This window comes from Lissotriton helveticus, chromosome 5_1, assembly GCF_964261635.1.
Source record: "Lissotriton helveticus chromosome 5_1, aLisHel1.1, whole genome shotgun sequence".
Lineage (NCBI taxonomy): Eukaryota > Metazoa > Chordata > Amphibia > Caudata > Salamandridae > Lissotriton > Lissotriton helveticus.
In genome coordinates, this window is record NC_136065.1 from 84,720,900 (window position 1) to 84,786,312 (window position 65,413).

Sequence of the window (65,413 nt, forward strand, 5' to 3'; positions counted from 1 at the left end):
CTGAAACTGGGATGGTGCAATGAGCTAAAAAATGGTGTTGGATCTAGCCCTGATCTCTTGACTGGGTGAGAGTACTCTGCTTAATTCAGAGACTCTGTCCATCACCACCCCTTGTTGTAAATAATTTTGTCCACCCTAAGCGTGGAAGGGTATACTCAGATGTGAGTCCCTTGCTCATTGCACCATCAGGATTCAAGTAAGCCGGACCGAAGACGGCTGTAATGCCAGAAACCGGTCCCCGGAAGCTTGTTTCCTTCCCAGTGTAAGAATTGGCTTTTGTAGTCTGGTCTGCCCTGTTCCCATGATGCACTGGGCCAGGGACAGACTAATTTGCATACAGCCAGGTTCTGAAACTGGGATGGTGCAATGAGCTAAAAAATGGTGTTGGATCTAGCCCTGATCTCTTGACTGGGTGAGAGTACTCTGCTTAATTCAGAGACTCTGTCCATCACCACCCCTTGTTGTAAATTATTCAATGTAATGTTGGCAAAACAGAAGTACTACTGTTCGGGGAGGCGGTGAAACTGTGGTCTGATGAGTGGTGGCCCCTTGAACTGGGACCCGTTCCCATCCCCATCCCGAAACAGACCTTGAAAAACTTGGGAGTGCTATTCGACCAAGCCCTTACATTTAAAGATCACGTCAACCAAGTTGCCGGTACATGTTTCAGGGCCATTGGACTGTTGAGAAGGGTGTTTCCATACCTACCAGACAGACAAAGAAAGACCTTAGTCCAGGCATTAGTCATCAGCAGATTGGACTACTGCAATAGCCTTCTTTTATCAACTAACGAAGGCCAATTTAACAAACTGCAAGTAGTCCAAAACACGGCGGCAAGGCTAGTCCTCAATGCTCCTCCCAGTACTCCCTCCCGCCCTCTACTAGCTGAACTACACTGGCTTCCAGTGCGGCAACGCACTAAATTTAAAATCCTGTGCTCCATCCACAAATGTCTGACAGGTACGGGGCCTAAATACCTAACAAAAGCCTTCCAACCCTATGTCCCTGGGCGCTCATTACGTTCTAGCAACCTCCAGCTGTTATAGGTACCCAGAATTAAAAAATCTAGGCAGGGAGGCCGTGCCCTAGCACACACTAGACCTGTTCTCTGGAACTCTCTCCCTCAGACACTAAAACAAATCACCAACCACCTTTCCTTCCGAAAACCCCTCAAAACCTATCTTTTTACTAGTAGTTAAATACACATCTCCCACTCAGTCACTCTCGACCACGAATCTGCATAATCAATGTTCCCTCAACAGGCAAAAGCGCGGAGATACCCCTTCGGGGGTCTATTCAGGCGCTATACAAGAACACAAAATAAAAAATAAATAAAAAATCGCATGATCGCCCTGTTGGATATCGAGGGCAAGGCCTACGCGAGTACCATTCAAGGGGGAACTAGCAAGCTGGGCGAGCACAGAAGGACTCCTGCCCCTCTTCCAAACAGGGTTCCGACCCGGGGCATCAACCGTGGATAACATAACAGCCCTCTCATACCTAGTCCATCAAGTACTGTCGCGAAAAAGCCTCCCTCTCTTCGCTTGCTTCATTGACTACTCTGCAGCGTTTGACGGGGTAGACCGCGCAATTCTTTGGAAGAAGCTGGCACTTTGGAACATCAACCCAGCCCTGTTGAAAGCAATTCAATCTCTGTACCAAAGAACGTGGGTCAGAATTAAACTTTCAAGTGACTCAGCTTCAGAGAAAATTGAAACGGACCGCGGCCTAAAGCAAGGCTGCGTCCTAGCACCGCTGCTGTTTAATCTATACACAGCAGATATGGACCTAGCCCTGATCGGAGCCGCTCTAGCTACACCAAGGATTGGGGGCACAAAAATACAGTTCATGCAATAAGCCGACGACTTGGTACTTTTGGATCACACCAAAATAGGCCTACAAAAGGCACTGTCGGCCCTGGCAATCTATAATGATAAAAACAGGTTGGTGGTCAATCCGTCTAAATCTAAAATTGTAATCTTTGGGCATTATCATTAAAAAAAACTAGCAAAATGGCGTCTCGGCTGGTTGACTCTGGAATGTACGCAGCAATAAAACTACTTGGACATCTGGTTCCACGAATCAGGGCGCCCTGGAGTTTATTTAAGGAAAATTCAAAGCAAAGGGAAAGCCATCATCTACGCCCTCTGCAAACTACAAGCCACCTTACACAGCCCCACAACGATGGCCATCCAAAGACTTTTAAGGGCAAAACTAATGCCAGCCCTTAACTACGCCCAACAAGCGTTTCCTGGAAAACTAATCAAGGACCTGGAAAAAATCCATTGTAGCGCATATAAGAGATTATTCCACCTACCCACGTGTACCAGAAATACTCTTGTGCGACTAGAATTTTCTTTGAATTAACAAAAGCTGGAAGAGATGGCTGCCCTGAGTAAATACTTTTACCTCACCACAGCGGCACAAGAGAAAACAATGAAGGCAGTTCTAAAAAACATCTTTCTGGAACCAGGGAGGGAACCCTTGGTCAGCGACCCTTGCCGCGGCCACTGATCTCCTTAATTTAGCCATAGAGAACTGGGACCCTGAGTTAATTCACTACTCTGGCATCAAAAGCACAATCAAAAAACAAGTCCGTATTTGCTCTCGTGCCTCGGACTTGGAATCGCTGGCAAAAAGAGGCCTCCACGAGTCCCAAAGTCTCCCACATACAGTGTATAACTCCAAACACTGTCTTACGCAGGCTGTGGGCCGCACAGCCTTACATAGGATCTTAGCATACAGATTACATCCCCTGCCACTCAAAGAATTATACACCACCGAGCCCACAGGAAAAGCGATTAAGGAATGTCGGCTCTGCGAATACAAACGCAAGTCTTTGGCTTACCTCCTATTTTGCTGCCCGGCCCTGCGCGCAGCTCGCAGCCTCTATCTTAGGCCCATCATTCTACAACTGGGGACGCGCACTGCAAAGGAGGCAGTCCATCTGCTCCACACACTGAACACAGTAAAACAGATGGCCAAGTTTGGTAAATTCATCCAACAGACTCGCATGAAGCTGATGGCCACCTTGGGCTAAAAGACCAGAGACTTAGATAACGCACGTTGGGCTGTAAGGCTACGGACATTACTCCTCTCAGCCCCCAAGCATTCTGATCTTAATCATACAGACTTTCTTTTAACATGACGATCTTTTTAACTTTTGTATTTTGTTTTTAATGTAATGTTTTTTATGTAACCAAGCAATAAAATTCATTCATTCGGTAAAGGGCGTTGCTGGACCTTTATGCAAATAGTTCTGTTTGCCCCTCTAAAGATGGGCGCCTCGGCCCAGCTCGCCCATGCCAAGCCAAGAGCCAGCCCTGGGTCCAAATGTGAAGAATTGTACAGAGATTATTTCTGTACCCATCTTTTCACTTTGTGCGCATTACAGGATGAATAGAAATAGCTTTCACTGATTGATGACGTTTGCACACGCTTTTCACACTAGGTCCTACCTCTAGGGAATTGTGCTGACAGAAGAGTGCTCTGGGAGAGGCAAAAAGCCTGTTTTTGTGCTTGGTTAACCGTTATCACTGAAGAACTACTGGGGGGCAAAAACTGGCCTGCTATGGTGTGCAGACGGTATTACAGCCATCAGTACCTTCAAACTGGGATCAGAGCTGCAGACTGGGTTCACTTTATATGACTGCATCGGGATAATATACTTGATAAACGTGGTTTACAAAGAAAGGAAATCCCAGGAATAGATCCATGTTTAGGGAATGAGGAGTGATCTGAATACCTTCAATGTGAAATATGTTTGTGTCAGTGATGCAGTTTCTGAATGGTGGTGCCACATGTCTATTATTACAGCAAAGATGTCAAAGATGGCATGGGCATTCAGAATACATGCTACTGAAAGAGGCCAATAATGGAATGGGCATTTCGGGCACTTTGCAATGTTACCTGGGGTAATCATGCAAAAGGGAGCAAGGGTTGGATTGGCAGGAAAAGTTAATTATTATTCATGCAGTGGAAGTGATTTCTCTGTTGAGAGGCCGAGGAATGTATCAGTGGAGAAGCGTGGCTCAATGGTTAGAGCGGCAGACCCTGATGCAGAGGTCTGGCCCGGGACCAGGGTTCAATTCCTGCCTCGGCGGGTCTTGGACACAATTTCCCCGGACCTGATAATTCTCGCCTTGGTGCCTATTCTAATCATGGGTCCCACTCTGTGACTCTGGGCAATAGCTTGCTTAATCTCCACAACGGCCCCAGCAGTGCTTGGATGCCTGGCTTCACCTCTGGGGTGCCCAGGAGTGGACATTTCACAGGAAAGGCAGGATGGGTTCCACAGCGGTATGAATACAGCGCTACGAGACCTCTGGGTAGAAGTGCGCTATATAAATACAAATACATTTACATTTACATCAGTCTTGCTTCCGCACTATTCCTTCCACTTCGAATATTTTCCTCATCAGCCATTAAATAACAAGAGACCGTGAAGCCTGAATCCTCCTTGAGCAAGTTATGCATCAACCCCTGTCAGCCCAGCCCTCAATGATGATGTATTACTTTTAGAAACATGAAATATGGCAGTGGATAAAGGGCTCCTACTCCCATCGTGGCCGCTCATTGTCTCCCTGTACTTCTCAGAGGCCCAGAGATTTACCTTTGCTTTCATAATACAATTGGTGTCAAATGTATTAACAGAAACCTGTTGTGAAATAATTCAATTTACAGTTTTCTAAGACTTCTATAGGATGCTCGAATATATATTTGTCTTTAGCTTTTGCCAAGCGCTGTATTACCAGACGGCATCATTGTCCTGAGAGGTAAAACAATGCGCTTCTCTTAAAAAGATAAAGCAAGGCCTTTTGTGCTTTAAGAAAGTTCAGAAACTTGGTCTCACACCAGTGGGTGGTTGCCATCACCGAGAAGGCCCAGCCACCTAGCACGGCTATCCTCACCTTTGAGATTTGAAGGATACAGGGATTTCATGACTTGAGAGCTTGAGGGTATTGGTACCTGGTTACCCACAATCTGAGGGGAGCGTGCAACAAAACATGTAAGGTATTTAGGGGCCTATTACGATTGCGGTTTTTCCGCAGCCTCCGGGCCGGCAGAAGCCACCGCCGCCCTGGAGGATGCGGAAAAACCGCAGCGGACCCACCAAAGACCCACCGCCACATTAGGATGGCTGTTGGGTCCTGGTTTCCGTCCGCAGCTTTTCCGCCGCGGTTGGCTTACAACCGCGACATAAAAGCTCTAATATGGTGGCGGTGTCTCTCAGACACCGCCAGCCATATTAGGATGGGCTTTGAAAAATGCTTTTCCGCGGCGGGTTTTCCGCCGTGGAAAAGCATGTGGAACTTCACTGCGGGGGCCCGTTGCGGGCCCCCTGGGTGAAGGGGGGGTGGGGGTGCACATGGGGGTACCTATGGTACCCCATTGCATTTGTATGCAGAAATTGCATTGCTTGAAGCCGCACCCGCCTCAATGGTAAAGGAGGGAACAAGAGGGAACTCCGCAGGCCATGCCGAGGTTCCCTCCTCCTCTATGGCTATAACTTTCATTTGTGTACTGGCTGTTAAAGCGTTGCCCGTCTCAAGTGCCAATGTTCAGAGGGCATTTTCACAGATAAAAGTTTACATGGGAAGGTCAGAGCGAGCACGCATGACCAAAGACTCACTGAAGAAGTATTGTATGGTGTACTACATTAAGTTTGATTTGTAAAACTGTATTTTGACCTCATATACACAGTACATTCATTGTCTATATACCATGCACTATCAGTGCAGAAAGCCAGGAATAATAAAAACAAAACTTTCCATAAACACCGGAAAAACACTGTTTCGGTTATTTTTAATGGTGCGACAATTGGTAACCACAGAAAACCACTGTTGTTTATGGTATTGAAATCACTGGAAACACTGAAAAAACCCAACCAGAATTTACCAAAAATAGAAACTGAAAACAGGAAAGCCTAGATATATAAGGCAATCTGAAAATGTAATGCAATAACACTCACCCCCCTCCCCCTCTGGGAAAAATGGTAGACTGAGCTTCAGAGGCCCCTCCATGACAAGGAATGGGAACAGGTTTTAGAGCATTCCAAAAGAGTATCCCGAAATTACAGATTCAAAAATATACAATACTTTATTTTACACCGCGTGTATCTGATGTCAGAAAATCTCCAGCTATATTTCCCGAACACACTATACGTATGCCCGAGATGCCAAGAACCTAGCGCAACCTTTCTCCACATGTTCTGGAGCTATCTGACACTAATCTTATCGGGACACAATACACACCGCACTGCACTCAGTGACAGGGCTCGTAGATGCTGTAACATGGGAAGCAAGTGCATTAGGCATATTCAAGCGCCGTAAACTACACAAAGTATAAACGCGATTTGCGGTTCTGGCTATCCTGCTAGCCAAACGGAGCATCGCCATGCACTGGAGAACCCCAGGGGGGCCTTCTCTGGCTGCCTGGTGAGGAGCAGTTATAAAGTGGGGAGCATCGAAGGAAGATGCGTTACGATGTGAGGAAGTCTGAGGCATTCGGAAACACCACATCTCCATGCAGTGGACGACACTGTTACACACCTTCTAGCATACCGCACCACACGCTGAGTCCCCTCAGTTAACACCAAACTCCCCGCAAACCCCTCGGGAGGAATCTCATTCAGGGTGCGAGCAGGGTGGCCATCTCATCACTCATAGCACGCAGGGCGTGGATACAGGGCATATATGAGCACCAGGGCTAAAACCTTACCAATGCACACACTCTTGAGGCCTGTTTCATAGTAACAATAAACTAAAACTCTCAGCAATGCTCGTCTACATCTAGAACCATACATTTCTTCATACACAGTGTAACCCCAGTTTTGTTCCACTCCCCAGTTTTGTTATACTCCCCATTGCAGAATTGATTCTTACACTCATCAATGTCAAATACTGCTGTAATATTTACAGTGAAGCAACATCCTTTATCATAAACTGAAACAAGAGCAACTTTTTGGAGCAATATGGAAGACTAGAACAATGTCCACAGCTGACATGATGTATCCAAATGCATGTACAAGCTTCTATGTACATTTCAATTGGTAACGATGTTGTCCTATCACACGTATGCAATAAAAACCAAATATAAAGAATATAATAAATAGAGCATCAGTTTGTGTCACCATTCCTGGGACACTTTATGATGGACCCTCAGCATGGAGCTTAGGAATTGTCTGGTCTGTCCGCTCCTTGTCTGGTGTGTTGTGCAGCTCCTCTGGTGACATATGTTCATCAATTTCTGGTACCTTCATCTCAGGTGTTGTTGGTGCAGCTCTGCATGTTGTTTCTTTGATACATTCAGGGCATCCGGTCACAGTCTGAGGTCCAGTCCACTTAGAAGTAAGAAAAACGCCTTTTAATTTTTCTCATCATGAGCATGATTCCAGAGTTTCTTTTGCAGTTCTTCCTCTCCCCCAGGCCGGAACCTTGGGGGTGGTATGGGGCATGCAGGTTCCACTCTATTCCCAAACAGTCACATATCTTTTGCATAACTGCAGCCAGAAAGTCACCCCCTCTATTGCTATTTATGCCCTAGTGGACCCCAAACCTCAGAGTAATGGCTATCATGAAGTGTATTCTTTGAAGATTGGAGAAGCACTCCTGTTTTTTACCTATTTAACTTCGCTGTTTTGCTTACTATTGCTTCCAAGCGTGCTGCGGAGGTAGCACGTTTGTCTCCCTGCCGTGCCTACGTAATGAACCTCCTATCTTAAGTGAACAAGACACTTAACCTCCGTGCACTGTTGCTGGTGTGGTTCTAAAACTAGAACACCACTTGCTTTCATACAAATTTAAAGAATGAATAAACAAACGTTTTATCTCTTGTGTTTTCCACATATATTTTTGACATATATTTTCAGCTTCATAAAACATGTTACCATATTTTCAATTAAGGCATAAGCCAAACATACAATTATAATTTCAAAGCTTAATTTCAAAATCACAAATCAATCATATTCTTGAATACTTCAACGATGATTTCTCTCGATGCCCAATGCATTTCGAGCTCTAGGAGCTCTTTTTCAGGGGCCTGTGAACTGAACATGTAAATGAATTTAATGTGAGCCTTTACAAAAACTTCCACAATGCGCAAGTCCTTCTTTACCATTTACCATATGTTGTTTCTGTGATATGAAATGTTGTGTGGTTTTTAGAAAAAGCCCCTCACCTCACCGCTGTTGTGCTCAACATGACACATGAAGTGTACCACGATCGTGGCTGGTTCTCTTCCTTGTGGGAACTCCCCCACCTATTTTGGAAACACATCCACACACAACAGCAAAACTCAAAGTCATTCAATGGGAAGCAAAATGTATCTGTGCCTTCACCCCACTCCCCCTTGTACAATAATCAGTGGGTTTATGCTCAAGTCCTGTAAAGGAAGGGAACACACTGCGTGGGGCCACAGGCCTCTCATCCCGGTATACCCACAATCCCTCATCATTCTGCTCACATCCAGCATCAATCCACGCTCTCTGCTCTTCTGCTGTTGCAGACCATTGTGCTTCCTTCACATCAGCTGGCAAGAATTGTCTCTGAATGAGCTGCATTTTTGGAATGCTTTTATTCATTAAAGGCACCATCTGTACTGTTTGTAACGTGCCCTCTCTTGCTGCAGTGTCAGCAACGGCGCACCTCTGGCTATCTTGGTATTAACTCCTGTGTGGGCTTCACATTTTCATTACTGCTATCCCGTTGGGTCGTAGTATCGCTTATAACAAGTTCTTTATATAAGGGACATTTTGAATGAAACGCCCTGCTGCTGTTATGAAACCACGATACTGCTACAGCTGGCCAAATTCATCGACAATTCCAAAGGCACAGCGTGGGTCAGTGTATATGTTAACAGTTTCCCCTCAGCTAGGACGCAGGCTCTTGTTACCGCATACAGCTCAGCTTACTAGGCCGATGTGCCAGATGGCAGAGCTGCACTTTCAACTATGGTGTCAACTGTTGTAATAAACGCTAATTACAGAGCAGGGGTTGCGATCTGTCTGCTGGAGAAACCATCAGTGTACGTCTCATCGTCTGCCTTAACTAATGCTGTCTGCTGTAAATTTGGTCTTAGTGTGATGCAGTTTTCTACAATCTCAACACAGACATGATTAGGGGTCTCATCAGAATAACCTATTGCAGGTAGCACTGTTGCCAAATTAACAGATGTGTAACTTTTAAAGAAGATCTTAGCTTTAAAAAAAAAAAGTTGACCTCATAACCTGTGTGCCTGCCAGCAGAAAAATGTTGTGTCGCTCCAGATGACAACCACGGTACCTAATATGGCACCTACACAATACAAGTATAGGCTGACACAATAGAAGCCGTCTTCGCCCCCATCACAGCTGCCGACGCCCTGTCACTGCTGAAGGCAAAGCCACATTGTAGTATTCCACAGGTCTTTTAAGCTGTGCCGGCACACCACTTGCAATGCCATTTTGCTCTCACACAGAGATGGAAGGACAGTTTGTAGTCAGGCAGCCCCAATGCTGGTACAGTACATAATGTCTCTTTCAGTTTCTTGAAACAGTTTGAAAGTTTGTTAGTCCATACAATGTTGTTGGGTGCATCTTTTAGCATACTCTGTATCTAGATGGCATCATAGCATCTGCATTCAGGGATCCACTGGCGGCAGTAGTTCATCATTCCCAGGAAGGACATCAATCCTTTCTGGGTGGACGGGGGCTGCATGCCCTGAATCAATGTTATTCTGTCAGGTGACCTGCTGCTTGTACCTTGGGAAATCACATAACTCTGAGAAATCACCTGTTTTTTGGCAGCAGCTCTGGAATTCTGAACATGAATCAGTTGTGTTCTCTCTCCCGGAGGCTGCTCAGGAGGGCTACAATGTCTTTTTCACAGGCCGCAAGTGCTGGATATGTCACAACAGTGTACTGCAAGACAATGCTACCTCCCTCCAGGTATAGGTGGTCCAAGTCTCTCTTTAGAGCCTGGGCATTCACCTTGGGACTCTCAGTGAAGGAAGTGTACTATGTATCTTTTAGGGTGAAGGCAAAGAGGTCCTCACTTGTGGATGGACTTTAATGCTGAAAAAACACAGAGGAGAGAAAAATACTCAACCTCTACAGATATAGATCAGGGTTCTCCAGTATCTGTCCTGGAAGGCCAGATCCATGCCAGATTTTCAGCATATCCACAATTAGATAACTGAGGGTATCTTCTAAATCTGGCTTGGATCCTGCCCTCCAGAACCGACTTTGGAGAACCCTGGCATAGATGGTAATATTGTATTGGTGTTGGGCACAACAGGCTCTAAGAGATCCACAAGTTCAAACGGTAACTCTGCATTCTTCTTAGATTTTCTGTTATTGGGACAGCATGTTTTCAACAATCCTATCTCATTTTTTAAGTATCACTTTATGGAGAAGGCATTTTTTTGACAATCCTGCCTCATTTATGTATGTTTCCCAAACCTCTCAGTTTGCTAGTTTTAAGAACCTTCAGCCTGATTCATGAAGCAAAATTGCGCCTGCAATCGCTGCGAAAATGCAATTGCGGGCGCAATGTCCGTAATCGGCATTCAACATGAAATCGCAAACACATAATAGCGAATTCGCAATAATAATCGCATAATCCCGGTAGGAGAGCATTAGCGAATCGGAAAAAGCGACAATCCACGGATCCTGCGAAATAAATTGCGGTTTCGCTATACAATCGCAATCGGTATTCATGAAAAACCGCAAATAGAGAAAAACCCAAAAATCGCATTTTGCGCGGCGCAAATTAAGGACAACTCAAAGCAGGTGGTAACCATAAAAGCCATTCAAAAATATTTTTCAAAAAAACGTTGGCCAATCAGTAACAGGTTCAGGCCTGACCAATCACACATAAGGACAATCAGCAGCAGCATTAGGAGTTCCACAATGCCAGGAATGTACATGGTGGTCAGGCGGCGAAGGCTACAGCGAGCAGCACGGAGGAGAGGCCAGATCCAGGAGAGGATATTCCGCCAGCGGGTCACCTTGCTGGGCCAAACCAGAGAGCAGATATATGCAAAATACAGGCTGAATGGGGAAATGATAATCCAGCTAATACACAACCTTGACCCCCTGATGCAGCACCCAACAAGGCGTACCAATGCGGTGCCTACACATGTGCAGGTATTGTGTCGCCTGCACCTCCTGGCCTCTGGGAGCTTCCAGGGGATAGTAGCGGCTGCTGGGGGGATATCCCAGCCCACCATGTCACGCTGCCTCAAGACTTTTGTTGACGCTATGCTTACCCAGCTACACCAACACATCAAATTTCCCACCAGCCAACAGGAATTGGACTTGACCAAGCTACAATTCTACAATGTAGCCCATTTTCCACATGTACTCGGATGCATAGACTGTACCCACATCGCCATCTGCCCACCAGCTGCCACGGAGTATATGTTCCGCAATCGCAAGTCGTACCACTCCCTCAACATACAGATGGTCTGCAATGCCAAGACATACATCACTGACATTGTGGCCCAGTACCCAGGGAGTACCCATGACTCCTATATATTCCGGCACAGCGGCCTCCACACACGACTGGCCAAGGGAGACTTTGGGGAAGGACACCTACTTGGTAAGTACACTTTGTCGACAATGTCACATTGCTATGAAGTAGCAGCGCAGCACAGGCACTCACCCTCTGCTCCTCTCATTCAGGTGACAGTGGCTACGCCCTCCGTGATTACCTCCTCACCCCATACCTCAACCCTGCTACACCCCAGCAACGCCGCTACAATGTTGCCCACATTAGGACAAGGAATTGCATAGAAAGGACATTTGGGCTGCTCAAGAGCAGGTTCCGCATACTGCACAAGACAGGTGGGGCCATGTATTACAGTCCTGCGGTGTGCTGCCGCATTGTGGCTGTCTGCGCAATACTACATAACATTGCAACCAAGCGCCGGATACCTGTCGACATCTCTGGCAGTGAATCTGAAGGGGACGACCGGCCACCTGCACATGCGCGCCATGCACGCGGGGAGAATCCAGCTGAAGGCCACAGACGTCGCAACCACATCACACTGAACAGTTTCTAATGCACCCTCTTCCCTCACCCCACAAATCACAAATGCATGCAAAAAGTAATAATGACACGCCAATGTGTGCTGCTAAAATAAATATAATTGTTTCATTCACAATAATGGTACCACTTTAAATGTTGTCATTGCTAACAGTATTTCAGCATACTGCTGTGTGAAAGGACAGGGCACGCTTATACTCAGCCTGTGCCTGTAAGAGTCATATGAAGTCATGTGCGCCTCCTGCGCGTACCACCCAAGCGCCTCTGTGGCTCATCCTCATCCAAGGCACGTGCAGCTGCTGTGGGCCTGGTGCTGCGCCTGAGTGCCCCTACGTGTGAGGCAGAGTGGCTGCTCACACTCGATGCCCCCTCACTGGCATCATCACCCCCAACAGTGGCAGGTAGAGCAGGAGGGTGTAGTGCTGTCACGGCACTGGTCAGGTGCTCAAGGACATTGGCCACATCCTCGCAGCACTGGATGAGCTGCTGCTGCTGCGCAAGGGACCGGCTCGACAACTGTGATGTGGCATTGCTTATGATATAATTGGACCTGGTGTAGGCGGTCAGCCGGGTCAATAGCTGCCGGTGGCGGCGGCGTGCTGCATTGCGCTGCGATGTATTTGCAGCAGTGCTGGCCTCCATGGCTGCAGTCATGCGGGCCATACCCTCCCCCACACCTGCCATGGCTGCAGTCATGCTGGCCATTCCCTCCCCCACACCTTCCATGGCTGCCGTCATGCGGTCCATGCCACTCCGGCAACATTGCGCCCAATGTTGTACAGCTGTAGCTGTATGGCACCTTGCTGGCGTGCTTGCAGCTGATGTATACGGAGCATGCGTCTTTCCACGCTCACTCTCACCAGCTCCTGTCCATTCCCCCTCCTGCTGATAGGTGCATTGGTCTGCAGGCGAAGCCTGCCATGCCTGCTCTGCTGGCCTGACACAGTGGGTGGCCGCTGTGTTGCCGTTGTCGCAGGCCCTGATGTTGAAGCACCAGCTGCTGGTGGTGGTGTCACGGCAGGCGTTGTTGGTGCGGCAGGGGCTGGAGGCACCCTGGTAGTGGACCTGGCTGCGGGAGTAGTTGCTGCGCCAGACGCAGGAGACACCCTGGTGGTGGACCTGGCTGCGGGAGTAGTTGCTGCGCCAGACACAGGAGACACACTTGTGGTGGACCTGGCTGCGGGAGTAGTTGCTGCGCCAGACGCAGGAGGCACACTGGTGGTGGACCTGGCTGCGGGAGTAGTTGCTGGGGCAGGGGCTGGTGGCTGTGTATGTGGCGGCACCTCCTCCTCATCCTGTGCCTCCTCATCTATTTGCAGCCTCTCGCTGTCGCTGCTTTCTGCACCACCTGTGAGGGGAAGTGGGCGTTCATTAGTTGCATGTATCTGTCACACGTGCAGTTGCTACATGCATGCTGGGTGACATTCCCTGACAGGCTATGGCTTTGCGTACTTTGGAACCTGTCTGGCTGCATTGTGGTACGGCTGCATTGTGGTACATCTACATTGTGGCCACACTACATGTCCCACAATGCTTCAGGGCATTACCTGATGTGGAACGATGGCATGACTATGGAACAATATGGGAGGCTAATTGGTCATGGACATTCATAGGGGACAGGGTCGCAGTCGCATGCCACTTACCTTGGTTGTCTTGGATGGGGCAGGATGAGTCCAGATGAGTCACTCCGATGACCGCCTCTGTCTCCAGGGTGTTCTCTACTTGGTCCTCCATGGGGGTGTTTGGAGGGACTGTAGGTTCTCCCCCTCCAGTGCCCGATGACTCTCCAAGGCGCTCAGCCACCCTCTCTTTGGCACGACCTCGGAGGTCGTACCAGCGTTTTTTGAGTTCGTCCAGTGACCTATCAGCCACACCCACGGAGTTCACCGTGGACGCTTTACCCTGCCAGATCCTGCGTTTTTCCTGTTCCGCCACCCTCCTTGAGTCCTTCCCAAACAGTTTTGAGTGGTTGGCCACCACCCCTTCTATTAAATGCTCCAGCTCCTGCTCGGAGAATTTTAACTTTCTCTTCCGCCCTGTGGTGTTGCTGGGCCCAGGAACTGCATCCTCAGACATTGCTGCACTGTACTTTCTGAGTTGTATCCAAACAGAATTGCAGGAGCTCTCCCAGTTGCTGACTCGAGGTCTGCCTCACTGTGGTGAATGGGGGTGGGCCCTGGCTGCTTCCTGGTTGTGATGTCATCGCTGTGCTCGACATGCGACTTCCCGTTTTCCCGATTTCGCGCTATTTGCTGTCCCGCTATTGACGAACTCGCTATTAGAGAATTCGCAATTCCGACACGGATGTAGCCGGTAATAGCGTATTTTATGCGATTTTCGATAATCGCAACCGGTATTAGCGGCCGCGTGCGATTCGCTTTATTTTCTCTAAATTAATCATGAATACCGTTTTGCGTGTCCTTGATAGCGAGTCGCTATTAATCGCTATTAGGGCCACGCAAAACGTCCCGTTGATGAATCAGGCTGCTTGTGTTTAGTCATCCGTAAAGTCATATTACCCTCACGCTTTAAAAATCTGCACTTTAGCACCATAATTCATCACCTGTCAGCGCATACACGAGTCTCAATGGGAATATAATATCCTTAGTTCTTTGTTAGTCTTGAAGGCGTTTGAGCATGAGGCCCCAATGTTTGGGGTGTTGCAGGTATTCTTCGGAGTCACAAAACTATGCTTGGGATCATAGAACCTTAGTAGGCAGGGAATGAGTCATCCTACCATACGAGTACCCATGAGCCCGGGACTGACTAGCTATAGTGTCTCGCCCTCCTACTCACAGAGGAACAAGTGAATAGACACCCCAGATCACAACACTCCTGACCCTCTCAGGAATCGCTGTTACAGGACACACCCTTTCGCTCTCACACTTGTACTAGTCCACAATAAGATCTGACAGACACAAGAAAAGTTCAAAATGTTTATTTTAACTATAGTTATGCAGTATGCGTGCCACAGTGAATAAGAAGATGTCCAACACAAATACGGTCATTGTCCAGTACAAATGTTTGTCTGCCATGTAGGCAGGTGGTGCCTGCTCCCTCCTCTGGTTATAGCCTCAATGCCTGCTCCCTCCTCCGTTATGACCTAAGTGCCTGTTCCCTCCTCCAGTTACGGCCTCAGTGCCTGCTCCCTCCTCCGGTTACAGATTCAGTGCCAGCTCCCTCCTCCGTTTACGGCCTCAGTGCCAGCTGCCTCCTCCGTTTACGGCCTCAGTACCTGCTCCCTCCTCTTTTTACGACCTAAGTGCCTGCTCCCTCCTCCGGTTAAGGCCTCAGTGCCTGCTCCCTCCTCCGTTTACTGACTCAGTGTCTGCTCCCTCCTCTGGTTACAGCCTCAGTGCCTGCTCCCTCCTCCGTTTACGACCTAAGTGCCTGCTCCCTCCTCCGGTTACGGCTTCAGTGCCTGCTCCCTCCTCCGTTTACGACCCAATTGCTTGCTCCCTCCTCCGTTTATGGACTCAGTGTCTGCTCCCTCCTCTGGTTACGGCCCCAGTGCATGCTTGCTCCTCCGTTTACGACCCAATTGCTTGCTCCCTCCTCCGGTTACGGCCTCAGTGCCTGCTCCCTCCTCCATTTACGGACTCAGTGTCTGCTCCCTCCTCTGGTTACGGCCTCAGTGTCTGTTGTGTTGTAAATGACTAGTGTGGATATTGGATTTTTACGGTGCGAAGAAATGGTGTGGGGGACCCATCAACATACCTTGCAGGGGGACGTACCTTAAGTTTTGTTATGCCACTGGCTGGTGGGAACTCCCTCCCTACTTAAAATATCAGCTACTGTGAGCAGCATACAAGGCCCGCACTCCTCCAGGGATGTAGAGAATCATGAGAGTGACGGGAGTCAAGGAGGGTGGTTCACAACCCCCAGATCTCCACCTACTAACACTGTGCTCGTTTGCAGAACCTGTATATACCGCTGTACCTTTGTATTATTTTTCATGTGTAGCATTCAGTTGTTCACAGAGAAAAATACCACACCTTAACCAGCTTCAACTCACCCAAACTTCTACTGCAGTCCCTCAGCTGTGCTCCCCCCTTAGGGGTGGATACACCCGCTTGTGATTCACCATCCTCCCAAAAACAGCCCAACATTAAAACCATGGTAAGGAGTTTTCCTGCCCCACCACCCAACTCCCTTTAGTACAAAAACACAGACCTTAAGCTTGTTCCTGTAATGCTCAATACTGTACCCTTTCGCTCAACAGCTTTGCAACCAATACCTGCTAATCCCAAAAATAATATTAATTTCCCAAAATAGACACATGCGCTCCATCTGAGCATTATAACATGGTGTCTACTTCTTTAATATTCACAGGCGATTAAAATGTTATCCCCATGCTTGCACAAAAAACCTCTCATTGCTCTGTTCAGTTTGCGTCTGGCTTTGTCCATGGCGCTGTGTTCCACGTCATCCCACCACACCGTTTTTAGAATAAATTCAGTCCATACGATGCAAGTCCAGCCCCAAAGGCCCTTCGGCCTCATCAAGTCCTCTTTCATCTTCTTCAGCAGAGAGAGACCAAATCGCTGCACAGATCATTTTCTCCTAAATGCATTATTAGGAAATCTGGACATTTTATGCCCGTTAATAGCTCAGTCAGTAACAGCATCAGGTGCCCCTATAACTAAAATCCATCATGCCTTAAAAAACAGATAACTCTACTCCCTTATATGTACCTCTCCCAACGCCCGGACCGTCATCTCTCAACCCTCTTTATGTCCTCAGTCTGAATTCCTAACCTTGCTGCCTGAGATGCAGCATCAGTCTGAAAACAGCACATACCAAAGCCCTTTGTGTTCAATCCCAAGTAAACCAATGATTTTCCCAATATTCCCAAACGATTGGCTGCAGTCACTCTCTCACCATCACTAGGGAAAACAACCTCATCTCTTAAACCCATCTGGAAATTGTACAATTTGTCAAACGTCTACCTGCCTCTGTCACAAGCCCAGTCTTCAACACAAATCATCTCTTTAGCAGTCTCTGATCTGTTTTGGAACGCCTGAGCCATATTTTCAAAAACATATCTTCCATCACAACCTCTTGTCTTTTTACACCTGGCCTGTTCCTTGAGCCCAACAATTCAGACACCATAAAAACATCCATAACAAGTTAAGACAAAAGATTTCAACTTCAAAATTGTCATAACAGCAAAACCCCAACACCCAGAGTAACCTCGTCAACAAGTGAAATGGAATTGGTTCCCATAGCTTAGATTTTCTTACATTCACTTTTGACCAACCCGCTAGTACTCGCCTCACCAGTTCCCCAGCCGCCGGGTCATATTCCTAAAATAACTTCACATGAATGACAAACCTCCCTGGTTCCCAGCAATGGTAACAGCTGATAAGCCCCTGTCAATCAAAGATAATCGAAAATGCATGAAGTCCTCGTTACTCCGTTCCAAACCAACTTTATCACCCCCTTTCTTCTGGCCTGACAACTTTTAAACTCCCATCAAGCCTGTTGTAGGTTCATCTAGTAGTTACTCTTACAGATTGTTTGACACGTTCCAGCGTGCTCGTTGCCCCAGTGACCAGATGACCTGTGGCAACTTGGTCTTCTGTTCTTCAAGTCCTAGGGCCAAACTTCGAAACCTCCTTCACTGCAAAGAAGATAAAGTGTCAGCAAAGTCATAGCTCATTTCAGGGACATGCATTGCTCTAAAAGCAATATTGAAATGCACACTACTCTACCTAATCTTCCACAAGAGCAGCGGAACCCTCAAACCTTTCTCCTTCTGTTAACCAATTTCACCCCTGATATGTTATCCACGTTGAATGTTACTCTTCTGTTCGTCAGTTCTACACAACACACCACCAAAGCAACCTCCAGTGAAAAAGTCACTGTTCTGCACCACCAGCCATCCCAGAACAAGCCACAACTAAGGCCCTCTTGTTCAGAAAAAAACCTGTACATGTCACTTTGTCTCTTCCTTTGCAAAAAAATGCTTACTCTGTTTAAATTCTCAATAACATGCTGGCATACATGCAGATCTGCCCGCAGACCAACTGCCATTCACCCTCTCTGGTGTGGTAAATCCACCCCTGACATGGCAAAGCCCAACCTTGTACAAAACATTCTGCCAGCCCTGACCATTCTGCATGCAAAACTGAGAGGCACCAACAAACATTTAACCTTATGAAGCACCAACTTTCGCTCTTTGCAGGCCTCTTCTACCAATAAAACAATCTCTCGCACTTTGTCTCCTGGCAACCTCAACTGCATCTTCTTTGTGACAATTCTGAAAAAAATAATACAGTACTCGGGCCCTTTGTCTTTTTTGGTGCTAGGGGACCAAAATCTTCAATCAAGTGCTGAAAATACCCAACACTTATCTGTAATTACCTGCACCTCCCTTCCCAACAAACAAGAAATCTTCCAGATATTGTGAAATCAGCCTGTGACCAGCTCTTCTTGACAAACCCCATTATAAGAAGGCGCAGAAAAATTCAAAAAGACAACAAGAAATTGCACAACCCATGAACAAAACTCTGTTTACATATATTGCCCCTTCAAATGACATCCCCAGCAAAGAAATCTCCACTATAGGAACTGATATTATGTGAAATGCTGAGTTATTGTCACTTTTGACCTGTTCTGCCCAAAACGAATAGTATCAACCGATGCAGGATACTGCTCTGTTGCATCTTCCTGAGTCTTGCAGCCATTCACTGACGCCCTCTCTGGCGATGATAAATGGTGGATTAAACAATATTCCCCTGGTCATTTTCTCTGGAACTAGCCCCAAAAAAGGCAGCATCAAATCTGGCAACGGCCACTTAACAATGGGCCTGCAATCCTTTCTTCCTCCACTTCTTTCCTTGGTTTCTCCTTCATCATTGACTGAAGCTGACCAGCACTGTTGTCGCGGGCCTTGATATCTCATTGTAAAACCACCACTGAAACCCCCTTTGAGTCCGACGGCCACTTCCCTCTCTGGATCACATGCCAGTCAAGCCATCTTTCAATGCTCGGACTGCTGCCCCCTGGCCCCGGACCACTCCTACTGTTCCACCACCATCAACAGCCCAAACATTGTGTAAGCGGGTGTCTCCACACACAGCCACAACATTCATACCAACAACAGCAAAACTGGTGGAAGCACATTCCACAGTTAAATGCGTAACATGCCACTTTTGGGACCCCTGGCTGTGCTCTTCCATAGCTTCCCACTACCCACAGACGGGACGAGCTAGCAAGGGCTGGTATTGAATCGGCATACCACTTGATGTAAGTGCAGCTGGCACCGGTCGTGGTAAAGACGAGCAACACCCATCGGCAACTTTTGTGATGGAGTGATCACATGTTTAGGGGCGGTACTTCATGTCAGGATTCTAATACACAGTTAGGGCTCGGTTTACAGAGGTGTCGCCGAGGTGGAATTGAGGGGATTGGCAGAGTTATGTGCGGCAAGGGTGTGACGGGTCAGTATTGAAGGAAGTTGAGAGATGAGTGTACCTAATAATTTTAGAATAATGAGATGCTAGGACATGAATGTCCCCTGATAGTCACTGTTGGTTTTCTGACTCACTGTCAGCCTCTCGTGCAATGACATGACACACAGATCGTTAAGGTCCGGGGGGGGGGGGCACCCAAAGTGCAACCTTCCTGGATAAAACTATCACCGTCCTCTCACTCTGCTGCAAGGGACTGGTACTGGTGGCAGCATCTCTGCTTGGGCCCCTTGTTAAATGTTTATTACTGCAGTAGGGGGGGGGGTGCAGCTCCTTCACCAGCCTCAGCTTTGCTGCTGTGTCCTTGTGGGGGAAGGGGGCAGTCCATGTACCAGCCTCTGCTCTGGTACAGTTTACCTGGGCTGCCATGATCCTTAGGCTGGGGCACCTAGGCGCTAGATTACACACCTGTTCATCCTTAGGGTCCAGCTGGGTGGGTCAGAAGCATGGTGTCCTCAATGCAGATCCCAAGGGCCCCGGTCCCCTCAGTCCATCACAGGTGGTGGGACCCGGACAACCCGCAGACGTGCAGCTCCTTCATCTGAGCAGTCACTCGTCCTGTAGACTGACTACTGGCAGTTTCTCTCTTTCTCGCTCTGTTTCCCACCACCCGCCCTCTTCCCATTCTTTCTCCACTCTCTACCTCCTCCCTCTGTCTCTCCTACACTCACACTCTCCCCAACATCCCTCTACTCGACCTCTCGCTTTCTCTCTCCACTCCCTTCTCTCTCTCTTTCTCCCTCTACTTTCACTTCTACCACTTTCTCTCTACTCTCCTATTCCCCTCCAATGTCACCACTCTCTCGCTCCCTCTCTACCCATCACTTCTACCACTCTCTCTTGTCCCCTCACGTGGACTGGAGACATGCGTCTGGGCACCAACGGAGAGAAGTGCTCACGGTAGGGCAGAGGCAGCCTGGCTGCCCCCAGGAGCTCTGAGTGAGCGCGTGCACTATTGGAGCGGCGCCCCCTGACGAGTCCAGTGAGAACATCCTCTAGTGAACTAGAATTAAGGTACAGTGTGAACTGAGACCTTGTAAGAAGGGACCACCACAGACATTGGCACCATTACAGTCCATAACTGGCACAGCCCATTCCAGAAGGAAAGGGGGGTTAACTACAGACCCCGAGAGAGCGGTGAGAGCCTGGGGACCAAGCCCTAGTCAACCTTCTGTCCAATTGTATAACTGTCCTATTGCATAACTGTCCTCATTCACAACTGTCCTACTGCACATTCACTGCGACAGCACGATACTGTTATATGCCTGGATGAGGCCCATGTAGCGAAGCTGCTCGTTTCTTACATTGTTCTATTTTTCACAAAATTTCAGCTGTGACCTTCTGCACAGAGTTGCGTGCACGACAATGTTGGATTAGTTTCTCTGTGCTTTGTTTACACATCTATCTTCACACAACATTAACACAATGACTCAAATCATCATTACAAGGCCCTTCTATGCACTATGTACAACTGTTCGATCTTCATCCACGGGGTGATAGGGCTAACTACATGAGGAACCCTATAGACCACACCCCAACCTCCAGAGTATAACTAGGTGCACCTTTCTGTCCCATCTATTTTTTTAGTACAGTCCTGAGCTGTGTGTTTGTGATTAAAACACGTTTCATTTTTCAAGTAAAAGCGCTGGCTGCACAATAATTTAACTGTTGTATGCTTTACTGAGTTCTTGGTTTCTAACCCGCACCTTCTCCTTGAGTAAGCCTTGGACAGCTCGACTTCACTACTCTGAGAGTCCAGGGGTGAGGGGTTCACTTGGAGCTCAGTCTTGGACCCCACAGTAAGGTGAAGCCCCTGGACACCAGTGGTAACAGGCTCTCTTTGTTATAGTTTGAGTCCAGTTACCCCAGATTGATACAGAGCTCCTGAAAAAAGTTCGACAATTGCAAGTATCATACATTGATCTGTTTAGTATAATTTTGTAAAATGTTTCGCTGGTAATCTTAATGTATCACCATCGAATCTCTTTATAATCTGATAATGTTAATATTCGTACTGAAGTAAACCAAAACTACAATCCCAGAATTCATAAGGATCTTAAATGAATGTCTAAGGCTTGGAGGTCCATTTCTCAGTGACGTCAGCTGCAGCCATTGGTAACAGCATGAAGGTTTATATAAATGATACAATACAGTACAATCATTATAAAGTCGGAGAAGCCCCTGCCAGGAGTCTAACCTGTGACGTCTAGATCATGGGTCTCGCAGATGTACCTCAACCTACTGAGCTACCTCATAAATGGATGTCATGACACTAAAGCTGAAAGAGAACACAATCAACCCACATCTTCCTCAAGAGACAAGAATTACATCCAATCTCCATGAAGCAGAGACGAGGATATTGAGAAGTAGAAACCTCTAAAGGGATGAAGAGGTGACGTATGTTACACGTCATTCCTGCTCTCCCAGGAGCAGCATTTAAAACTCAGAGCAAAATCATCCCGGTTTGTTTGACCGGTGTCAAAACCTCACTCCAAGGGACCCCCCCCTCTTCTTCCCCCTCACCCCTGACTTTTTGTATCAATATCACTTTGCATTTTGGGACATATGGTTTGTTGCTTCCTATTAAGTACCTTCTCATCTCAGTCCCAGCATGCACTGGTGTTGGCTTGAAAGGCAGATTTGCCTCCGAGGGTCACACATGTAGCTGCTCTTCTTAAAGTTTCATGACAAAAATAGATTCTGCTTTTAATACAGGACGGTCTGTATACACACAGTAACATCTGGAAAAAATATGTAGATACAAGATAATTCTACCTAATACGTCTGTGCAACCTGGAAATGTTTGTGGAGTCACAAATGCACTGCAGGAGGCTGATATTGTGCTGTATTGTATTCTTATGCTCACGTTACAACAACACTGTCCAAAGACAGAAGTTTTAAAGCCTGACAAAGAAATATCAGCTTAACTCAGTGGTGATGGATCACAAAGCATTAACATTTTCAGTAAAAAGGAGAGACACATAGAAACCTATTTAGTGGCTGATTCATACAAAGAGAAACCAGAAAACTTGGATAAATCACGGCTACGTCATTTAACCGCATTTTGTGACCCTAGGCACATATTTGACTTCACTGATGCTCAATTATCTCCACTATTGCATATGAAAGCAACTTCAAATCCGTAAGTTTTGAATACCAGCGCTACAAAATCCTATTGCATTTGATTTAATCTATCTATACTAATGTAATAAAGAGAGAGCCCAAACCTATGAGGCGGATAATCTCAGGAACCACAGCACCAATCACAACACCCAATACAGCGTTGGAAAGGGCAGTTGCAGCAGAAGGACATAGGCTATGCAGACGCCCACCATATACATTTAAAAGGTAAAAGAACCGTGCCAGCAAAGTAGTTCCTTGTGGGCGTGTCTGCGTTGTGCTGTGGGCGTGTGCTGGGGGTGTGACAAATGCTGGGGGCGTGTGGTACGTTCCGCCTTTCATGCCATGCCTCATATCGTGTGCTGTGGGCGTGTACTGGGGTCGTGGGCGTGTGCGGGGCGCGGGATTACGAAAAAAAAAACGATATTTCATTGTTTTTTCTTCCCAGGTTCTGTACATTCCAGCTCCGGGTCTCCACCCTGCTCCCTTTAAATACCCCTGCACCCCATAATCATAACCCGCCCTTACTCCTTAGAATACCCCAACACCCTTAAACACTAACCCATCTTAACCCTATAAATATACCCTGTACCCCAAAACCCAAACCTATCCCTAAACCCTAAAAATACCCCTGTACCCCAAAACCCAAACCTAGCCCTGAACCCTATAAATACTCCTGTACCCCAAAACCCAAACCTAGCCCTGAACCCTATAAATACCCCTGTACCTCAAAACCCAAACCTACCCCTGAACACTGAAAATACCCCTGTACCCCCAAACCTAGCCCTGAACCCTAAAAATACCCCTGTACCCCAAAACCTAACCCTAAAATACCCCTGTACCCCAAAACCCAAACCTACCCCTGAACCCTAAAAATACCCCTGTACCCCAAAACCCAAACCTAGCCCTGAACCCTAAAATACCCCAGTACCCCAAAACCCAAACCTAGCCTTGAACCCTAAAAAATACCCCTGTACCCCAAAACCCACACCTAGCCCTGAACCCTGAAAATACGCCTGTACCCCAAAACCCAAACCTACCCCTGAACCCTAAAAATACCCCTATACCCCAAAACCCAAACCTAGCCCTGAACCCTAAATATTCCCCTGTACGCCAAAACCCATACCTATCCTTAAACCTTAAAACTACCCCTGTACCCCATAACCCAAAACTATATCTGAACCCTTAAAATACCTAAACACCCCAAAACATATACCTCAGTACCCCAAAACATATACCCCTATACCCATACTTACCTTATCAAAGCATTAAAAAAAACATGCTTTTACCATTCATGCATTTACAACGAATTTCGTTGTAAATGTATGCGTGGTAAAAGCATATAAAATGTAATGCCATGCATTATAATGGCCTTGCGGAGTCATGGTACTTTCGTAATGAAAGTATGCGGAGTGATGGTATGCGGAAAGAAAGTTGCGGAATAATGGGTGTTTACCCTCCCCCGGTAAGTACATTGGTGGCACGGCGGCCCACATCTCCAGCAACATACTCATATTTTTTCACCACCGATTTGAAAAATGCACAGGTCTCTCTCATTGATGGCCAGCACCGACAAACTTTTAGACACACCTCCCGCCACAAGTTCTAGAATTGCCTTTAGACTTTAGAGCTGGGGAGCTACGTTCGAATCTCGGCATCAGCTCAACATCCTGTGATTCCAGGCAAATCGCTTTGTCTCCCCGTGCCTACCACAAATGAATGTGTTCTTCTGTAATGTAAATTGTGCTCATGCCATGTTGTCGAGTCGCGCTACATGATATTGCAAGGAAAAATAAAGTAGGGAAACTCGAGTTCACACACTACTGAACGCGCACTCTTAAGTACATCAGCAGTGCACTGTGAATCGGAGCGTTTCACAGGCCTGTCACAGATAAGAAATGCTATCAAAACGAAATCCTACAAAACAATATACTACTGGTCGGCAGCAATTCATACCCGGACAACGTCGGGACGGGCTGCTAGTAGAGTATAAAGTTTCTTAATCTATAAGAATCTGGGAGGTCCAGCTTAGAGTGAGAGGGCCCTGACTGCCTTCTCCAAAGGTTCCCTCACTCCCACCTTCCAACAGTGCCACTCATATTTACACAGCTCCTCTCTCACATGCATTTCTTTAGTTTTATAGCGCTACTCATGCCAACTCTAGGGTGTCAGAGCACTTTACACCAAGCACGCCTTATCAGAGTCAATGAGTGTGTAAATCAGTCTATAGGAAATGTTACACAAACCAATGAGGATTACCATTCTGTGATCTGCATGTACACGTTCTTTGCAGCAGGTATATTAACCCTCTGTGCTACTTAAGGATGAGTTGAAACTGGCACTAGACAAAACCTCCATCTCTCTCCAGCAGAAACATTTATGAGCAGCGTTATCTTGGCATTTTTATTGTTACCTGAAAACTGCTGACTACACAAGGAATTTTAAAACCTAAAGTTATTTCTACACACAGCGCCTCTCCCAGGTCAGAGTAGGCGCAGCTGTACCGGTCGCACTGTCCGAACGCCGCCCTGAATCTGGGTTACATACAGGGTTCACGTGACAACTGTCTTGCGTCTGAGGTCACTAATATTAGCACTGTTGTCGGGGCGGGGGCAGGAATGGTTTCTAAGGTCATGTTTCAAAACAAATCACTTTTAATAAGTACCTCCCAGTGCATCACTATAATGTGATATATTAATATCAAAGCTCTGCAAGCCAAAGAAATACACATTGTTGAATTCTACAGATACTTTATTATATCTTACATGACATTTGGTGTATGATTCACATGGCAAACATTTTCTGGGCTTGTTATAAATTGTATAAGGAAAAGAGATATGTAGCAGTCAGTTTCACGTGAGGCTTCTGGTTGTCATGGCAACATGTGGGAGGGTCCTTGTGAGGAAGACTATTTCGAATGTCAGTGTTTAAACTGGGGATTGACAGTTGAGCCAAAGGGAGCGTTTTATTATTTAAAAGGGTCTCTGCTTGTGCTCCTGGTCACACTGTTATCACTGCAGAAGGAGGAGGGGGGCTCACACCAGCCTCAGCTCTGCTAATTGATAGAGATAGAAGTAGGGGAAGAGCCTCTGTGTGAAGGGGGCCTGCGGGAAGGAGTAGAGAAGCTCCATGGAGTCAGCATTGTACAGGGACAGCCACCCCCCCTCGTAGTCCAGATACACCCCCAGCTTCAGGGGCTTCTCACGAGGGGTCAGAGGGGTCTCAGGGGAGGTGAGAGCCGTGTACTGACCATTCCACCGCTGCACAGCCCAGACTCCCCCCTCAGGTGACCATGCGAAGCCTCCCTTCCTGTTCACAGACTCTGCTACGACCCCCACATGCCACTCTCCCCCCTCCTGCAGCGGCTGCACCTCCCAGTAATGTCTGCCGGAGGTGAACCCCTCGCTCCCCAGCACACAGGGCCAGTAGGTGAATCTCTTGGGGGTGTCCGGCGGGCGCTGTGGTGTGTTTGTCAATCTCACTCGTCTCCCCCCTCAGACAGGAGGAGCCGAGGATGAGCCGTGTCAGGATCCAGAGTCACCATCACTGCAGAGAAGAGATTCACAATTAGAGATTTAATGACACAAATAAAGGCTGTAATTACTGCTTCTGTTTTACATAAGATTAATTTACACCACATCTGGAAGGAGCACGCGGCGCTACAGAGCGCGGCACTGGACTGCTCACTGCACTAAAGTGCGCATTCATCTAGAGCACACACTACACCAAACAGCACACTGCGCTACAGAGAACAGGACATTCTACTGCACACTACACTGCACCACGCAGTATACTACACACACACACTGTGCACACTGTTACTACACAAAGCACTGCAGCAGATAGGGCACTGTACTAGTCAGTACACTGCATTAGAAAGTCAGGAGTGACAGAACTATTTGAAGGCATACAGTACTAATCAGTACACTCCATTAGATGGTACAGAGGACAGAGCTACTCCAAGGCACACTGTACTACTCAGTACCGTGCATTGCATGGTACAGAGTAAGAGAGAGACTAGAAGGGATACTGTACTAGTCAGTACACTGATTTAGATGGCACTGAGCGCAGAGCTACCTGAAGGTGTACTGTATTATAGCCTTATAGCCCGCCGTAGAGGGCTATACCAGCTATTAAAGGCCCTCTCCAGCGTTAAAGGCCCCGAGCCGAAGGTGAGGGCTTTTAACAAGGGAGAGGGACTTTAATAGTGGTATAGCCCATCTACGAAGGGCTATAAAGCTATTAGAACATTCTGGGGCATAAAATATCAAGGGATTTATCTCTGCTTTTTTTACTTTAAAAGCCAAGAAAGCGGAGATAAAATGATCTCCCTATCAGCAACAGGGTGCTAACACGCAAATTTGCATGTTAGCACCCTTTTTCACTACGCTTACCTTTGCATCTCTAATGAGATGCAAAGTGGGCGTTCCAGAGCAAAATAATAGGAGAAATGTCGCTAAGCCACATTTCTCCTATTATCAGGCTTCCCACTAACCCTGTTAGAGACAAAAAAAGCAACGCTAACCACGATTAGCGCTGCTTTTTTTACACTTGGTATTTTCCTGACTTAGCCATGATATCCCATGGAAGGTGGATATCATGGCTAAGTTTGTGAGCCCCTATCATCAAGCTAACGCCAAACTTTGAGAGATTATCGTTGGTTTTCCAGCGATAATCTCTCATTTAGCAGTTAGCGTGAGGATTTTTATCACTTCTGAGATAAACGTTGCTAATAGCAAGTTATCTCAGCGATAATTTTCGGCGATGCTTAGCGATAAAAAAATCGTTGCAAAGCCTAGTTAGCGATAAATATCGCTAATCGTTGGTAATATTCCCCTCTGTCACTAGAGGACAGAATTTTCTAACAAAAAAAACAAAGCCTTTTGGGAGAGTGAGGGGATTGGAATCCCCTCAGGCTCCCTGAACCCTTTGTTCACAGCCAGAGCTGTGAACAAATAGACATTGGAATGTTGGAGCGCCAGGCTTATACCAGCCATTATAAGCCCGGAGCACTGCATTGTTTTCAATAGAGCTCCCAACATTCCAATGTTCTAATAGTCAGTACACTGCGTTAGATATCACAGAGTGGCAGAGCTACTCCTAGGCATTCTCTACTAATCCGTAATAATAGATAGTACAGAATATGACAGCTACTAGCAGCTATTCTGTACTAGTCAGTGCACTCATTTGATGGCACAGAATGACAGAGCTACTCCAAAGCATACTGTACAAGTCGTTCATCTATAAGAGATAGTACAGAGTAACAGAGCTACTAGAAGGTGTACTGTACTACTCAGCACACTGCATTAGATGGTACAGAGTTGTTCAGGATATACTGCAGCAATCATTCCACTGCATCAGATGACACAAAGTGAAAGAGATACCCCAAGGTAAACAGTACTGGTCCGTAAACTACCTTAGATGACACAGAGTGAAAAATCTACTCGAAGGTATACTGCACTAGTCAGTATACTGTATTAGATGACACAGAGTGACAATGCCACTCCAAGGTATACAGTTCTACTCGGTACACTGCATTAGTTGGCACAGAAAGACAAAGCTACTCCAAGGTCTAGTACACTAGTCAATACACTGCATTTGATGACACAGAGTGACAGGGATAGTCCATGGTATACAGTACTACCCAGTTCACTAAATTGAATGATACAGAGACAAAGCCACTCCAAAGTATACAGTACTAGTCAGTACACTGCATTAGATGGTACAGAGTATCAAAGCTACTAGAGGGTAAATGGTACTAGTCAGTACACTACATTGTAGGGTAAAGAGCAACAGAGCTACTCCAAGGTAGCGAGTACACTGCATTGGATGGTACAGAGTAAACAAGCTAATAGACGGTATACTGACCTAGTCAACATACTGCCTTAGATGGCAACGGGCCACATACCTACATCAAGGTCTACAGAACTGAGCTTAGGGGGGTATTTTTATTTTTGATGACTCCTAAAATCAACTCCTCTGCTCTGTCCAAAAAACAGCTGAAACCTAGAACTCTAAGTTATACAAACTTACGGCTGGACTCTGCACATATTGGATCCAAGATCGCCTAAACCTGTTAGTCAGGCAGATTTCATACCTCATCACGCATCGATTTTTTTCTTACTTCTAGGAGACTGATTTCAGCCAGCAGAGAATCCTTCAGAATGGATTCTAAGACCATGCAATGTTGATTCTTGAGTTACAGTTAGGGGACTATATCAGGACTCCTAAAAAATGGATGCTAAATAGGCAATATTTATCAGAAGAAAATTGGGTGCTCTTTATTGAAACCGAGATTGAAGAACTTCTCATGCGTAACAATGGCTCTGCACCATTATATGTGGTTTGGGATTCACTCAAGGCTTTCATTCGAGGGCTAGCCTTTGGGAACAATGCTGATAATCTTAGGAAAGCTTAGGAAGAAAAACAATCCTTAGAGCAGACAGTACAAAGGCCTCTCGACGCATTTCTTAGCAGCCCCACAGTTCTTAACCAGCGACAACTTGATCAGGCTAAACGGGATCTTAGCGAAAGATACTATCTTAAGAGTGAATCCTTTTACCAGCACCATAGATAAAACATTTATGAAGAAAGTAATTATACTGGTAGGTTCCTTGCGTGGCAGGTAAGGGAACAGGCTGTTACTAACCAGATAACTGAATTAAAATGTCCTTTAACTGCTTCCCGTACTAACGACCCGGTAAAAATAGGGGATATAATGTTACAACATTATAGGTCTATATACGGCCAACATATTATTGATATCACATCCCTGAGAGGGTTCCTCCAGAGAAATGAATTGCTGGTACTCTCAGATATGGAGAAAATGAGTATGGCAAGGCCGTTTACAAACGTTGAGCTGGAGAGGGTCATAAAAAATCTTCCAAGCGGCAAAGCCTACGGCCCGGGGGGCCACCCTGCATAATTTTTAAAGTCTTTCGTACTGCCATTTAGGATTATTTTTCACTGTTAGCTAATTCGATTTTGGAAGGTGGGGAGATACCATTTTCATTCAGAAATGGGAATATAGTCAGCTTTTTGAAAAAGGCAAAGGATAGCGAAGATCCTAATTCTTGCCGCCCCATCACGTTATTAAATTCTGACTATAAAATAATCACCACATTTTTAGCTAATCGTTTTAATCTAAATGCCTCGCATTTGATTCACCCTGACCAAAATGGTTTTATTGCTGGCAGGCAGCTCGGAACAAATGCGCACTATTTAACGGAAGCATTGGATTATTTTGAGACTAAGAGGATACCTGCTCTAGTCTTCTTTTTAGATGCCGAAAAGGCATTTGACGTAGTTGTCTGGGAGACCCTATTTTTTATTCTGAAAATGTTGGCATACCTCCCAAAATTACGGGGTTGGTTCAGAATGTATATCTAAATACTGAAGCCAACGTAATCATTAACACCTCAGAGGCTGGCCAGGTTAAGGTTAAACGGGGGACTAGACAAGGGTGCCCTCTGTCTCCAGTACTATTCGCCTTGTTTTTCGAGACACTAGCGATTGCAATTAGGAATAGTATTGATATCTGCACTCCACTTCCAACTATGGCGAAATTGAAACTATATGCCAATGACATCATGCTTATTATAAAGCCTGAGAAGGAGGCCCAAGCAAAAACTTTTGAGATCTTTGAAGAATTTGAGGCATTAGGTGGATATAAAATAAATTTAAAAAAAGACAGAAATCATACAGTGTGGCGTAGCATGTATGGATCTTCACCCTAATATTCTTTCTAGTTTAAACACAAAACCTAAGAGGTATCTGAGTGTTTATTTTTCAGCACAAATAGTTGATTTATACAATTTGAAATTCGCCCCACTTTTACGAAAAGTTCAGGACTTACTCCTTGATAGAGCTGTCTCCCATTAACCATCGTGGGTAGGGTTGCTTTGATTAAAATGACTGTCCTTCCAATATTCAATTTCCTTTTCTCTGTGATTCACTGTATTCTAGCTCCTTTTGTCCCAAAATAGAGTCTATGTTTACGGCCTTCTTTTGGGCAAAGAAGGCCCCTCGAATTGCACTAAGCACTTTATACGAAGAGCTGGAAAATGGAGGATTAGCTCTCCCGAATCTGAGGGATTATTACTTTGCATATTTTGCACAATATATATCAAGATTTAAGCCGGAACTACATCAAATCTTTTTATTAGCTATCTTATGGATTAAATTTGCAAGGAAAATCAGAACCACTGCCCATTAACAATTGTTAAATCGCTTAAATTAGTACGATATAAGTGTGTACAGTGGTTTTTCCAAAAACGGCAGGCTTTTTATAGAAGATACTCTATCCCCGCAGTCAACTCCTCAACCCCATTATCTGGCCCTATCTTATTATCTGGGATTAGAAAATCTTCAGTAATAACACAAAAATGGGCTAATGCTGGATTCCAGAAAATCTCACAATTTTTTGAGGAATGATAGATGGCTGAGCATAGGTGAAATGTCTCGTTTGATCGTTAATGACTTCCTTCTTCTTGGGTCGTATAATATTTTTTGTAAATTCCTGAGTAAACTTGATTTGGTCCAGATCAGTGAACAGAAACCCTTAGTATACAAATTATTAGAAGATACAGCATTTAAGAAACCTGGGGAATGGAAAAAGTGCTTAGCTTCCAACAAGGGTATTGATTTGGAGAAGAAAGCCATTTCGAAATGGGCTAAGCATGAGGGGATGGAAATCTCAGCGAGTATGTGGCTAGCAGTCAACAATCTTACTTTCCGCACGTTAAGGGGAGCTAATTGGCAAAGTATGTTAGTTATTAGTAAATGGCTACTTTATAGAACTCCACTTTTTCGGTCTAAGATGTATACCAACCAACCAGCGCAGTGCTTCCGTTGCCTTAAACTTCTTTCAGCCAACTGGGTACATATTATACTACAATGCCCCTTGATCCAGAGGTTCTGGAATGATATATTCTTTTATCTGGAACGTGAATGTGGTATTTTAATAGGATCGAGTACTTGGCTAATAATATTTGGCTTCGACCCAGACCTACTTTTCCCAGACAAGCTTGTCAAATTATTATATACTAGCAGCCCGTCTCGACATTGTCCGGGTATGAATTGCTGCCGGCCAGTAGTATATTGTTTTGTAGGATTTCGTTTTGATAGCATTTCTTATCTGTGACAGGCCTGTGAAACGCTCCGATTCACAGTGCACTCCTGATGCACTTTATTTATTATTTATTTAAGAAATTTATAGAGCGCACGGCTACCCCCAGGGGGGTGTCCCGGCGCTAGCGACTAAAAACTCAGAAAATAGTGACAGAAACATTTATTGAGAGGAGAACAGCCAAGTCTTCAGTTTGCGGCGGAAAATGGATTCAGTGGGAGCGAATCTTAAATCCAAGGGGAGTTTGTTCCAGAGTCTGGCAGTCAGGACTCCGAATGCTCTACCGCCCATCCTGGAAAGACGGAAACGTGGAACGATCAGGAGGCGTAGACTATTAGATCGTAAAGATCTGACGGAGTGTGAAAGGACAATCCGTTTTTTCAAATAACCTGGACCGGAATCATTCAGAGCTCGAAAAGCGAGAGTAAGAATCTTAAAATGGATACGACGTGCAACAGGGAGCCAGTGTAGCTTTTCGCGGTAAGATGCTACAGACTGACGATAAGGAATATTACCAATCAGTCTTGCCGCAGCATTCTGCACTATCTGCAAACGTTCAATCTGGTACAGAGGAGCACCAGCGTAGAGACTGTTAGCGTAGTCCAAATGAGACGTGATTAACGTCTGGACCACAGTTCTACGAGCATTTAAAGGGAGGTAAGGAAGAATCTTTCTAATCATACTCAGTTTCGCGAAGCATGCAGAGGTGGTTTTGTTAATGTGGGGAGTGCAGGAAAGGGTGTTATCAAACTGGAAACCCAGATTGCGAACCGTTAGAGCTGGAATGGGCGAGGGGTCAAGCACAGTCGGCCACCAAAGGCTAGAGGGAATAGCAGTTTTCTGATTAAAAAACATTACCTCAGTTTTATCAGTGTTAAGCCTGAGATGGTTGGTGGTCATCCAGGCACATATGTTATTTAGACACTGGCGGAAGTTGGCAAAGTAGGGGTCAGAGTGATCCCTAAATGAAAACACCAGCTGAGTGTCATCAGCATAGGAGATCACTCTGACTCCCCAAGATTCTACCACTTTGGCCAGCGGGGCAAGGTAAACATTAAACAACAAAGGGCTCAAGGCCGAACCCTGGGGGACACCACAAAGGAGGGGTTTACCAGCAGATTTAAAAGGCCTAAGAAGAACCCTCTGGGAACGATCTTTCAAAAAAGAGCTAATCCATGTCAACACTGTGCCCCCTATTCCCACCTGACTCAGGCGGTCCAGTAATATAGCATGGGAAACCGTATCAAAGGCGGCGGATAGGTCGAGGAGGACTAACATAGCCTCCTTTCCCCTATCCACACACTCTCTGATAGTCTCGGAGACCTCCAGAAGAGCGGTCTCCGTACTAAAGCCCGTTCTAAATCCCGACTGGGAATCATGAAGTAGCAAGTTAGTCTCCAGGTATTCTGCCAGTTGCAGTTGTACAGCTTTCTCCAAAATCTTAGCTGAATTGGGGAGAAGGGAGATAGGGCGATAGTTGTTAAATTGAGCAGGGTCAGTGTTCGCCTTTTTCAGAATAGGGACTAGCATCGCCTCCTTCCACATCGAAGGAAATTGGCCTAAATCAAGAGAGGAGTTCCAAATGGAGAGGAGAGGATTAATCAATACAGGGGCTAAATTTCCCATCATTTTAGCCGGGATAAGGTCAAGAGGGGAGCCAGATTTACATTGGGTAATTAATCTCAATGAAGACTCAATGGTCATCTCCTTGAAAGACTCGAAAGAGGAAGTACCCCGATCTACCTCTCTGGGGGTCGGTAGAGTTCCCTCCAAGGGGAAGGCGGATCTAATGGTCAAGATTTTCTCCTGAAAGTAGTCAGACAGACCATTACATAAGGCCTGGCTGGCCACGATCTGGGGGGACAAAGCGGTAGGATGAGAAAAATCCTTCACAATTTTAAAAAGAGATTTAGAGGAATTTTTGGACTTCTCAATTTGTAGAGAGAAAAAATCTCTCATTGTAGACCGTTTTAGTGTCAAAAAATTTCTTAAAGCGGATTTGTAAATAAATTTGGCCTCTAGGTCATAATTTCACTTAAGAGTGCGCGTTCAGTAGTGGGTGAACTCGAGTTTCCCTACTTTATTTTTCCTTGCAATATTATATAGCGCGAACTCGACAACATGGCATGAGCACAATTTACATTACAGAAGAACACATTCATTTGTGGTAGGCACGGGGAGACAAAGCGATTTGCCTTGAATCACAGGATGTTGAGCTGATGCCGAGATTCGAACGTAGCTCCCCAGTTCTAAAGTTCGCAATTCTAGCACTTGTGGCGAGAGGTATCTAAAAGTGTATGTCGGTGCTGGCCATCAATGAGAGAGACCTGTGCATTTTTCAAATCGGTGGTGAAAAAATATGAGTATGTTGCTGGAGATGTGGGCCGCCGTGCCACCAATGTAGTTACCGGGGAGGGTAAACACCCATTATTTCGCAACTTTCTTTCCGCATACCATCACTCCGCATACTTTCATTACGAAAGTACCATGACTCCGCAATGCCATTATAAAACATGGCATTACATTTTATATGCTTTTACCACGCATAAATTTACAACGAAATTCGTTGTAAATGCATGAATGGTAAAAGCATGGTTTTTTTAATGTTTGGATAAGGTAAGTATGGGTATAGGGGTATATGTTTTGGGGTACTGAGGTATATGTTTTGGGGTGTTTTGGTATTTTAAGGGTTCAGATATAGTTTTGGGTTATGGGGTACAGGGGTAGTTTTAGGGTTCAGGGCTAGGTTTGGGTTTTGGGGTATAGGGGTATTTTTAGGGTTCAGGGGTAGGTTTGGGTTTTGGGGTACAGGGGTATTTTAAGGGTTCAGGGCTAGGTTTGGGTTTTGGGGTACAGGGGTATTTTTTAGGGTTCAGGGCTAGGTTTGGGTTTGGGGTACAGGGGTATTTTAAGGGTTCAGGGCTATGTTTGGGTTTTGGGTACAGGGGTATTTTAGGGTTCAGGGGTAGGTTTGGGTTTTGGGGTACAGGGGTATTTTTAGGGTTCAGGGGTAGGTTTGGATTTTGAGGTACAGGGATATTTATAGGGTTCAGGGCTAGGTTTGGGTTTTGGGGTACAGGGGTATTTTTTGTGTTTAGGGATAGGTTTGGGTTTTGGGGTACAGGGTATATTTATAGGGTTAAAATGGGTTAGTGTTTAAGGGTGTTGGGGTATTTTAAGGAGTAAGGGTGGGTTATGATTATGGGGTGCAGGGGTATTTAAAGAGAGGAGGGTGGACACCCGGAGCTGGAATGTACAGGACCTGGTAAGAAAAAACAATGAAATATTGGGCACACCGCTCTTCTTTTTTTTTTCGTAATCCCGCGCCCCGCACACTCCCATGCCCCAAGCACACTCCCACAGCACATGATATGAGACATGGCAAGAAGGGCGGAATGTACCACACGCCTCCAGCATTTGTCACGCCCCAAGCACACGCCCACAGCACAACGCAGACACGCCCACAGGGACTACTTTGCTGGCACGGTTCTTTTACCTTTTAAATGTATATGGTGGGCGTCTGCATAGCCTATGTCCTTCTGCTGCAACTGCCCTTACCATCGCTGTATTGGGTGTTGTGATTGGTGCTGTGGTTCCTGAGATTACCCGCCTCAAAGGTTTGGGCTCTCTCTTTATTATATTAGTATGGATTGCAATGGCTGTAGCCAGATCACTTCTGCTTCAAAGATGGCCATCAGGTCTCATACCATCCGTCTATGAATGGGTCCGAAAAATGAAGCTAGTTAAAAAGAGTGAATGAACCTATGCATTACAAATTGGGGGACTTAAGAAATTTGAGAGGATCTGAGCAGCTTATTTTGATTAAGATCTCAAAATTCAGCGTATATTTAGGAGGTAGTGCCGCTATGTTTAATATCTATGTCCGGCAATACCAGGATCTTAGTTTATTATGCAACATTTGATATTCTCTTGCAATTCAGTTACATCATTGAATTTAGGATGGTTTAGTATTTTCCACATACTCGCTGATTTTTAGGTATAAGCTTAGGTACTCAAGGTTTAATCAATTGTTTAGTTTATATTTATAACCGGCAGTTGATACTATTTTTTCTTTGCTTTTTGTATACTGGCTTAAATGTTTATACTGTTTATCCTTATGGATTTTAGGATTTACTCCCTCTCAGTAATTCTGTGCTATTCAACAATTCTGTATTACTATCGTCATATTTAAAGAATTTTTATGGATGTATTTATGGGTTAAAAAAGCTTGTTATATGGATTTCAATTAAAAAAAGGTATACAGTACTACTCAGTACATTACATAAGATGCTACAGAGTGACAGAGCCAATCCGAGGTATAAAGTACTAATCAGTATACTGTATTCAATGGTAAATACCTACTAGAAAGTATTCTGTACTAATCAGTATACTGCATTAGATAGTACAGTGTGATAAAGCTACTAGGAGGTGTACTGTACTAATCAGTATACTGCATTAGATAGTACAGTGTGATAAAGCTACTAGGAGGTGTACTGTACTAATCAGTACACTGCATTAGATGGTAGAGACAATAGAGCTACTGGAAGGTGGGCTGTACTAGATAGTTCACTATATTAGGTCGTACAGAGTTACAGAGCTACTTGAAGGAGTACTGCACTAGCCAGTACACTGCATTGAACGATATAGAGTAACAGAGCTACTAGAAGGTATACTGTACTAGTTAGTACACTATATTAGACGGTACAGAGTGACATACATACTCCAAGTCATATAGTACTGGTCAGTAAACTACATTAGAGGATACAGATCAACAGAGCTACTCCAAGGTATACAGTACTAGTCAGTACACTGCATTGGATGTCAGAGCTACTCCAAGGTACCAATTACTAGTCAGTACACAGTATTAGATGGTACAGAGTGACAGGACTACTAGAAAGCATACAGCATTAGTCATTACAGTGCATTAGATGGTACAGAGTGACAAAGCTACTCCAAGGTATACAGTACTAGTTAGAACACTGTATTGGATGGTACAGAGTAAGAGAGCTACTAGAAGGTATATTGTACTAGTCAGTACACTGCATTAGATAGCAAAGAGTGACAGAGCTACTCCTGGGTATACAGTACTAGTCAGTACACAGCCTTAGATGGTACAGAGTGACAGGGCTACTAGGAGGTGCACAGCACTAGTCATTAGAGTGCATTAGATGGCACAGAGTGACAAAGCTACTCCAAGGTATACAGTACTATTCAGTACACTGCATTAGATAGTACAGAGTGACAAAGTCACGCCAAGATATTCAGTACAAGTCAGTACACTGCATTAGATGATACAGAGTAACAGAGCTGCTTGAATGTAAACTATATTAGTCAGTACACTATGGGGGATATTCTCAAGAGCGTGTGATAATTATCACAAAATTAGCTTAACGCAACTTTTCACATCGCAGTCTATCACGGGAAAATAACGCTGTGTTAACGTTGTATTCTCAACACGGTGGTCCCATGCGATAGTCTCACGATAACGCGTCAAATGCCCGCTTTAAAAAATACAAAACAGGAACGCGAAAAAAGCGGTAATGTCCCAAACCGCGATACAAAAATCAGCAATAACCAGCGACAGGCCTGCAATTCCCACGCGTCATGCCGGAAAATGCACCATAAAAGCAGAGAAAAAAAACGGTGAGATGATAATGCACGAGTACAACCTCACAACCGTGATATAGTACAAATGTCCACTGTCCCTCATCAAACAGGCACCTCCTCACAAACAGTCACAATGTACATTGTCATGCAGTCTGTATGTAAACTTCGCCAATGCGTAAACATACATGGAACACACTGTGAAACTGCATCTCCTCTTTACATTGCAGAGGGACAATCAACACCTCCTGCAGAGCAGACCCTACATCACGTTAGTGATGATGGAGATGACTCCCAGGACAACGACTACGACAAACTCCGACGGTTCATGGACAGCCTCAAAACCCCACCTCCAGTAGCAAGGCAGCCTAGCACCATCGAGGTGAGCCCACCCTCTGCATAGACCACACAGCAGGAAGCACCCACCACCACGTCTGGCTCCCAGCACCTCACCGAAGAACACATGGCTTTCCAAAGCCGTGTGTTAGACCGCCAGAAGGAGCTGGCTGAACAGGTGCGGGCGGGGTTCAACCTCATGGTAGCCAAACTAGATGCAATACGTGGGTGTCTAAGTCCCATCAGAGACCACTTACACTCCCTAACGGACACCCACGGTCCGCCCCGTGCACTCCAACAATCGATGGCTGGCATTGCTGGAGTTATGACTCAGAGACAACAACAACTGTCTAGTCAGAGTGGCTACAGCGATGTCATCAGTGAATTAGGAAACATAAGGAGTGTCATGGAGCAGATGCAGGCGCAAAGAATGGCTACCACGGCTCCAGACGAGAAAGCTGTAAAGGGGATCTTCCATGTCCTGCAGATCCTCATCATGGGAGTGATGCCAAAATACATGGCGCAGATGAATGCTGCTGCTACTTCTACTTCCACATGTCCGGCCCCAGATGTGTCAGTGTCACACAGTGCTGCAGACCAAACACCACCATCCACATGTGAGGCACATGAAACGTCAAAGGACCAAGATGAGGTTGAATCTGCCTAAGTGGTATGAAGGAAGCAGTAGCACTCATTGCCGCCATATGGCTTGTTTCTGCTTGGTTCTGCCCTCTGCAACATGCCCTGGAATAACACCTTCCACTGTCCCCGAAACACTCCGTGACATTCAGCTTCGACATCGATGAGGACCCGCTCAGCTCTCGTGGCCCTGTGCATCCGGGGCCACTAACTCTGTGCAGCTGAAGTCATAGACCCTTGCACGATGCAGAGGGCAGAACCAAAAAGAAACAGGCAAATGGAGGAGATGAATGCAACAGACTAAATGTTTACACCAAGTCAGTATCAGCTACATGCTGATGAAGACAACCCCCAGGCCATAGACTCAGACGCCACCAAAGTTCAACCAGAGAGTGTCCATGAATGTCGGGGCACAGAGTTAGTGGCACCAGAGCTGAAAGGGGATGCAGTCTGTGATGAGGCCTGTACAATGGTATAAACTCTGCCATAAATAAATCAAGACTCAGTTCCAAATGTGTGACGTACTTGACCGCAGTGTAGGCAGGAGGCAGCGGTCAGCAGGGGCCCACAGACACATGCTGTTGGCTAGCGATGCAGAGTTAGTGGCACCAAAGCAGTTGTTGGAAGTGTTCTATCCCCATACACACTATACTACCTCGGGTCTATATATTTGGCACGTGGATTCTGTGTGGTGAAAACGGTTATGTTCCCTCTACAAGAAAAGTGTAGAAAATGGGATTATCCCTTGAGGACTAGAACCCTCACTCACCCTTGGGTGACATGCTTCATCATATAGGTTTTTCCTCCCAGCAGGAAAACCTAGTACTGCTGAGGACTACAACTCCCTCACAGTGAGGGAGGAGCTCAGGGATGTTTTCAAATGATGTTCCCTAGTGTAACTAGGATGCTAAAATCCCATATGTATAAGTGTAGTGTGGTGAGGGCACAGCGCAAAAAAAGAAGGTGAAAACTGTTCACTAAATGAAGTCAACATGTTTCAGCGCGTGGGTTAACAGTTTTAAATCTATACTGTTCCACACACTGCATTTTTTAACACTGCCAGTGAGAGCAACCCAATGAAAATAAACAATTTTTGCATCTTCCTAGGCAGTTTTAGATCACTATTGGTCCTTTTCGCCTTCTCTCCTTGGGTACAATTATATGAACTTGGCCATTGAAAAATCAAGACTCAGATCCAAATGCGTGACCTACTTGACAGCAGTGTAGGCCGAAGGCAGTAGTCAGAAAGGGACCACAGACATGTGTCTTTGGAATGCTATGCACAGAGTTGGTCGCACCACATCGAGGGAGTACAGTGATATCAAACGTCCCATTAACATATGAACTCGGCCATTATGAGATCAAGACTCAGTTCCAAATGTGGGACCTACTAGACCGCAGTGTAGGCCGGAGGCTGCAGTGCAGTACATCAATGAGAAAGGAGTGCTGTGGGCCTGTGTCACGGAGGCCAACGATGGTCTGAGGAGACTGCCAAGGTCAGGGGCCTCGGGCTTGGAGCTTGAACCGACACGTGGTGGGCCCTCTTTGACACACGCTGGTGTCGGCAGGTGAACAGTGAGGCCTGGGTGCGCAGGGACGGCCAAGACGTGTCTGGAGACCAGCAGCAGGCGCACAGGATCGCAGGCACCACCGCTCACGGCATTTGCCTTGTGGCGGGGTAAGAGGCGCTGCCCAGGAAGACACGTTGGCCAAAACGGAAGAGAACCACGCCCAGCGCAACAGGCTTTTTATTCACACCTCTACGCTGGTCTGGCGTACACCGGGCCAGCCCTCTAGGCTCACGCTGCAGTATAGCCACGTGCAGTATAGCCACGTGCAGCATAACCACGTGCAGCATAACCACGTGCAGCATAACCACGTGCAGCATAACCACGTGCAGTATAACCACGTGCGAGAAAACAACACTGGGTGTGGGCTTCCCGCAGTAAGGCCAACCCTCCTTATCAATAAGCAACAACACAAAAGCCAATACTGCAGATACTAACTTGCGCTAGGATTTGCTCTACACAAAGAATTAAACTGAGTGTGAGTAAGGACAAGTTTGTCAAGAATGAATCTAATTTATTTTTATGAATTTAAACAAATTTGTTGGTTAAGGTTCACCAAACACTTGACAACAATTTATCAAAAAGACAGACACTACAAAATATACATTGCATAAAAATGACATTTACATGTACCAGTGCACATTAATGAAAAATACACAAACAACTAGCGTTGATCAACTTCTACATACAAATCTCACTCTCTCTCACACACCATACATACATGAAGAATTATTTACAGTTTGAGTAATGTCACAACGTAAATTTACAAAAACACCAAAAGGATCAGTTTTATCAATTAAAAATATTTTAACTGAACAAATAGAGCTATCTCATAGGAAGCATCTTTTTAGTGTTCATAGGCGGTCTACGCGTTTCGAACCCCAATTAAATGCGGGGGTTCTCATCAGGACCTCATAGCTATGGTATGAGTGTGCACCATTTGAAAAATCGAAAGATGAAAAACGGGCGATTACCAAATTTATTGAAGCGTGGTCTCAGCGCTCTGATTTTGAAAAAGATGTGAGCAGGACGGATGCTATTAGTTGTGCGCGATTGAATCTCGGGTCTCTTGCGCTCAAGAACGTCCTGGGTTCTTCAATGTCTGGTCTGTCTCGGCGATCAATGGCTCGAGTGCTGAGACCACGCTTCAATAAATTTGGTCATCGCCCGGTTTTCATCTTTCGATTTTTCAAATGGTGCACACTCATACCATAGCTATGAGGTCCTGATGAGAACCCCCGCATTTAATTGGGGTTCGAAACGCGTAGACCGCCTATGAACACTAAAAAGATGCTTCCTATGAGATAGCTCTATTTGTTCAGTTAAAATATTTTCAATTGATAAAACTGATCCTTTTGGTGTTTTTGTAAATTTACGTTGTGACATTACTCATACTGTAAATAATTCTTCACGTATGTATGGTGTGTGAGAGAGTGAGATTTGTATGTAGAAGTTGATCAACGCTAGTTGTTTGTGTATTTTTCATTAATGTGCACTGGTACTTGTAAATGTCATTTTTATGCAATGTATATTTTGTAGTGTCTGTCTTTTTGATAAATTGTTGTCAAGTGTTTGGTGAACCTTAACCAACAAATTTGTTTAAATTCATAAAAATAAATTAGATTCATTCTTGACAAACTTGTCCTTACTCACACTCAGTTTAATTCTTTGTGTAGAGCAAATCCTAGCGCAAGTTAGTATCTGCAGTATTGGCTTTTGTGTTGTTGCATAACCACGTGCAGCATAACCACGTTCAGCATAGCCACGTGCAGCATAGCCACGTGCAGCATAGCCACGTGCCGCATAGCCACGTGCAGCATAGCCACGTGCAGCATAGCCACGTGCAGCATAGCCACGTGCAGCATAGCCACGTGCAGCATTGCCACATGCAGTATTGCCACATGCAGTATTGCAACATGCAGTATTGCCACATGCAGCATTACCACGTGCAGTATTACCACATACAGTATTACTGATATATTCAATACCATAATATAGGCCCCGGTAACTTCATTACCCTTCACCTATATTGTTCCCTACAATACACTTGTCACGGTTTACAGGGACTGACCTCTTACCTAGATACGGCACTGGGTTCAGAACATGCGTTTTCCCTTGTCCTAGATTTCATACATTATGCATGAGGATTCTTGGAGAAAGTGGCATATATAGCAGAAATTCAACGGCAACTTGATAACAAAGACCACTACTTGAGACTGGCATCAAACCCTACACAGTACAAGGGTTGATCTTAAAGACTACCACAGAGGCACTCAATGCTGGCTTCCTCTCCAAAAAGGAATTACATTTTCTGAATGTGAAAACACCCCGGACTCCTGTAATATACACCCTTCCAAAAATACACAAAAATACAACCAATCCCCCAGGACGTCCAATTGTTTCAGCAAGTGGCTCTATTTTGGAACCGCATGGTTCATACGTAGATTTCTTTATCAAATAATTCGTTCCAACCAACAAATGCTATGTAAGAGACTCAATGGCAATGATAAACTTAATTGAACATCATCCCTACAATCCCCTGACAGAGACTCTATGTACCATGGACGTAGAGTCTCTGTACACAAATATCCCGCAAACAGCTGCCCTTTTGGTGATACAAAAAACACTGGACTTATGCTCACGCCCCCATGCTGTCCCCAGCACTTTCATTTTACAACTTTTAGAACTGTGCCTTACCCGTAATTTCTTTACATTCAATAACCTCTTCTACCAACAAATCAAAGGGACCTTAATGGGTGCGATTTTTGCTCCCAACCTAGCGATACTCTTTATGGATCAATTGGAAACTAATGTCATTCTGACCCCGACCAACCCTTTCTTCCCAGGTATTGTTTTTTGGCGTAGATACATTGATGATATCTTCATTATCTGGAGACAAGACATCAATGATCTATGCCAATTCCTACATTGGATGAACAATAACTGCTCTGGGCTGTCTTTTACAATCACCACTGACAGTAACTCTATTGCATTCTTAGATCTGACAATTTTTCACTCTGATGGCGTGTTACTAACACGCTTATATAGAAAACCCACAGAGCAGAATATCCTCCTTAATTACACCAGTAATCACCCTAGGGCTTTAAGGGATTCTCTTCCGTACTCTCAATTTTTTAGAATCAGAAGAAACTGTTCTTGTAAGGAGGACTAATTCAGAGAGGTGACAGTCCTTACCTCTAAACTGAAGGATCGGGGGTACCCCAAAAGAATTGTGAAAAATGCTTCCAAAAGAGCTTGGTATTGCCCCAGAGAAATCTTGCTGACCCCCAAACCCAAGAAAGAGTTGGAAAGGATAGCATGTATCACAATTTTCTCCCCTGTGTCCAATAAATTGCGGAAAATGATATTGCACCATTGGCCCATCATTAATGCAGGCAGTCTGAACATTGATAAACCTTTATTCGCATTCAGAAAAAGTAGAAACTTAAAGGACCATCTGGTCAGAGATGCTGTGCCAATCACTTCTAATGCTACTACTCTTGAATCAGCCTGGGGTCTGTTCCCCGTCGTAGGGCATTCTAAATGTGGGGGTTGTAATGTTTGTTTGTACACCATTGAGGGTAAAAGTTTCACGTTCAACAACACCACAGTAAAGTGTCAATCATTCTCCAACTGTAACACTTCAAACGTGATCTATCTTATCCACTGTCCCTGCCAGAAAGTACATGTCGGACAAACGACACAAAAAGTCAAGACAAGGATCTGTCAACACAGAAGCTGCATTAGATGCAGGACACAGAATGCCCCCCTTGTAGACCACTTTTCTGATGCCAATCACAACGAGGATGACATACGTTGAACAGTTCTCAAAGTCTTGAAACTACCTCAAAGGGGTGGCAATATGGCCCAATTGCTCAACAGAAAGGAATTGAAATCCATAATCCTCTTTGACTCAATAAGGAATGGGCTCAATAGAACAGAAGATTGGACAACCTTACTTTAAGCCCAAACGAAATGAACTACAGATAACCCAGACATTATGAACCTTGCATGCATACAAAGAGACAGCTGTTTTCAAAACACTCGCCCTGCGAATTCTGAGCACAATGCAAACCCAGTGTAACTTAATGCGAGCCCCGCTTGCCACCATGCATTGTTGAACTGTAAATATGTATAAAGTATAAGTCAAAATGCCCTAAAATCGCGTGTTATGCTATGTATACTAGGGATGTCTGAACTGTAGATATGTACAGAGTCACCATGAACAAAACTCGTATGTTACACAAGGTTAACTGTTTTATTCACGGAGTCACAATTGCACCACGCACGCAACCTTAAATTCGAGCACTCGGCGTAATTCACAAGGCTAGCCATCTTAATTCTATCACTCCAAGATGTCCGCCGCACTATCCCGTGTCCAACAAATGACACTGTTCCAAGATGGCCACCACCCTTGAGCCAGTCACATGCACTTCCGCCTCGTCCCTTCTCCATTTCCACTATGGCCGTCGAACGAGCCACCTACAAAACCAGCATCCCCAGACCACAACACGTTCCAGCTATTACGCTTGAAGGAACGGACCACCTTGACGCCTCCTTCACGAGACTCAATTGAGGTAAGCTCGTGGCTCCCATTTTGACCCATCCTGACTCGAGACATGACCTGTATGTCCCCTTTTTCCCCCCTTCACTAAATATCCTCTCCCCCTTTCCGCAGCTCCTCAGAACCCAGCCGCCATTGCCTGCGGTTGTACTTAACTATCCACCGGCTTAACGGACAACGTGTCCGGCTGGGCACCCGGATCATAATTGGTCATCAGAGACCACGATCTACATTGCTCCTTTAAGGTAATTTTTTCCCCCTCCCTACGCTGGCCCACCACGGTCTCTGCACTAGGATCATTGCAGACCCTGACAACCCTCTTTCTTTTATCCTGGATGTACTACCATCGGGCACTGGTCCCATTCTCCACAATTTTAGCCACCTGAAGGTTAGCCCTTGGTTTTCCTGCAACCTTCGCCGTCACATCTGCACTGCACTGGTCATCAACTACATCTAAGGCTTGCCAAGTAATGTCTCACCTCACACTATGCAAATTTCTAATTCGTCGTATTTTACTTGTTCCGCTCTTTTTAAATTTTTCTTGCACCTCGTTGTAAGCTAGCGACGCTCTAAAAGAATACACGCCGTTGATATACAAGCATAATTCTCGAGCACTGGTCAACAACACCCCGCCTCCTCTTCGCACTCCACCACAATCGTACCGCACGGCCATAGATCCGCTTTTAGTCACTGGATAGACCAACGCAACCGCAGGGGCTCTCCACAAGGCTAGCTCCACACCACGGCCTATTGCTATATATGCTTGTTATCACCGCGAAGCCACAGGCACAGATCGTCGATCCTGTCTATATTATGAAGGGCTCCCCAAAGCCAGCACCACACCACGGCCTATTGTTATCACCGCGACGCCACCGGCACAGATCGACGTTCTTGTCTACATTACGATGGGTCACGCTAGTGCATGGTTCCACGAGACCTCGCCACATGCACACTTGTTTATGAACTCATTGTCAAAGGCTGTGCATATGGTCCTCGAAACCACAACTTTCGCTGACATGTTGTTTGTTTTAATTGAGGTAAACCAATCGGGTCACCTTATTCTGTTTTCCTTTTTTCCCCGTTTTATTCCTACAGGCTACAAATTCAAATCAGGCAATTGTATCTTTAGTCCTGAAGATGATCCCATTATATTAGGAGCTAGGTATCGAAACGTCGACTTTTTAAACAGTACCGCAATCTATCCATTGTGTAATTGTATTGTGGCTACTGCTGGTTTGTGCTTACTGAAGTTTGTACTGTAATGTAAGCCACCACTCGCTCCAAAGTTATTGCCTGATACTTTGTTTTCTTCTTATTTTCTTTATGTTCTTTCTTTCACGCTTGGTACAGGATTGTGCCCTTGTTTCAATTTTTTCGTGCTCTTATTCTTGTTTAATCTTTTGCATTGTTCTAATAAAAATTCCATTGTCCGGCTGGGCATTGGAAGACTACCTATAGCACTTATTTAAGTCTATATGAAAATTCTTTCACTATCATTTGTAAGGCTAAGGACCTATGTTCTATGAAATGAGGATTCTTGGAAGCACAGCAGGACGACCATCTCCTGTAAAATATGTATATATAAAGCTCATGCCCAAAGTCATCCTTAGGCCGACACAGTAATACAGGGAGGTAGGACCCTTGGGGAGACCTATGGGTATATATACATCGAATCTTGCTAAGATAATTCAGAGGAGACCAACACTTCCCAGCCGACACACTGACCAGAGATGCTGAGGTTCCTGCTTGCAGACACTCCAGCTAGCAGTGGTCTAACATCAATTGCGCGGTGTCCAGCTTGAGACCAGGACGGGGTCCCATAGTCTCTCACTTCAGGTAATGGGGTTGACTAAATCCTAGAGGGATTCTTGGCTTAACTCCTATACATGTGTTTTATATACTCGTATGTATTCATGATCATTGTAAAATGGTAGAGCTATACCATCCCTTTACCTTTTTAGTACTGCTAATCATTTATATCCTATACTGTCTAACATTTTTTGCAGTTTATCTATTTTACACAAGAATAACCATGTGCAGCATTACCATGTGGAGTATAGATCCATGCAGTACAACTACATGCAGCATTACCACATGCAGTATAACCATGTGCAGCATTACCACATGCAGTATTACCACATGCAGTAGAACCATGTGCAGCATTACCACATGCAGTATAACTACATGCAGTATAGCCACGTGCAGTATTACCACAAGCAGTATTACCACATGCAGTATAGCCACGTGCAGCATTACCACGTGCAGCAAAACCATGTGCAGTATTACCACGTGCAGCATAACCACGTGCAGCATAACCACGTGCAGCATAACCACGTGCAGCATAACCACGTGCAGCATAACCACGTGCAGCACAACCACGTGCAGCATAACCACGTGCAGCATAACCACGTGCAGCATAACCACGTGCAGCATAACCACGTGCAGCATAACCACATGCAGCATAACCACGTGCAGCATAACCACGTTCAGCATAGACACGTGCAGCATAGACACATGCAGCATAGACACATGCAGCATAGACACATGCAGCATAGACACATGCAGTATAGACACATGCAGTATAGACACATGCAGTACAACTGCATGCAGCATTACCACATGCAGCATTACCACATGCAGTATAGACACATGCAGTAAACTACGTGCAGCATTACCACATGCAGCATAACCATGTGCACTATTACCACATGCTGTACCACTGCACCAGATATTAGCGGGATACATTCCGCTTTGGCAGAAATTACAGAAATTGTAGCAGGATATGACAAATGGAATTTTAAGAATTATCTGCAGACATCAGTGCAGCAGTACTCTACTGTTGGCTTGTGTGGTGTGTGTGCCTGCATGGCATGAGCGCAGATGTGTGTGATGCGTCGGGCCCAGCTGTGGGTACAAGGTACAAGTGTAGACTGTGAGGGAAGATCTTATAAACTATGTGGTGTGGCGCCGCGGCCAGGACGACTGACTCCGGAATCTGGGGATCACGGTTCGATCCCCAGCACCGGTGGCAGTTTAGCCCGGCACCATGTAACTCTGGACAATAGCTTGCTTAATCATCCAGACGGCCCCTAGCGCCTAGAGACCCTTACGGGTGATTGTGCGCTTTACAAATGTGGATTATTATTATTATGTGTGGGCAATAGGTCAGAGTGGATGCATGCGATAGATCAGTGTAGGTACATGCGACAGAGCAGTGTAGGTAAATGTGAAAGATCAGTGTAGGTACATGCAATAGGTGTGAGTAGGTACATGCAATAGGTGTGAGTAGGTGCATGCACTAGGTCAGTGTCGGTGCATGCGCAAGGTCAGTGTAGGTACATGCGATAGAGCAGTGTAGGTACATGTAATGTAATGTAATGTAAGGTACACTTGTATCGTGCGACTGTCACCCCAAGGGTATCCTGGCGCTTAGATTACCAATCAGCGAGTATCAGAATGGAGATAGGCGAAGATCTAGTCTCTGGGGAACAATCTGGTTTTCAATTCCTTCCTGGAGCGTGACAAGGTGTTCAATTGTCTAAGCTCCGGAGGTAGTGCATTCCAAAGTCTGGATGCTGTGAAGCTAAAGGATCTGCCCCCCATTCAAGCTTTATTGACATGGGGAACACGGACCAGGTTAGCAGAAGAAGAGCGCAGAGATCTAACAGGGGAGTACCATACACATTTCTTTTGTAGTTCTCTGGGCCCAGTTTTGTGTATTGCCCTATAGACCACACAGAGAGCCTTAAATTGGACTCTTTGCACAATGGGCAGTCAATCTAGGTCCTATAGGGCCAAAGAGGCCGAGGCTCAACGTGGCCGTTATAGTACCAGCATAGCTGCCATGGTCTGTACTCTTTGTAATTTCTTTATCAAAGAGGAGGCTGGGGCACCCAGAAGGAGTGCATAGTCTATTCTGCTTAGAACAATACTCCGTACCACTTGAGGTCTAACATGAATGGGTAAACACTGGAGTATTTTCAGAAGAGCTCGAAGCGGAGATAGACAGATATTCACCGTTTTATTAACCTGAGAATCCAGTTGTCAGTTGCTATCCAGCAACACACCTAAATTGTGCACTGTATTAGCGGGCACTGAGGAGTTGTTAGCTGGATCTGGCCAGAAGTCTGCTGGGAGAGGATGCTGAATTTTACCTGCGAAACAGCACAGGACTTCAGTTTTTCCCCCATTAATAACCACTTGGATGCTAATGACAAGGGTAACTCGTCATGGAGTGCCCAATCATTTCAATGGAGATATAAGTAAATTGTCGCAGATACCTTAGCATCCAAGTGGTTAAGATTGTGGAGAATTCTCTTTCAGCCATTCTGCCGTTCTGTACATACAATTGTGGAATTTTTCCAGAGGCACTGCATTGTTGCCCTCAACAGCGAAGACAAGCTGAGTGTCATCCTCCTAGTTAATTACATCAATGCCAAATGATTTTATTAGAACAATAAGTGGGCGAAGATATAGATTAAACAAGATTGGGCTGATGGCCGAGCCCTGTTTAACATCTCTATTCTGAGAGATAAATGGCGACAGAGTCACTGCCTGCTGCCTATTAGAAAGATAAGAGTGCTGTCAGTCCCGCGCCCTGCCTACAACGCCCAATTCCTCCAATCTCTTAATCAGGATCTGATGGTTAACTGTGTCAAACGCGGCCGTCATGTCAAGCAGCACTAAAAAGGCTGTTTGGCCACGGTTAGCCCGCATTCTCAAGTCATCCAAGACTGCTATCAGGGCAGTCTCGGTCCCGTGTGCAGGGCTAAATCCAAATTGGACTTCGTCCAGCAGCTCATTTTCCTCAACATATTTTGAAAGAGATTTAGTCACTACCCTCTCCAGAATCCTAATTGGATAGGGTAGAAAGGAGATGGGTCTGTAATTAGAGGGACAGTGGGGATCCAGTGTAGCCTTTTTTAGCAGTGGAGAGACAACTGCTTTTTCCAGCAGTCCGGAACTACAACATTAGTTAGAGATTGACAGCAGATATGATATAGATGCGGGAAGAGTTCACCACCAAACAATTTCCAAAACTCGTGTGGGAGTGGGTCCATAGGGGAACCTGAGGAAATGCCAGCAGCAATTGCATTACATTCTTCTTGTGAGGGAACCTGGAAATGATCCAGAACTGTCATGTGTTCCCTATCAATTATGCCACATTTTATTTTATTAGTGGGCTAAAGAACGGTGATGGATTAAACCCAGATCTTTTGACTGGGTGTAAGTGTTTGATTGATTCAGATGCGCCGTCCATCACCACCCCCTTTTGTACCGCTTTTGGCCACCATAAGTGTGGCAGGGTATGCTCAGACGTGAGTCCCTTGCTCACTTTGCCACTGGATTCAAGCAAGCCGGGCTGAAGACGGCTGGAATGCCAGAAACCGGTCCTCGGAAGCTTGTTTCCGGTCCAGGGAAGACATGGCTTGGCAGTTCGGGCTGGACTGTTCCCAAGAGGCACAGGGTCAGACTGATTTGCATATAGCCATGTCTGAACTGGGGTGGCAGAGTGGGCTAAAGAACGGTGATGGATTAAACCCAGATCTTTTGACTGGGTGTGAGTGTTTGATCGATTCAGATGCTCCGTCCATCACCACCCCCTTTTCTACCACATTTTATTGAAGCATCATTATCAGTATGCTGGTGCGCATCATCATCCGCAGAGGATTTAAGTCCAGTTAAAATTTTACTCATTCTTTCCTCGAAGAAGATTGCTAAATCATCACATAATTCTTGTGATGCTGGGATTTTATATTTAGAAAATGGTGGAGTCAGGTCCTGGGACGTGGGGCTAGCTGGACCAATAATAAACTTACAAAAATACAAGATGCTGCCCACACACTCACTTGGATCCTCTGTTTTTTGAGGGAAAAGACCAAGTCGACACTTCCTGGTCAATTTGGGTTTATCACTCAACCCTTTTTATTATTTGATTTTTATCTTTTTTTGGTTAGATGTATGAAAAAGACACCTTATCGTAATTTATATTTTGGTCAACAAACACTTATATACAATTCAAAATTATTTACAACACAAAAACATACAAATGACTAAACATATATACATGATTATTTGCCCTGATATATATACACTAAGTTGTTACTCATTACATAAAGACATGAGTCATTGACTGTTCCTTGAAAATAAACAATTAATCACAAGGGGCTACAACTTGATGTAGTTAGCTCAAAAAGAATAGAAAAAACAGACTCAAAATTAATTCATTCAGTCTATTCAACAAATTAATGTCTAATCTTTTTTACGCCAACGCGTTTCGAATCCGGAATGTCAACTCTAAGGATTCTCATCAGGGCTCTGCCTTTTTACGAGGTATCTGTTCTACCAGCCCTTGCCGGTAATCATGTATATATGTTTAGTCATTTGTATGTTTTTGTGTTGTAAATAATTTTGAATTGTATATAAGTGTTTGTTGATCAAAATATAAATTATGATAAGGTGTCTTTTTCATACATCTAACCAAAAAAAGATAAAAATCAAATAATAAAAAGGGTTGAGTGATAAACCCAAATTGACCAGGAAGTGTCGACTTGGTCTTTTCCCTCAAAAAACAGAGGATCCAAGTGAGTGTGTGGGCAGCATCTTGTATTTTTGAAAGGGATTTTATATTTGGCACAGTCTGGGTTGGACAGTCCTCTTACTAGGCTAAATAAAGTTTGAGATTTATTAGCTGAGTGTAAGATAGTCTCCTCAAGATATTTAGCCTTGGCTTTGCCTATCGACTCTTTGTAGATGTAAAGCCAATTTTTAGAGCCGCTTTATCTATCTCTAAGTAATTCCTCCTCCATTTCCTTTCTGCTTTTTTGCAGCTAGTCGTCATCAACCTCAGCTCTTCATTGTACCATGGAGCAGAAGACTTTTTGCAGCTTTTGGTTTTCCTCAGAGGCGCTAGCTGATCTAGCGAGTTGGTAATTTGATGACATAGATTCAGGTAGTTCACTTCCACTGAATCGTACATATCTGTCCAACGATTTGATATTTTAGACAACTCTCTGCTAGTTCGAGTAGCGGGCGAATAGACATCTTGTTGTTGCTACTTTCGAAGAGGACCGGAAAGTGGTCTCTCCAGCATTCTGGGAGTATTCCCTTCAAAACTGTATCTTTTTCATCAGCGAACAAAAGATCAAGCACATGGCCCTTCTGATGAGTTGGGTGTAATACCAGCTGTTGAAGAGTAACATTCTTACAGGCCTGGCAAAGCTCTTTAAAAGCTTTGTCAAGGGTACATGCGACAGAGCAGTGTAGATACATGCAATAGATCTCTGTAGGTTTTTGTGTAGATGGAAGCAAAGACTGTACCCCAAGTGTCACAGTCCTCAATGTGTGGTGTGATTCCCATTGGGAGACATATAGTCAGAATCCTGTGTTTTTCTAATGGGGTGGTGTCAGGAAACACCGCCTCTATTTGGGTAATTTTCTGTGCCAACCAGAATGGTATTTGTTCCCGTTTAGCCGGTACTTTACCTAGGCAGGATTGGATGTTCTGTGGTGTTATTTTATTTGTGTTCCCCTGGTGAGGGGTCAGCTGTGGAAGTTTGATCGCTGGCTGAATTGTTGAAGTCCGCATTACATACTGAACTAATTGTCTATGAATTTTTAGTAGTTGTTTTAGCTGTATTAACAGCTCTGCTGCAGGCATTCTTTCGATGTCTGGATGTGGTGTGTATCCGGCTAGGACCGGCCACGTTGCTCCTGGTCTACCTAAAGGACCGAGCCTTGTAATGTGATTGTTATGTATTAGGGCGCCATCAAATAAGAGCAAATGCTCTTGGAATTTGAGTGGTACTTCCACCTCCTCGAAAGGAGTGTAAAGGTCTGGTGGAACCTCTATTTTGTAATAGTGGAAGTACTTTGTTACAGCATTTGCTGCTGGAAAATGTATCCATGTATAGTATACCTCTGTCTGCCGATATTCGTGTGCCTCAATTACGAATATGACTGTGCCACCTCTAGGTGTCAGTCCATTTTCTATAAGTTTTAGAGTTATAGATCTCCTTTTGGCGACCGGGATGAGTATTATATCCGGGTCTGCTGTTTGCATGGTAGCATCAGCGTCTGCGAGTTCAGTTGCTAATCTAACTGCCTCTCTTTCTCCATCACTGTCTCCCATTTTACCGACAGGATGGTATTATGTTTGTTTGCAGATCAGGTTTCTTTATGGAAACAGAGATTAGATGCACAATATTTTGGAACTGTTTATCCTTCAACGTTGACTATACCAAGAACCATACATAGGAGTTCCCTCCTGCGAGGTTTTGGAGGATATAACCTTTCACCCACTCCAGACGTCTTTGGAGTATAATGGGAAAAGGGGTCTGAGTGAGAAAGCACGACTGAGTTACTCTAAATGTCTTACGTTAGTTTTATCGCCCTTTCCAAACGCGTTGGACGCCATGTAGTGTAGTTCCTATGTTCCCAATAGGCTCTGCGCATTGGAATAATACCTACAGCAGTAAAGGCCTAGACCAGACGTTAACTAGGTCTACTACTGTCGATACTAGACTTAATTTTTGGGTTTGCCAGCTTAGCTCAGAGTTCGCTAGAAACTTTCTCGAATGTTCAAGGAGGACTTAACTTCCCTGATTAGACAAGAAGGGATTTAGTTTCTGACAACCATAGAACATGACAACTTTGCTCTCCCCTAATCAAGAGTCAATCTCGAGAGTCGTGTGAGCACAAGGCAATTATTTTACTCAGTCAGTACGTGCATTCTTAGTCTCATCAGAATGTAGAGAAAAGGAAGAGAGACGGGCGTGTTCAATAAAAAGGTGTTATTTATTGATCAGTCTCTTTTCTCATACATGAGAAATGGATCGATATTATTGCAATACTTATAGTTAAGTAAAGTGCATACATTAAAAGCAATAGTATAAAATAATACTGTAAAAACATTGATATGGTTTCTGAGCCATATGATGTTTAAAATGATTAAAATATATTTACATACACATATACATTTGACTAAACGTACTCAACTGGTGTTTCTAAATACGCCTACCCCGTGTACCTGACCTAAGTCTAATGCGTGGGCGGGAATAGAAAGTTACAGTTTAAGTTAAGTTTGTTTTTGCCAAGTGAATAACTAAAGAATTCTCTATGAGGGGTTATTCAGTTCTGTACCTGGAATTTAGGATGAATGAGGAATGGTATCTCGTTCTCTGGTCTCGATATTCCAGGCTGCCTGCGAGGGCTACCCGGAAGCGCCGGTGCTGGGTCTCTCGGCTTGAGATAGCAGCGCGTCTCTCAGCGCGTCAGGAAGGCGGGGCTGCGCCAGCGGGGTCTGCTTCTGCTCTCGGCTTCGGCAAGTATGGCTGCTCCGTCTTGTCACCACGCGTGTGTTTGCATAGGGCAAGATCGGCAATATTTATACCTTAAAGGTGCCGAGATTGACGTAAGGATGGACATAGATACGTCAATAAAGATGTCATACGACTTGCTCGTTAGCACATTCTTTTACTGAAGTTCTCTGTGAAATCAAAACAATGGCCGCACGGATTATCCAGGTTGTCATAGGTTTGATTTGTTATGAGAACGTCGTATGCCTTATCAGGGGCTGGAGGAATGTCGCTTGTCTAATTAGATCTCAAGCGTTATGACCTAATCGGATAACACGTTCCTGTGCCGTAGTGTGACTGCGTCAGATAACGGTATCTGCATCATGGGGGATTTTCTTGCCTCATGTGCTGACTGTTAGTTAACTTGATAGTTAGTTTAACTAGAATAGGGTCAGGAATAGGGGGATCGATTCAGAACCTATAGGAATACATGACAGTACATGCGACAGAGCAGTGTAGGTACATGTGTAAGATCAGTGTAGGTAGATGCAATAGGTGTGAGTAGATGCACGCACTAGGTCTGTGTAGGTGCATGCGCTGGGTCAGTGTAGGTGCACGTGCTAGGTCAGTGTAGATGCTAGAACTCTGGAACAAAGAATGTGTTGGCGGTAAATATCAAATTCTGAGGTAATTTCCCATTCAATAGTGAAAATCTCAGAATACTGCAATAACGGGGTTGCTTGCAGATGTCCATTCTAGCAGTATCATTAATGTGAGGTGTGAAATTACCACATCTCAATTCCTGATAAACTGAGCATGAATGTCCAAGTGGGAAGAATGATTTAAACCCGGGAATGCAGCAGCACAAATACAGAAAGGAGAGATGTAAAATTCTAGAAAAATCTGGAAAAGATAAAGTTTACAGACACAAATCAAGTAACTGTACCCTGAATGGAGTACACATTACCATTAAATAGCCTTCTGTCCCATATTATACGATGATCCCACCCCATAGCACACCACACCATCCCATCATAACGTTCCATACCACACCACCATAACATCCCATAACATAGAATTCCATACCACACCATTTGATCGCATCCCTTCCTATCCCCTACATACCACCATAATATTCCATACCATAAAATACCATCATGTAGTAATCTGCTTCTCATGTAATATATCTCCCTGGCCCTGGTTCTCTGCCTGAAGCTCTAGCTATGTGATGTCATTTGGAATGTTATGGTTTGTACTTGAAGAGAGAGCTGTTAGAGAAGATGGGCTGAGCAGCCAGGAGGCCGCTCCTGGTGGGGCTTATATTAGGAGCTTATATTAAGACTTAAATTGGAACTTACTAAGCTGTAACCTAAGGAATGAACTACAACTACAAGAACTGTCTACTGGACTTCTTAATTTCTACATTGGCGACGATTTAAAAGGAAAGGAACTTACGCGTGGAGAAAAGAGGCTACTGGAACTGAAGGTACATTATTACTAAAGACTTTGCACTATTTAAGCTATCTGGCACCTGCCCCACCAGTGACCCTGACAACGATTGCCCTAAATAATTTTAGGTGTCAGATCCACCTGTGTATGAAACTGCAAAGTATATCTACAGTCCTGTTTTAAAACTGTGAAGCACAATGAAGATGTATGTGCTAAATCAACCTCAATGTGTTGAAATGGACTGTGATGTAGTGATGTCGGAGCACACATCGAGCCCCGGTAGGGGCAAAGGTCATGCCCCGGTGTTGAATGCTGACAAGGCTCCGGTGTGTCCTGATGAGAAGTGGCTGCACATGGTAGAAAATAATTGGGGGCAGATTTTGATCACATGTTTTTAAAGAATCATCAAGCCCGCTGTTAAAAATGTGACAGAGAACAAATGTGGAGAAAACTGCAGTCAACAAGAATTTACAGTTTCAACTGTGAGCAATGATTGCAGATTTTGATCACATGCCTTTAAAGAATCATCAAGCCCCGCTGTTAACAATGTGACAGAGAACAAATGTGGAGAAAACTTTGGATTGTAGTCTACAAGCCTTTGCACACTCTATTGTAACTCTGCAGTGTTTGCCAACCACAATTGGTGTCTCCATGTTATTGAAATGGAATTGCAAGAAGGCCCCAGTATGTTATTTTGTATCTCTGTGCTCTGTAGCTGACCTGGATTGCCATCAGAGTTAATTTCGTGAGTCAAGTACTGGTGACAAAGATGATTTTAATGTGAGGGTTGCCATGAGCATTGCTCCCTGAAGATCGTCACGGATACTGTCATTTACAATAATTGAAAACTACATATTACTGAGAATGTCGCTTTGGAAACCTTGAAACTAGTGCAACAGCGCCATCTTCTGGCTATGGAGTGCAATTGCACCAAGAAAAGGAATTAACTGGTTCACTCTGAGAGAAAGGAGGATTCAAACCTGGAACAGTAATGAAATATTGCTATAAGGAAAATAGGAAACCCAGAACTGTACTGTGTGAGATGATGGTTAGGTATTAAGTCACTCACTCGTTTGTTGTGGTGCATGTGATGACGGCTAAGTCACTTAGTGACACTGGTTAGAGGAGGCAGACCCTGAAGCAGAGGTCAGACCCGGGACCAGGGTTCAATTCCCGACGCGGCAGGGTCTTGAGCCCAAATGTCCACGGACTCGATAATTCTCGCTTCGGTGCCTACTCGAATCACGGGTTCACACTCTGCAACTCTGGGCAATAACTTGCTTAATCTCCACTACGGCCCCCCCCCCTCCGCGGCGGGATGCCTGGCTTTCACCTTGGGGATGCCCAGTAGGGGTTATCTCACAGGGAAAAAGCCAGGACGGGTTCCCAAAGCAAGCGCCTTGAGACCTTGCGGTGATAAGGCGCTATATAAGAACCTTTGACATTTGACATGACATTTGACATGCCAATGTAATGTACATCTGCTTTTGATTTGCAACGTGCCATATTCTAAATTGATACTCAATGTGTATTTTCATTTTACAGTATTATTATAGGGAGGTGGAATCCCCCTTTACAACTATTTGGGAGGTACTGCCAGTGTGTGGTTTATAGGGAGGTGGATTCCCCCTTTACAACTATTTGAGAGGTACTGCCAGTGTGTGGTTTATAGGGAGGTGGATTCCCCTTTTACAACTATTTGGGAGGTACTGCCAGTATGTAGTTTATAGGGAGGTGGATTCCCCCTTTACAACTATTTGGGAGGTTCCTGCCAGTGTGTGGTTTATAGGGAGGTGGATTCCCCCTTTACAACTATTTGGGAGGTTCCTGCCAGTGTGTGGTTTATAGGGAGGTGGATTCCCCCTTTACAATTATTTGGGAGTTTACTGCGAGTGTGTGGTTTTGTGTGGTTTATAGGGAGGTGGTTTCCCCCCTTTACAATTATTTAGGAGGTTACTGCGAGTGTGTGGTTTATAGGGAGGTGGATTCCCCCTTTACAATTATTTGGGAGGTTATTGCGAGTGTGTGGCAATAGGGAGGTGGATTCCCCCTCGGGAGGTTACTGTGTATTAATGTGTGTATGGTCCTACAATAGTATACGGACGGAACATTATAGTATGTGCATTAGAGGATATGTAAAGTTCCCTGGTCCTGCAATATTATGCAGTAGAGGGTGTTCCTGGTAAGTGGACGGTAAATTATAGTGTGTGCAGTAGAGGGTGTATGTTATTCCCAGGTCCTGCCATTTGTTTAAGTTTGACTTCTATATTACTACTTTATTGCTTACATTACTATTGCTACATTTACTATGTCATTATTATTATTATCATCATTATTATTACATAGAGAAGGCTGTCTTACAGTTTATTACTTACATTATTACTATTGCATTGTTAATATAATTATTACATAGGGAAGGCTAATTTATTACTTGCATTACTATTTTCCCTTCATTGCATTGCTTTTACATTATTATTATTATTACTTAAGGAGAGTTTGGCTCATGTTATTATGGTGTTCTTTTACGTTTACTTCTGGAATGTTTATCTTCTCTTCCTATGTTTATATATGTGTATACTATTTAATTGTAATAATTTTCACCGAGCAACACAAAGTCCACACATTTCTTTTCCATTAAGGAGTAGTTGGAGTTTATTTTTGATGAGTTTCAATTTGCATCTTCATTGAAACATTCTGGAAAATATTCTTCAAATAAAATGTAGCCAATCTTCAAACTAAATGCAGCCAACACGTGTTTCGTCTGGTCATGTACGACCATAGACTTCCTCAGGGCTGCAACCCAAACAAAATTTGACAAATATTATATTCTAATTCATCCATCATTATTCTTAAAGACGTATTGAAATCAGAAGTGCATATAAAGTATAGATGAGGAATACGTCTCAGAGTTGCAGTTGTGTTCAGATTCAGGGTATATTTCAAAGTATACTGCATTCACGAACACTGTCAAATAAGACATGTTGAATTATGTAAACTTAAGCACCACAAACTTAAAACTTACGTTACCCTTTGTGATACATACGATTGTTTCAAGCCTTTCAGATTAAAATGGAATGTGAAACTTGAAAACAATTCGATTTGATAATTGGGGAGGAGCATCGTTGAAGCATATAGGTATGAGGTTCAGCAGCATGGTCGCTATTTATTTTATATTAATACACAATATAAGACTAGGTGCGATGTGATTAGGTGGAGGCTACTTATCCCATCTAACACTTTTTTCTCACAAATCGGTGATTTCAGCAAACTTGGTGGTGAGCAGTATACTTTGAAATATACCCTGAATCTGAACACAACTGCAACTCTGAGACGTATTCCTCATCTATACTTTATATGCACTTCTGATTTCAATAAGTCTTTAAGAATAATGATGGATGAATTAGAATATAATATTTGTCAAATTTTGTTTGGGTTGCAGCCCTGAGGAAGTCTATGGTCAAACATGACCAGACGAAACACGTGTTGGCTGCATTTAGTTTGAAGATTGGCTACATTTTATTTGAAGAATATTTTCCAGAATGTTTCAATGAAGATGCAAATTGAAACTCATCAAAAATAAACTCCAACTACTCCTTAATGGAAAAGAAATTTGTGGACTTTGTGTTGCTCGGTGAAAATGATTGCCGTGTTTGAGCTCTTTAGTTCATTTATCTTGTCGTGGTAACCGACTTGTTTCACCTAGAGCACCACCCTTACTTACTTGTATTGAGATAATCCTTTACATGCTGTGCGCTCAATTCTAAACAGTTACCGTGCATTTCTTGTTGTACTATTTAATTGTGTTAAATAATATAAAGGGGAAGATGTGTAGTAATCTGCTTCTCATGTAATACATCTCCCTGGCCCTGGTTCTCTGCCTGAAGCTCTAGCTATGTGATGTCATTTGGAATGTTATGGTTTGTACTTGAAGAGAGAGCTGTTAGAGAAGATGGGCTGAGCAGCCAGGAGGCCGCTCCTGGTGGGGCTTATATTAGGAGCTTATATTAAGACTTAAATTGGAACTTACTAAGCTGTAACCTGAGGAATAAACTACAACTACAATAACTGTCTACTGGACTTCTTAATTTCTACACATCCCATACCACACCTCACCATATTCATGAACAGTAATATACAAAGCTAGTCATCACAAGGCTATTTACCTTTATAACTCTTCACCACCATCTCTGGGCTCTGAATCTTCACATTATCACACCTGTAATAACACACACATCATCTTTGTATTAGAGAGCAATGACAGCTACAGGAACAAAGGATGAACATCACATAAGACCCGTGTTTGCAATAATATTCAGTATTAAGAGCAGCGGCTGCGGACTAGAGCTCAGTGTGAGTTACTGTTCATACACAACAGACAAAGCTCTAACGATATCCAAAAGTATGTTCAATATCTTATGACAGGATGTAAGTGTTCTAAGGCAGATAGCTCAGTGAGACAAGCGTGTTTCATGTGATGCTATGGAGTGCCTCAGCGTGGGTCTTCTAGGAGCGGCGGTTAGCTCAGTGAGAGGAGCTGACTACAAGGTTACATGTGCTTCTGGTGGAGTCTCGTGCATACACTTAATAAATACCTTCTTAAGTGGGGTCCAAGTGAATTCCTGCGAGCGCCCACAACACAACGTTGCCACACCCCATCGATGCCAGTGAACCTTTTCACCATTCCTCTACAACCAAGATATTGGGTTAGCCTTAGTGGAATATTTAAGAAAGATTTGAACCGGAGTAATGAAATACTGGTTGCAAACAAAAATTCCCATGTTTTACACAACAGCATATTTAAGGCCTTAGGGGAAGGATCACAGAGGGAGATATAAGGGAACAGGTTATGAGGCTCAGTAATGGGAAAGCAGCAGCTCAGACAGGATCCCATCTGAATACTATAAAAAAATTTTTAACTCTTTGGTCCCTTTTTGGGTATCTTATTTTAATGAGATCTATCTGGAGGGCTGTTAAATTCTACCTTCCCTAATATCAGGCAATTGTGGTTATGATCTTTAAGCCTGGGAAAGATGCTAGGTTAGCGGATTCCTATAGACCTATATTGTGATTGAACTATGATTACAAAATGATCACAGGAATCTTGGCTTAGAGTTTGTCAGATGTTTCGCAAATGTTGATCCATTTCAATCAAAAGGAGTTTGTGCCCGAGAGACAGCTGTATGAATTAACCCATTGACTTATCTGTGTGAATGATATGTCCGATTGACAATCGTAAGACTTGATGCTGCTAAAGCATGTGATAGCTGTATTTGGGTCTATCTTTGGGAGGTATTGCAGAATAGTGGTTTCAGTCGCAATGTTATTGGAGTTGTACAAATGTTATGTAAGGTGCCGGCAGCCAAGATTTAGGTTAATGGCAAACTTACAGCTTCATTTCAGATATCCGGGAGAACTAGGCAGGGGTGTCCTTTCTCATCAATTCTATTTCATCTTCATATTGAGCTCTTTTCCCAGATGATTCAGCAGTATAAGACCAGTCTTCCTTTTGAAGCTGCAGAGTTAACTACCAAAATAGCACTGTATGCTGATAACATAGTTCTTTATACATTGAACCCAGAGGTCTCTGTTCTACAGCTTGAGATGCATGCCAGAGATTTTGGGAGTCTGTCAGGGTATCTAATCTATAAGGGGAAGACAGAGATTATGATATGGGCTAAAGAGAAGATAGGGCTTCGAACTAGAACCCAGATTAGGTATCTAGGAATCATGGTAACTCAGAGTTTGGAGGAAATACCAGCTGTAAACCTAACTAAGGTTCTTATTAACATATTCACCCGTTGGGAACTCCACATCAAATTCGATTCGCAAATACATAGTCAGGCAAGCACTGGGACCTAGGTCCGAGGTTATTGATTGACAGGTCACAAGTGGGGTAGCACGTAGCCGGCAGACAAGTGCATGGCCAGGAAACCTCAGATCAATCCCACAGATAGGCGCAGAAACACTACAAGGGTCAAGGGAGATTGGCTCCAATAAAGCGCGCATGGCTGGAGAGGGTGCGCACGCTCCCAAAACACCATAAAGGCGGATGCCACATGAGTTAGAAACACAGAGCCAATCAGAATACTGCACACGCAGTGATCAAACGCTCCCCATGCCAGACATCTGGACACGTTAACCTCTGGCCGCATTGTGTCCACGCAAGGTCGAGGCCCACCTGGATTATCCATTAGCACTTTAATGCATTTGATGTTGAAGGGTCTGTTGGCTTCAGTTAAATTAATTAGACCTAAATGCATGATGTCGATGATTTGTAAGTGACATTCCTGTAAACGTAGTGCTTAATTGATGGCATGTCGAGGGAGATGACCTCTATAATTCACTGGATCCCCATGTTCTTGCACTCCCAAAGTAAGCGGGAGATGCCTGACTTATTTTGTTAGACTCGTTAATAGTTTTTTTCTCCAAATCCATTTTATACCAATGCAAGTTATCAGGAAAGTACAGTTGTCCTGTCTATTAAATACATTAAGTATTATTACGTATTGACACTTGTACTTGAACCATAGGTACTTCCTGTACATATTTCTTTCAGTACACACACATTTCCAGACAGACCTGCTCTCTTCTTGAGCACAGGGAAGTAAAACACCATATACGGCATAATGCCAACATTTGGAAACAAGAAAGAGGGGCGTTAAAAAAAATAATAATAACAGGAATTTATTTGGCTTGCATTGATTTGGAGGCAATTTCATGGAGGATACAGCAAAAATAAAGCTGGTTTAAAAAATCATGAGTCACCCTGCTGAGACAGGTGTGTTGGCAGGTATGACAAGGGTAGAAACGGAAGTGCCTGCAAATATTTTTCAAGTGCAGAAACACTTCGGCATTTGGGGCCTACATGCACAGGGGTGCTATCTAGCACTGTAAGTGGGATAAAAAAGTTTGAGAGGGTACTCTAAAAGACATCGGCAAAGAAGTGTAACAAGGAATATTTTATTAGAGGCGCTGCCTTCGTAATACGAAGCACCCTGCATATATGATTGTAATACCTGCATCAGCTTCATCCCAATTGTTTTCAGGGAGAAAAATGCAAGTAATCCCGAAGCTGGGCTTACATCCCCCCCACCCTCCCAAAAAAATAAAAGTGAGGAGTCACGGGCAATGGCTAATGGGCCAAGGGAGCCGCGGGTCAAAAAAATTTGGGAACCACTGGCCTATAATAAACTGTATACAGGAATGCTACAGATCAATTGTAATTTGAGACAGTCTTCGACCCTGTGGCTGCGACTGTTCTCCCGGCCGCTATGTTTTATTAAACAAACTGTTCCTGTTTTGTCAAAGGTCTATTGTCTCTAGTTTTTCAAAGATATTTTCGGCACCTTTATATGGGAATCCAGGGGAGCCGGGATCTCAGGAAAGAAGGAGGCGACTGAAGCAAGGGCGGGTCGGCAGCTTTATATGGGCATCCAGGGGAGCCAAGATCTCATGAAAGAAGCTCCGGAGGAGACTAAAACAAGGGGTGATAGCTCTTCCGGGTTTTCAAGCCCATTGTTATGCCTTCCAGTTCAAGAATTCCCGGCTCTTGGCTGGAAAACAAGATCATTCTTACATGGGTCAATTGTATAGAGCTATGTTGGAGCATTTAGGCCTGAATAAATATTTCCTTTAAGTTTGGGTACCCGAAGTTTTTAAACAAGGAAATTTGAAGATGCTCTTAACAGCTCTGAGGGTGTGGGTATTCTTTAGGATAATTCTCGGGATAGATTACTATGTGGACCTGGCATCAATTTGGGACTCTCCTGGAAAACTCGAGGGTCTTAAAGATAAACTTGGTTATCCTTTCAAGCATGGCACATTTTCAACCTGGAGAGACTTCAGGAAGGGTGATGCCCTCATCACATAACAAGAGCTATCTGACCTGTTGAAGGGTGGGCTTTCAATATTTAAATACATGCAGCTATGTTCATGGAGGTCATTCCAAAAGTTGTCAGAGATGAGCGGTTTGGTGCAGCAGGACTTCTCAGCAAAAACCGAAGAAAGAGGTTTCCCAGTGGTATTGGATATTTATTTCTGCAGCAGATGAGAAAATGGGAGTTCCATATCTGCACTGGGAAAAGTATCTTTTGGAGCTGGTTAAAGAGAAATTATGGTGAGTATCCTGAAATCTGTCGTAAACTCTGGTCCAACCAGTACCACTTAAAAATAATCATTTGTTTACTCTCCATAGAGCTTACTGGTCACCAGTGAAGTTGGCTAAGATCAAGTTTAAACCATCAAAATATAAGAAGTGCTGTGACACAGAGGCGGATGATATACATGTGTTCGTGGACCACCCGTTATTGGCTTTCTTCTGGGGGAATGTAAGTCAGATGGTATGAGAAACTATTGGCTGCGAAGCCCCTGCCTGATCCTATTTGAGATCGACTTGTGCCCTTACTGGGACAAATTAAACTCAGATCAGGCCTCACTGATATTTTGTCTGATATTTCTAGTGTGAAAAGAAATCTGTAAGAAATTGGTTACTCCCGACCCACCAAAAATATCAGTATGGGTCAGATCTGTAAGAGATGTCAGTAGACTGGACTTGGACCACAAATCGGCCTCAGTAGAGAAAAGATGGCGTCCCTTTGTGATCTGGCAAAGTAAATCGTAACGTCCTATGATTACACCTCTATCTTGCAAAGAAATGGACGCTTCTCTTTCTTTCAAAAGGCCCAAACTATAAGAAATGTTCAGCAAACACATATGCTGAACACACCGGATGAAGACGTCTTGGCTCACAGCTCACTTAGCTGGATGGTGATATGAGGCCAAAAAAATGTAAGCCATTCCTCTTCAACCTTGGACGGATTAGCACTCAACCTCTGTTACTGCAAACTCCATCATCGCTGCTCTAGAACTTTAGAACACAATCCCCTCTAAAAATATATCCTCAAGTTTACAAGAGGGCTCAGTGAGGTAATTGCTCACTGCTGGCATCTTTCTGACCTGTAAGACACACCTGTGATTCCAGCATGGCACACTTATCCTTTCATCCTTCTCAGGTTGTTACACTGCTCACCATCAAAGTGGAAAATATCTATTTCATTAATAGCAATGATGAATGCTCAAAAGCTGGAGGACTTTGGGAGATCTCTGCCCACATACCCTCACTACAGAGGCAGACAAGCACACAATCCTTGCCACTGTAATCACAGTCATCTCTGCTCTAGATCCTTGGTGGATTAGCACACAATACATACATTTTTAAACCTCTTCATCACTGCACTAGACCTTGGATCAATAAACACACAATCCCTGCCACTGTAAACCCCGTCTTTCCCGATCTAGAACTTTTAACGACATTAGCGCACCATACTACCACTGCAGAGAGGAGAAGTCATGTCACTATAAGACGTAACCTTGAGGCACTGTTACTTCTTAGGATTCTTCCTTCTTCTTTCACTGAACTTGTCTGTGGCATTCATAGGATCTATCTGTTTATTTATTCTTTGGGGATCCACAGGATCTGCAGGGGCATTCATTCTATTAATGAAGATTACTGCCTGGACTCCTTCTTTGTGTATATAGTTGTGTGGAAAGAGATGTGTTAAATAAGACCCGCCACTGTGCGCTGGAAGTCATAATAATTTTTTTTTAAAAACACGGTACTGTGGGTTTACACCCGATTGGTACATTTAATGTACTTGTAAGTCCTTAGTAAATGGTACCACCTCTACCCAGGGCCTGTAAATTCAATGCTACAAGTGGGCAGCAGCACCCATTATGCGACTCACTAAAGTAGCCAACATGTCTCAGGCTTGCCACTGTGTTTTAAACTGACCTTTGCCCTGGAAAAATAAACTTTGTGCCAGGCCTAAACCTTCCTTTTTAGGTCGAGCGCAAGCATACGACCTCTTGTATAATTTAGAATATTTCTCTTGTGGGCTTAAAGCCATCCTCCTGCGTTTCATTTGTTTGTTTCAGTGTCCTTTAAAAAAAACCTTGCGTGCTAGTGATCAGTACTGCCTCTTTGTCCCTCCTTTTCTCTTCTGTTCCTCCTATTGAGTAGGACTTATTACGGTCTCATTCCGCTTTGGTTTTTATCTGTTCTTTGGGGGACAATGTTTTTCTTGGTTTCCTACTCTGTTACTGTTTGCCGATGTTCAGCTTCGGCACCATAGCTGCTTACTTTTAAGTATAGCATTCCTGCTTCCCATCTCCTCTTAATGCCAAAGTTGTGTTAGTGCTGCCTCCTGCGCC

The 65,413-nt window shown here is 44.6% G+C and overlaps 1 long non-coding RNA gene across 1 annotated transcript; it reads right to left on the minus strand.

The window, feature by feature from the left end:
- Positions 1–25,354: 25,354 nt before the first annotated feature.
- On the minus strand, positions 25,355–59,425 carry LOC144754177 (uncharacterized). The gene is made up of 2 exons (XR_013594676.1): positions 59,368–59,425; positions 25,355–26,167 (listed from the first exon to the last, which is right to left on the minus strand). It is a non-coding gene; the product is annotated as an uncharacterized LOC144754177 (long non-coding RNA).
- Positions 59,426–65,413: the final 5,988 nt, after the last annotated feature.